The 65,876-nt window shown below is 34.0% G+C and overlaps 1 protein-coding gene, 1 long non-coding RNA gene and 1 pseudogene across 2 annotated transcripts; 2 read left to right on the top strand and 1 right to left on the bottom strand.

The window, feature by feature from the left end:
- Positions 1-11,975: 11,975 nt before the first annotated feature.
- LOC120773607 lies at positions 11,976-18,628 on the top strand (annotated as a pseudogene).
- LOC120775574 lies at positions 17,584-18,012 on the top strand. Its single transcript, XM_040105806.1, has one exon. The coding sequence runs from the start codon at positions 17,634-17,636 to the stop codon at positions 17,946-17,948; it is 315 nt and encodes a 104-aa protein (XP_039961740.1). The 5' UTR covers positions 17,584-17,633; the 3' UTR covers positions 17,949-18,012.
- Positions 18,629-20,270: 1,642 nt separating the features above from the next.
- LOC120775345 lies at positions 20,271-49,859 on the bottom strand. Its single transcript, XR_005705320.1, has 3 exons — positions 49,595-49,859; positions 46,638-46,889; positions 20,271-20,353 (listed from the first exon to the last, which is right to left on the bottom strand). It is a non-coding gene; the product is annotated as an uncharacterized LOC120775345 (long non-coding RNA).
- Between the last annotated feature and the right edge of the window lie 16,017 nt (positions 49,860-65,876).

The following is a 65,876-nucleotide window of genomic DNA, read 5'->3' as shown; positions in this document are numbered from 1 at the left end:
GTAGAAAAAATCATTTCGTATTTCAAACCTTACTTCGACTTATTTTTATACCCTGAAAAGGGTATATTAAGTTTGTCACGAAGTTTGTAACACCCAGAAGGAAGCGTCGGAGACCCTATAAAGTATATATATAAATGATCAGTATGTTGAGCTGAGTCGATTTAGCCATGTCCGTCTGTCTGTCTGTCCGTCCGTCCGTCTGTATATATACGAACTAGTCCCTCAGTTTTTAAGATATCGTTTTGAAATTTTGCAAACGTCATTTTCTCTTTAAGAAGCTGCTCATTTGTCGGAACTGCCGATATCGGACCACTATAACATTTAGCTGCCAAAGTTGGCACAGGTTATTTTTTAGGGCAACAATGTAATATCCCAAGAAATTGTTCAGATCGGCTTACTATATCAGATAGCTGCCATACAAACTGAACGATCGGAAAAAAGTCTTGTATAGAAAACTTTTGCATTTGACAAGATATATTCACGAAATGAAATCTCCGAAAAAATTGTTCAGATCCGATTACTATAGCTTATAGCTTCCATATAGACTGAACACATATGTAGTTACTAAAAAAAATGCACCTCTGAAGGGTATATTAGCTTCGGTACAGCCGAAGTTAACGTTTTTTTCTTGTTTTATATTTAACTTATATAATATATAATAAACAAATATGTAACCATTTTGGTCGACCAACTTTTGCCATTTTTCCGCTAGAGACATTATTCCATCAGAGTAAATCGAAATTTCGAAATTTCCAGAACGGAAGCGAGCGAACCTTTGTTGTGCTACACGAACTAATACAGCATTGTCTGCGTAAATTTCACAAATTTCATTGGTGGCTTGCGTGGCATTCTTCCCTTTTTACACTGGAGACATCTATTGACAAAATACGAAAATATTTTTTCGACTACCCAATATATTGTGAAAATCGGACTAGCGCTTTGCAGTGGCACAACCACACATACGTATATATTATATACATACAAACATACACATGCACGTACATACATATGTATATATGTATTAGCATGTTGTTGCGCGCCAAAAAGTTGCTGACAGCGTGTGTGCTGTGCGCATTGCAAGTATTATTTCATTAGTGAATGCACTCTTACGCGCTTGGCAAATAGGCACTTTGCGTCGCTTAGCGATGCGCCTGCTTACAACAACGCGTAGGCTAGCTATTCTGTGCAGCATTTGCAACGGCAACGGCTCGCGGCTTGCACCAACGCGTTGCAAAACGCCAAACATGTTTGCTTTAGCGCATTACACACACGCACACACACACACATGTATATGCCATATGTGTTTATGAGGTTGTAGGTGAAAATACATGCGCACACCACAGATTCCTTGCTGTTGTTGTTGTTGTTGCTGTGATGGTACCAATGCACTGCAAACTGGTTTATCCAGTTTGTGAATGCTTTGCATTCTTCTTACAGCATCCATTAAATAAAAAGTAAAACTACAAAAAAAAGAAAGAACAACAGCAACAACAATAAGTGTAGAAAAACGCAAGACTGCAACAACTGTGCGGCAATTGTATCTGGCTGATGATGATGATAGTAATAATGATGCTGTTGTGCTCTGCGTGCCGAGCTGCCTGACTCTCCTTTCGCAATGGAGCAATGGGCAATTTTCTAGAGACATAAATTTTGCCTTTCAAGTTCAAGTTGAAATGACTGTGCGCTGCCGCACAGCACATCGCATCGTGTTGCACAGTCAGCATCAATTGTTTGTTGCTATTACTTTATTTGCTATTGTTGTTGTTAGTGTTGTACAAGCATACAGCAAGTCAGTGCCTGCTCAACACATTCCAGCTTGTGTTACATGAGCTTTGCATGGCTTTGAGTTGAGCGTGCAGGCGGCATGGCGTGGCATGGTGTGGCATAGTGAGGCTTGGCATGCAAGTATTGGCTGTTGCAGCTGCATTTAGCCGCATCTTGTTGCCACTATTGCGAACAACAGCACCTACAGAAATGACAACAAAAAAAAAACATGACAACAACAACACTACCAACAGAAATATCAACAACAACAACACCATCAACAAGCATCACCAACCAAGATCAGCAACAGCAGCGTTGACAGTGATGACGACGGCACCACCAACCGCTTTCAAGGTGCATGCAACATTCACTTTCTATCGCCCCTGTGATTCTATCTATTCAAGTTTATATGCTTGCTGCACGATTTTTATTCTTTCACCTTTTATTGCCCCGGCAATGGGAAATTTCTAGAATAATTCTTGGTAAAACCTGTAATAATGGTATTACTAAGCCAATTTACGAGTTCTTCCACGGAATTCTAGATTGGCTAGAATGGTGTGTTGATTACTTTCCTTTACTCTGCCAAAGTGTAGTGTGGCATCATGGCAATTCTCGAGACATGTTTACATGTATGCACGGACACATTTATATATTTCTTTTTGTTGTAAATAATATGGTTTGTCATAATCGTTTGCGGTGAGCGGCGAGCGGCGCAGCAGCGTGTGATGTTACCACTGATGGGTAATTTGAAGAATTATTTTCGCAATAAAAATATTTCGTATATGTGTATGTATGTATTTATAAACTATATATGCAGAGAGGTATGATTTTTGGATCTGCCGTCCGCAAATGAACGTTATTATGAAAATTTGACTTCGCATGCGCAACGTAAGGAGTACATAAGTATATGTAGGTATAATTTGGTTTTGATCAGTTAATTTGTATGGTGGCTATATGCTATAGTGGTCTGATCTGAATAATTTGTTCGGATATTGTAGCTTGGAGCTGTGATCTGTGCTGAATTAGAAAAGGGAAGCGAGACGCATTTGCAGACAAAAATGAGGTCAAAATCCGTGAGTATGAAGAGCTTGACAAGCTGGCTGACAGGGGTAATCCTCGAAAATTCTACGAAAAGATACGGCGACTAACAGAAGGTTTTAAGACCAGAGCATACTCTTGTAGAACCCCCAGAGATGATCTGGTGACTGATGCCCAGAGCATACTAAAATTATGGAGCGAACACTTCTCCAGCCTGCTGAATGGCAGTGAAAGCATAACACCGGGAGATGGTGAACCCGATTCTCCAATCGATGACGATGGAGCGGACGTTCCAATCTCCGCCATGGGATGAGCCTCCTTAACAGCGCATATAACGTTCTATCGAGCGTATTGTGAGAAAGATTAAAGCGCACCGTCATAAAACTGATTGGACCTTATCGCTGTGGCTTTAGGCCTGGAAAATTAACAACTGACCAGATATTCATTCAAAAAACCCTTGAAAAGAGTATCGACAGACACCACCTCTTCATCGATTTCAAAGCTGCTTTTGACAGCGCGAGAAGGAGCTGCCTCTATGCCGCGATGTCTGAATTTGGTATCGACGGAAAACTAATACGACTGTGTAAGTTAGATCGGGAAGGACCTCTCCGAGCCGTTCGATACCTTCCTTCTATTCGAGGTTCCAAACGAGCTGAAGAGCTGAATAGAGAAGTTGTAATCTTCTACTAGAGCTTGCAGCTGCTGTCGTACGTAGTTGATATTGATATTATTAGCTATTAGCTGATATTATTAGATCTGCTATCTGCGCACTGGATAAGGAAGTGAAGCCTACAGGTCTGGTTGTGAACGAGGACAAGACGAAATATCTCCTATCATCAAAACAAAAAAGTCGTAAATGTTGACAGTCATAACTTCAAAGTCGTAGATAATTTCGTCTATCTTGGGATCGGCATTAACACCAACAACAACGTCAGCCTCAAAATCAAACAGGTGCTGCTTCGGACTGAGTAGGCAATTAGAAGTAAAGTCCTCTCTCAACGAACAAAAATCAAACTCTGCAAGTTACTCATCATTACAGTCCTGCTATATGGCGCAGAGGCATGGACGATGACTACAACTGATGAAACAGCGTTACGAGTTTTCGAGAGAAAGATTCTGCGGATGATTAAAGGTCATTTGCGCAATAACGAATACCGCAGTCGATGAAGCGATGAGCTTTACGAGATATACGAGATATACGACGACATTGACATAGTTCAGCGATTTAAGAGACAACGGCTACGCTGACTAGGTTGTTCGAATGTATAAAAATACTTCAGTTCTGAGATTATTCGACGCAGTAGCCTCCGGGGGAAGCAGAGGAGGAGGACGACCGCCACTCCGTTGGAAAGACCAGTTGGAGAAGGACTTGGTTACACTTGGAATCGCCAATTGGCGCCAAACAACGAAAAATAAGAACGATCGAACTAAACTCGACTATAACCGCGACTACGCCAATAAAGAAGAAGAAGAATGAGTTTTCTGTAGCCAAAATGATCAGTTATGTTTGAAGAACGCCGTGTATGGTACACCTATATTTTTACTTACTGATGGTGCAAACCAATTCAAACCTTATTGACAAGGCGCTTAGTATTTTAATGTGCAGACTATTTGGCCTTCAATAAATCGTTTACAGCTTTTATCTTTTTATCGTTTATGAAAATTCTATATGATTTCATATGATCATAGCTTGTCATAAGCTTATACACGGGCTTCCACAAGAATAGCAATAAACAATTAAATATATAAAAAATTACACAAAAAATATTAAAGAAAGTGCTAAAATTCTTTGCTAACCATTTATGACTTAATACCTTTATAATATATTATAAAAATATACTTCCATAAGCCCGTAAAACCCAAACTGCCGAATCCACAACTCCACACGCACATAGTTTTGGTGTGGTCGCTCGTTAGGCGCAGCACTTCCACAGAAAAGCCATTTCCTTACACCATATTCTTGGCTTAACAGCACTTTTATAGCCACACACTTTTATATTTATTATTGTTGTAAATTTTGCAGACGACCAACAGATGCGTTTGGAAATTTTTGCACCGAGAGCGAAACGCAGACAATACACTACCGGCGCACTACAACTACTATACAACTAAGTACGAGTACAACAATAACTATGATGCGTGTTTTTCTTTGAATTCGCCATAAGAACGCCGCTGCAGCAGGGCTCTCGGGATCACTGGTCCGGCAAAAGAAGATTTATCGTCGGCAAAGATGAACTGCAGTTGTTGCAGCCAACAACACGCAAATGGCGAAATAAAATATCTACAGTGCTTTACAACAATAACAATAATTGAAATTAAATACAAACATCGTGTACTTAGGGCCGAGCATGAATATGCCGGCGAACAACGAAACTGGGTTAAGAGCAGGAGGAAACTGCATTAAGAGGCGGCCGACGGGTGTAGTAATATCTACCATATACATACATATGGCGAAGTAACGCAGCGTGTAAAAATATACAAATGCATTGAATATGTATGTATGTGTGTGCGTATTACTTTTCTGTCTCAATGTCAAAGCCGTCGTGTTATTGAACCAATTTCACGTTGATAGCAAGGGCCGTTAGTGGGGTGCTGTGCGAGACCCAATGATGATGATGATGGTGATCGTAATGATGATGATGACTATGGTCATGGTGTGGCTGTTGCTGTTGCGCCTCATTTCGTTGTTGTAACAGTGTTGCATTTAACGAAGGACACAGGCGGCGTATACACACAGTTACAAACATGTATGTATGTATGAATGTATGTATGCAAAAATATATATCCGTATTTCAAACAGACACCACACGAAAATAAACAACGATATTTAATACAATAAAACAGCGCAGCAGCGATAACAACGACACTAGTAACAGCAATACCAACAGCAACAACATGAGCGCTAACAATAACAATCAAGCAGCTTGTAACGTTGAGCAAACGTATGCAGCCATCTATACAAACATACTAAACACATATGCATGCAGGCAATTGTAACTGCATATATGTATGTACGTATGTGTGTATATTTAGTATATATAGCACACATGCCAGCAGGCACCGGTAGCCAGGGTGGAGGCGTCCAATTGGCAGCCTGACTCAGTGACAGATTTTTCTTATGCCCTCTATATCAACAACCCACACATAAGCATGTATAAATGCCCACATATCCATACATACATATATTTACATGCATGTGTGCCCATCGCCCTGCATCTTTCATTGACATTGAAATATCTTCTTTCAATTTACGCTAATGGATCACTTGGAGCGTGCACAGTTTGTTGTCAACGTTGCTGTCAGATTGAATTGACAGCCCGGGAATGTTATTTGAGTGGTGAAGTAGGTAAAGTAGGAGCAGCAGAAATTCCCTTAAGTAAAATGCATACACATATGTATGTATGTATAGTGATGATTAATTTCAATCAGTATACTAGACTATATCTATTCATATACATTAGTATGTATATATGTACATACATATATGTAAATATGTTTATAGAAAATAGGTGTGTTTGTCATGTGGGTGTGTAAAGCTATAATGTTACTCTAGGTATATTATATGTATGCAAAATATTTTTATGACACCAAATATATACATACATACTTATGTATAATTATATATACATATATACATACATATACATATGTACATATAAGATCTAATAACGTAAGCCAAAAAAAAAAAAATTTTTCTTAGATACCGCTAAAATTATGTTATCAGCCGAAATAACGAAAAAAATCGTTTGAACTCTTTATGCTAATATTGGTAGTCGAAAAAGTCTTTTCGTATTTTTAATCAAACTCCAACATATTTTTTATATTTATATTAGTAAACAAAAAAACAATTATGTACCATTTTGGTCGACCACTTTTTTCCATTTTTCTGCAAGAGACATTATTCCATCAGTGTAAATCGAAATTTCGAAATTTCCAGAACCGAAGCGAGCGAACCATTGTTGTGCCATACGAACTGATACAGCATCGCCTCCGTAAACTTCACAAATTTCATTAGTGGCTTGCGTGGCATTCTTCTCAGTTTTTATAAAAAAAATTCAAAATATAGCGAATTTATGCATTATTTTCATTCATTTTTGAACAGCTGTAACTCTTTTTCAACTTCCCCGAATTTAATTTTAGTTAAATGAAGCTTAAAATCTCACCTTTTCAACACTATATGGTATGATACAATGTGATTCGTACCACTGGAGATATACGAATGCAGCGACATCTATTGACAAAATACGAAAAAACTTTTTCGACTAACCCATATTAACAGGTGGCACGTTGTGATTTTTGACTTCCCATATAAATTCATAACGTAACATCACTTTTCATAAGTTTACAGGGGAAGGAAAACCGATATATTAGAAACCACTCATATTGAAACAAAATTTGATGGTTATAGTATATTGGATATAACTGCCAGCGTGGGGTTAAAATTTTATGATACATATACATACATACATATGGAATATGATGTATTACATCGTAAGCAATAAAAAACTCAATTTCGATTTTTTGGAGTTTTATGTAGTTTTTTTTTATATAAAACAGAAAAAAAAATTCTTACTTCGCTTGAATGCTTAACGCATTTGAACAAATTATTATATAGTGAAAATGTAAACTTATCCTTTTAATAGATTTAACGATCTACAAGGAAAGGTAAATTAAGAAAGTCGAATGTCAAATTTTCCAATTGTGGCCCTTTAAGGTTCTCTTTATTTTTGGGGAATTAGAAAAGAGTTACAAAGGGTCACATCTGGCGAATATATAGGCTGGGGCATCGTAACAGTATTGTTTTTGGTCAGGCATTCACGACCAAGCGAGCCAAAATAAAATCGCCAAGCTCATAAAAACACGTCTAACCTTAACCGAAAATTGTATCGCACTTCAAGGGCACATATACTTGTATATATCAACAAACCCATGAAATTCTAAAGTTCCTGTTATTTTCTGAACACGCCTCATATATGTATATAGAATTTAATTACTCATGCAAATTTAATTGCATTCAAGTCAAACCCAAGAAAGTTTCAGAGAAGGATGCTTTTTATGGGAGTAGTGCACTCGGTTATAACCGCGTAAGCGCTGTCTACGCCAGTAAATAAGAAAAAGAAGACCTCTATAAAATTGGAAGGAACAAATTTGAGAAATATATTTAATATTGAAGTTAAAAAAAAATCCAAATACATCGGTTTCATATATAAAATTCTTATAACGTGTATTAAAAGAGATTGCTGGTTTTTAGTTGAGATTTTTATCCAAGATTTGGAGCCTTTTAGCGTGTTGAAACTGTCCAGTGGAAGAAGAATACAATTTACTATTTATAAGTACGGCAACTTCAAATTGTTATTGAATTTTATGAGAAACTAATTCTTGAGAGAAATACTTCTCTTCTTGGTTTTGCGATTATTTTGCAATGTATAGAAGTGGTTCGAAAAGACTTTTGCTATAATCTCAGGTAATCTCTCTGGGTTTAATACCCCATTTAAAACATTAAAAAAAGAATTTCAATTCATAAATGCAGGCAAGTACACCAAATTATTATGTTAATTTCTTTCGTTTAAAGAAAACTTGACAGAGTCGCCACCTTTTTATTTTTTTGTAGTTAGAATTTTTACGATTTTTCACAAGCACACCAAATTATTATGTTAGTTTGTTTCATTTAAAGAAAATTTTACAGAGTTGCCAACTTATTATTTTTTTGTAATTCTAATTTTTACGAGTTTTTCGAGCCCACCAAATTATTATGTTAAATTTTTTCATTTAAAGAAAAGTTGACAGAGTTGCCACCTTTCTTTATTTCGAATTTTTACGTTTAGTTTTCTGAGAAAAATATATATGTACATATGGGGTATTCCATACCAAATCGACCAATTTTGAAAATGACCCCTTCAGATTTTGCTGAAACTTATCCATCCTTTTCTACCCTTTGAAAAACATCTTTGAGAATTTTTTCAAAATTTTTTGTCTAACTTCAAAAAAGTTATGAATTTTTCAAAAAAAATGGCTTTTTTATTTTCGAATAGCCGTAACTTTTGAAGAAATTGACTTTTGGGGACCTTTTTTTTTTAAATTTTTGTTTTTGGTTGAACTTTTCGAAAAAATACGCGAAAAAATTTAACACGATCAATTATAAAATAATCGGTTTTTTTTAAGTAAAATCGTCATTTTTTTTTGGAAGTTTGCCATTTTTTTTTTTGTGCCAACTATCCCTACTAATCTCGGAGTGGGCCGATTTACCGACCCCATATATACATACATATATGTATGTATGCTTGCGAAAGCAGAAAGACTGTTTTACAATATCAAGTAAGCTCTCTGGGAAAAAACAAGTTCACAGAGTTGCAACCTTTTTATTTTTATATTTTACAATTAGAATATTTACGACTTTTCTCTGAGACAAATATAAATATTTATATGATTTTGAAAACGAAAAGCGATTACAAAATATTAGTGTTTAAGAAGCTAAAAGTTGATTTTAGAGCCAATTATTGCTTCTTCTGACTCAGCAGCTTGAGTCTGAGAAATAACATTTGGTATTGATGATAAGCATGCATATAACGGAAAAAAACATGCCTGAAATAATTTCGAGACAAGGTACTGAGTTGACAGTTTTTGGCCGGATAAAAATCTTGATCCGTTCCGGTTACTTAGACCCGACTGTTGTGGGAACAGCTTTATCCGACAGTAATACCACTTGCCTCAATTTTGAAGCTTAATGTTAATTATATTTATCAAACAACCCATGGGTTCCCAAAATCATTTTAGCATATAACTGTTTCGTACCTGAAATTATATCTTATCAGACGTTTTCCACATATTATTTGAAATCCCAAACTTATGTTTCACTTCAACAGGTATTTGCGTAGTAAATTTGCAGTTCCTACATATACATATGTATATACAGATACAATTTATAGTCGCTCATTTTCATTCAACTCTTTTTATCTTTTCTCTATGGTTATTTTTAGCCGTTGCCTAAAGTCTGAAATATGCACAAATAAACCACAACACAAAAATCTCGCAACTTTCCACAAAATAACCAAACAAATACAAATAATAAGTAACAAAAACACTTGAGCATATTTATGTTTGTATGTGTGTATGCTGTCATGTTCATGCCGTTGCTTGTAAATATGTAAAGCAAGTATTCAACAAATAATGGTGTAAAAAAGCGTTTAGCAAATCGCAGTAATAAAAATTCGCTCAAAGTCAAGTTCAATTCAAAGTCAACAATGCGGAGCCTAATTTACGACCATAAATAACAAATAAACAACACGAAATGCTGGCAAATACGTATATTCAAATATACATACATACATATCTATATTCAGCTAAGCAAAGCCATGTAAATATCAACCAACAACAAAGTCACATCTCCACCTCTCTACGGATACACTAAACTCAGGTGAGCGCTTTGGTTTAAAGCGCAGCTCAAATTCGCCATTTGATCGTCTCAGCTTAGAGGATGAAAGTAAGCCACTTTACGCTGCTAAAATGCCGGCGAATTAAACTTCTCCTTCGATAAAAAATATTTTTATTTTGTTTTTGTATTTAAAGAGCATATTTTTATTTTATTTCAGTTGGATATGTCAAATCGTTCGTTGCCATGGCGTAGCCAATGTTCATTCGCAGCAACATATTTACATAAAAATTTCGAAATGTGTGTGAATAGACCCAAATTTACTGCAGAAATTGAACCGATAAATAAGCAAATTAACATATCGATGTCTAATTTGCTTAAACAATTTTTTTGCTATTTGTTATCATTACTGTGGCCGGTGAACTCCAGATCTCATTTATATCTTACACAGAGCGTTTTTCTTTTGAGGCTAATTTTAAAGTGTGTTTGATTGCAAATATTATTACTTTTCATCCAAGAGTAATATTGGTTGGCGAAAAAATCTCTTAACTCATGTTGTATGGTTTGCATCGAAAGCTCTTCTTGAACTCGAGTTTTTGAATAACCTTTGTGTTTAGTATGATACACTGCTGGTAAACATTGATTTGACTATACGAAAATTTCATTTAAGTCGTCTCCATAACAACTGAATAACAGAAGCAACAACATTTGTTGCGAGATGAGACAAAATTTAACCTCCACGAAAGCTCTTTAAAATTTCAGAGTTTCTTAAACACTACTATGAGAACATTTAGCTATATTTTGACTATAAACACTTAAAGATGAGTTTATACAATGTTTAGTTTAATAAATCTCAAGCGTAACTAAGTAATAAAGCAACAAGGTTATCGTGAGTACAGCTTTAGAGCTTTCGTAGGAACTTCTGAGTGTCTACTTCACTAGTATGGTTAGTCGGTTTCGCATAACGGCCATCATATAACATGTATATTAGATTGGCTTTTTCAAAACTTTATTGCTATGGAAGCTCACTAAAATAAATATGTTTATAGAGCTTTAGATTTCCTAGAAAAATTTCGACCAAGCAATAAGTCAAGTTGCAAGGCTGGTAAAGATTACAAAAGCTAAACTTTAGTAAACATTGTATCTTATCGTTAAGGATAAAATTCGACTCCGATAAAAAAAAACAATGGCAATGGCCCACAAAGTAGAAAAGTTTGGAAAAGTGCTATATAGAGATTGCGCTCAATAAAAGAAGAAAATTCCTCTTAGCTGTAACTTACGCGCGCGTGTCGCTTGGGCAATGGGTGTCGCTGCTTACAATATCATGAACTCAAACTGGCTCCTGTTACAGTCATGACATTGCAGGCAGACGGCTCCTAGTGAAGGCTGACGTATTTACCCAATCATTCCTTATGTTGAACTGCTTTATATGCATCCTCAGAAGTACATAGATTAATGGGTAATACAACGGCTATGGCTAAAGAGGTAACTGGCGGTAAGTATAAAACGCTAGGGACAGAGACCCACGAATCTAAAACTCGTAATGGAGTGCGAACAGGAAGAAACGAAGCGGATCGGCTTATATGTAGGTCCAAACGTCGGTGGGAGATGAGGCTGCTAACACCGGCGGGCACAGCGATTATAAAAGGTGTGTCACCAGCGGCCACACCTTCACTGCAACGGGAGAAGATTGCGATGGTTATAGTGCTACTGCCACATTTTTACAGAGTACGGGTGCCACAGTCCATGAAGACTCGGACTAAGAAAGCGCTATGAGCATAAACGTGGAAAGAGAAGAAGGGATATGCAGGCGACCGAGGGTTCCAACTCTGACAACGAGGGAGAGCTTCGGAAGAAGCCAATCAATCAATCAAGGAGGGTTTGAAGGCAAGATACACGGCGGCGGTCGAAATATGCAACCGCGTCGAAGGCAAGTTCAGTCTGAAGGAAGAAGAAGTCCTGGCTTGGGCTAGGGAGGAGGTGAAGAACGGCCGGGTACACTCTGCCACTCGTAATTGCTGTAATACCTCGGATCCAGCGTATAGTATGCTTATCGCATTTAGCTGCAAATCATTGGAAAGGGGCAGCGTTCAACGGAGAGTGAACCAATGCGTAGGTAACCATACCCAAAATGATGAACTCTGCGACTGCTACAAAAACAAAATCCGGACGTGCCAACTAGCGACTGGAGAGTGTTAAGCGTGGCGAAATCATCAACGGTGATGGAGGCTAAAGCTACATTCTCCAGATCAATGAGATCAAGGTGATGCTCATTGTTTTTTCAATATTCGTGATTTGGTACCATGAATTTTTTCCGGAAAGACAGACGGTCAATAATACGTTCTATTTGGCCATATTAAAGCGTTTGCGTGGCAACATCCGTCGAAAACGGCCGGAATTGTGAAAGAACATGACACAATGATAAATACACCATCGCATCGAGCCACGATTGTGACCGAATTTAAAGCCAAAAACGCAATGATTTCCGGAAACTTTTTGCTCACAATGTATAGCTGCCATACAAAGTTCTGAAAAAATAAGTTTTTGCATAGAACAGTTTGTATTTGGCAAGATATATTCACGATATTTGAAATTGTTCAACAAAGCAACGTTACAAACTCCAAAAGAAGTGTTCAGATGGTTTTAATATATAGTTTTAAGACTTAATTATAGATAAAGTTGTCTAAGATATTACATTTTATATCATTTTATAACACAAAAAGATGATTTTCAAAAGAAATTACTATATTTTGTTAAATTTAGAGCAAATCACTGAAATTCCTTAACAATTTCCTACTGGGTACATTGATATACATACATTTACAACTACACGCGCATGCGCAATAAAAAATCATGCAACGTCAAAATTTACGGCTCTGTTGCACTGAATTTGCATATCACCTACTTGTCACAATTCAACTGACCGCAATTTACCATATGCACTACCATTTCGCCTACAACAGAGTAGTCGGTGCCTTGCTTTAGACAGTCACCGCTCAAACACGCTAACAAACTGTGTACATTTGTGTGCGCCAACAACTTGTTTAACATATCGCAATAAAAAGTGCATGTATACATATACAAATGTATGTTTGTATGCATAAAATTTCACAGCGGTCACATGGCTAAAAGCAAAAACAAAAAACATTACAGCTGACAACACAAAAATATATATTAGCAACAAAAGCAATAGGCAGCGCAAATAAATAAATAAGCAGTGTAATGCAATAGCAACAAAATGAAAACTACATCATAATGAAAGTGAAATGCGCCGCGTTGCATGCCACATGGCGCGAAATTTGGTATTCCCCAGCGCCAGACGATGACGGCTTAGCTAAGCGCCGGAGCTGAGCACAGTCAGTCAGGTAGCTAAGCAACTACTCGGCTTACTGGCTTGTAACAACAACAACAAAAATTTCTTTTACAGTGGTTTAACGTTTGGGAACAAACAAATATAAAAAACAACAAAAACAATAACAATTACAACAACAACAACTACAGTAATAACAACAAAACCAGCAGTAATAACAACAGAAACAACAACAAAAACATCAGTGTTAACTTTTTACGGTGGTTTATCGTTTCGGAACAAATTTAAAATACAACAACAACAACACGACAGTCAGGTGTTTACATGCGAAGAGAATGTCTGGGGAAATGCCGCGCGTATAGGCAACAATTTATTGTTGTTGTTAGATTGTTGTGACGGTGTGTGATGTGCAATGGCATGTTGCAGCGGCAACACCTACAACATCATAGCCACTATATGTGGCATTTGGTAGGCCATCGCCGATGACGTTGCAAGAAAAATGTCTAATGAGCGCTTGCAGTGTGCTGCTGTTAACAACAACAACAACAACAAAATTCCAGTGTTGCGGCTTGGAGGCGTATAAATGATTTGTTGTTGTTGTTGTGCAATAGCAAAATACTTAGCGTCGTTCGCTTTTGTCTACGATTTTGTTTAACAAATTCAGCAATTTAGCTATTACTGTTGTTGTTGCTGTTGCCGGTACCGTTGCGGCTCAATGCATTCGTTGTTGATTTGCTTGTTTTGCTGTTATTGTTATACCAGCACAATGCTTAATGACGCTAGTAAATTGTGGTATGTTGTTGTTGTTTATTTTTTGCATTTTTTGCATCTTTTGCAATTTGTTGTCAGTTTTCTGCCATTGAAAGTTAGTTAATGTAAATAACATTAAATTTCTTTGCATTGAAAGTAATACACTTGGTTCATTTAGTTGAGGTTAAGCACGAACTTTGAACTTTTTGTTTGGCATTCGCGTTTTTTTTTAATGTTAACAGTGACTATTTAAGTGTGAGTGGGAGAGCTTTTTAACGGTTCTTTGAAAGTAATTGTTCACAAAGCGAAGCTTGTACCATTACTCAAGCGTTATATGGGTCATTCGGTTTTGGGATTTAGTTTACTAATATTTTTTGTTGTAATATAAAATTTGTTTTAAGTCTTCACCTTCACCCAAAAAGTTCACCAGGACATGATAATATTACCTCAAAAATGCTAATTGAGTTACCAAATATAGCTGTAGAAGTGATCTCTGTGTTCATCAATGCATTCCTGAGTCTATACTATCCAACTTCATGGAAAAAATCGCAGATTATCTTGATAGATAAACCTGGAAAGGACTTAACACAGCCGACTTCAAACAGACCAATCAATCTTCTATCCTGTCTTTCTAAAATATTTGAAAAAGTATTACTATCAAAGATGCCTCCTTTCCTCTACGAAAATAACATAATACCAATGCACCAATTCGGCTTTCGTGAAAAACATAGCACGATAGAGCAAGTAAATAGAATTACTAACGAAATAAGAAAAGCATTTGAGCACAGAGAGTACCATTCAGGCTTTTGATAATGTGTGGCATGAAGGCCTTTTATATAAGATTAAAAGCATTCTTCCTTTAGAATTGATTAAATCATTGGAGTCTTGTTTAAAAAATAGACAGTTTATGATTAAAGTGGGAGGTTTCATTTCTGATGAACGACAGATATGGGCTGGTGTACTACAGCCTTCCAACAGCTAATAATGTATTGACATCAACTTTTGTGGATGACACTGCTTTAGTGAGTCATAACAAATGCCACATTATAGTATCAAGAATATTAGCGGAGCACTTAAGTTCTGTCGAAGAATAGCAAACCAACTGGAGTGTAGCCATGCTACATATTCATTAAGACCAAAAATGTACCCGGCAGTAAAAATGAATAACATTTTAGTAGTCCAAGCGAATGAAGTAACTTATCTTGGTATTCACCTAAATAGAAGAGTTACTTGGAGAAAACATTTATCTAGTAAAATAACTCGCATGAAGACAAGAGCTGCAAATTAAAATTGGCTTTTAAATGAAAATTCTAAACTTAGCCTAGACAAAAAAGTGTTTTATATAATACGGTCATAAAGCCAATTTGGAAATATGACATTCAACTGTGGGGTACGACCTGTGCAACTAATATTGATACAAAACAAAGGTTCCAAACAAAAATGCTTAGAATAATCACGTATTCACCATGGTACATGCGTAATAAAAATATCCGTAAAGACCTTGGTATTCCTAAGGTAAAGAAAGAAGTAGAAGACAGCAGAAACAAATCTATATAAATTCCGACATCATCCAGATCCTTTGGCTAATGCTTTGGTACATTCCTGCAATCAAACATGCCTTAAAAGAAGAGATATGCCTGCGTACTAAAGAGCAACGTATCAACAAAACAGCTCAATCACTTGCTTAAGCTTGCCTAGTTTTGACATAGATTTAAGATTTTATAACTTATTGTTAGGCTTTTAAAACAAAAAGCAGATCCAATAAATAAAGAGATATTGCATAAAAAAATTATAATAACCATTCTAAGGTATGACTACTCCTTATGGACCTAGTAACTGAACTCAATTTGGTATCGCAGCGGACCAAAACTAGTCTATGCGTGGTTCAAAGCATGGACTTAAATGGGGTGTCTATTCGAGGTGTGTTCAAGAAATAGCGGGAACTTCTCAAATTCGTTTTTGGGGAAAACCTTTCACTCTTTGAGCGATTTTCACCTACCTTAAAAGAAGATGGTCCTTTATTTTTGGAAATAGGAAAGAGCAACGTGAAGTCATGTCTGTCGAAAATGGAAGTTTGGGAGATTAAGCATGATTTTGGCCAACAATTCACGAACAAGCAACGAAGTGCGAACTTTTAATAAACGAAAATCACCAAGTTCATAAACACACGTCTAACCTTAGCGGCTGCAACGGCTAACGTAAGCAATGAAGCAGCTGAAAATGTAATATCGTATTTCAGGGGCATGTTGTATACTAACGTAATAAAAAACAATTTTCACATTTGAGCTCTCCAAACCAGTGATATTTTAAGTTTTGAAATTCCTGTTATTTTCTGAAAATACCTCGTATATGACGAAAGATTAACCAAAATACATATATTTGAAAATAATCTGCCAAAATTTCTTGTCTACCATGAAAATACATAGTTCCGGAATTTGAGCGTAGTTGTAGAAAATTTTCAACATAGTGTAATCCGCTCCCAAAACTTTAAAAGCGTGTTTTCCAAAAATTTGTTTTCAGAGTAGATGAGCAAAATTTCTCCCAAACGACTGTACCGTTCAGCTTGAAATTTGCATACAACGTTATGAGATATGCTCTTCAGGTAATAGTCGAAGGAATAATATTTTTGGAAATTATTTTTGATTTTTAAATTTTTAAAATTTTATCACAAAAAACGATAATTTTTGGGAAGCTGTTAATTTGTCAAAACTCAAAATTTTGACTAGTCTGTCGAATATTACTTGTCCACATCTATTGTATAAAATAATATCCTTAGGCTTGTGTGGATAATTCTAAACAGAAAAATCTTCCTCACAACGGTGCTTGGTTGTGAGATTGACTACGGGAACAAAGGAATATAAAGGTTTTCAAAAAAAAAATAATAATAATAAATACAACCCGTTAAAGTAACCGTTTGCTTATGGTGAGTATAAGGAAATTGAAATAAATTAATGGAAAGATTCTAAGAATTTTGAACGAATACCGAATAAATTAATAAATGAAATCGATAAAATTAATTTATAATTGAAATCGATAAAGGATCGCTAAATATCGATTTGAGTCCAAGCGTGCCAAATAGCACCTTTACCATAAATATAACCACGGTACTCTACCACTGATAAGAAATCGGTAGATAGCTTACTTCCGTTATGTTATTTAAATAATTACAAGTAAACACACTTAAGCATCCTTGAGATGGTGCTTCCCTTTGCAAGTTATCTTTATTTCAAAAATAATAAAGATAATGTGAATCCCAAATTAATGCAACTTCTATTGCCAATACACCGTTGAGATTGTATAAAAACCTGCGTCTCGGCGAGGTAATCATCAATCAGTTAAACACTTCGATATCGATCGATTCCAGTAACTCAAGTAGAACTTAATTAACTAAAATTATCTAAAATGGCAAACAAGTGCATTTTCCTATTCGTTTGCTTGTGCAGCATTGTACTGATCGCTGCCTTGCCGCTACAAGATGACACAAAAGCGCCGCAAGAAGGACAACCACCAGTGCTGGCACGTCATGTGCGTTCTCCTGATGGTGGCAGCGTTGGTGTCGATGTGAATCAGGATAGCGCCTCGGCTCATTACAATCAAAACATCTACACCAGCGACGATGGCAATTTTAAGTTGGACGCTGCTGCACAAGCCAGTCACAATTTTCACACCAATGACAACTCCTACAGCGGTGCAATATCTGGTTCATTTAGTTGGTAAATTGATGTGTGGAAAAGTTGGCAAATTGTAAAAATATTTTATGAGCAATTAAAATGTAATAAATGTGCACAATATGTTTATGGCTTTTATTATATGTTTATATTACTTTATCTTTACTATTATAATTGATTTATATAAAGTTGTCAAGTGCACCATTACGTATGAGTAACATTTACAAGGTGTCGGAGAGAGTGAGTGAGATAGAACTTTAGATGCTAGCAATTTTCTGATTATCATACATGTTTTATAACACTATAATATTTAGTAGAGAGGAGGTTAAGAACAGACGGACACACTTCGCCACTCGAAACTGGTGTAATGGCGCGCATCCAGCGTTAGTTAATCACATTGAGGAGCATACCGCTGGAAAGAGGCAGCGTTCGACAGAGAGCGAACCGAAGGCGCCCTCGAAAAAGAGGAAATGCAAAGACGTATCTGGGAAGATGGACGTCAAGCACGTGGACAAACCGACAATGTCCAAGGCAGCGACGGCAGCCGCTGAGATTGCGAAACGGCATTTGACCGTCGCGCTTATAGACTGCAGTAACCCGCTGGGACCAATGTCACAGGAGCAGTGAAAAATAGTGGGAATGAAGCTATTGGAAGCCCACAGCTCTTGACTGGACGCCGAACCGAGCGCATCCATGCCGTCATTTGATGGAGCAAGACGACTTAGCTGAGTCCAAATCTTAAAATGTAACGACGGCCCGACAATAACTTAGGTAATGTAGCGGTCAGAACGCTTCCAAACCTGTGGGAAGGGGCGAGACTGGAGGTGGTTGATCGCAGCTGTATTCCATCGGTGCCCAAAGTGAAGGTAACCATCCATACACCCTCCAGATCAATAAGGCGGCAGATAGCGTATAGAATATCCATACGCAAGGTTCGGGAAGATGGTAGGATCTCAGCATAGAAGAGATTATGGCTACTTGACGGGTCTACAGACCATTAACAGTATTATGACTACCACTCTCAATACATTCCAGAACTGAACAGCAGTTGGAAGCACAATGTGGAAGAAATAGCGAGGAAAACCAGCAATGCATTATAAGCGTTTTTGCAGATGCTCGGCACAACCTGGACGCTCTCTCCCTCTCTCAAACACTAGTGCTACACAGCCAATTCTGCCCTACCCTACCGGAATCCAATGGAAAAGGTTCAGAGGTTCGCTGCGCTGTATCTAACGGGAGCTTTGACAACAACTCCAACGGCGAACTGGTACCAAACCGGCCACCTATAGACCTCTTCGCTGAAAACTGCATAGCAAACCTTTTAGGTTGCCGGACTACTGCAATATATTTCAAGGACTTTGCTCCTGCGAAAGCCGCGGAGCTGGCCTCTAATGCACGTACAGGCAATTACACAGTCCACATCTACATAGACAGCCAAGCAGCAATGAAGGCAGCAACCTCGTATCGCATATCGGTTATTTTTGTGTTACAAATAAATTAAAAAAAAATTTTAATTTTTTTCACCACACTCTTATATATATTCATAACTATTTATATACTGTTACATTTAAATTACACAATTTTTAGACATGAACTCCTGCACAAAAATTAAAAAGCTACTGGAGTAATTCCACGGAACTTTTATGACTGTTGATTCGCCTTTCCGTTCTCTGTGTTACTCGTTTTATACCACTGTGGTGGTATACCAACTGGTCGGTGCCATTTCAGCTTTGGATCTATGGTGGGTTTTGCAGCCAACGCTATACCAACAAATAAAGTGAAGAGTAGCAAGAAAATTTTTAAATCCATGGCTTCTCGTTGGTGTTTCTTGGCAAACTGTGCGACTTAGCGAAATGTACTGTGCCAATTGTGTTCGCTTGCCGTCTTTTATAGTCCCGTAGCAATGCTTTGGTACTCAACTACTGCTGATAAGGTATCTGGGAATACCCGCAAGACCATATTTATTGCGAATGCGGTACTTTAATTATTGTATTTCACTGCTTAATTTAGGAAACATAATGCAAATGGTTGGGTGTATATAAATATATGTGAGTATATATGTATGCATATAGAAGAATACATGCTCGCATGTGAACCTATAAAAAAGGTGGGGTTCACCGCAGCATTTTACTTTGTTAAACAAGTTCCACATTTGGGATGATGTGTATTCAGATTTTAGAACAGTTGTTTTTCAGTCTTCAGTGTTTTGATAGTGTGTAGTTCAGAGATTTCGTATTGTGTGTGTTTTAAAGGCAAGTTCTTTTATTTCAAATAAATTTTAAAATATTTTTAATATAAAATTTTAGAATTTTGCAACCAAGCAGATATAAAAATGTTGCCTACAATTGGGCGTATTTTTTATCAAAGACACTTACCTTTTATTGTGATTTTGAAATGAGTTACTCATATATCTTATTTTTTCGTTGAATTAATAAACACAACTAGTGCGATAGCCTAAAAAGAGAAGAAGAAGAATTGTGAGTTAAAAGAATACTGAGAAAATTGTTTTCAAATTTTAATTACTTATTTATACATATTTTATAAATAAACAGTAAAGCGTTTGAATAAAAAGTTAAATATTTTTCGAGTTACACCCCAGCTACGACGAGCTACGAGGATCCTACACTGTTACAGTGATTCCGGCTTCCCCCTGGTTGAAACTTAAAATGTAAAATTCTCTAGCAGAAGATATTAAGCATATGTGACCTGGTCCACGAAAAGGGAGCTAACGTGCGAAAACTAGTTTTCTGGGAAAAGCTGTTAAAAATAATCGTCAGTTTCTCGTTATCTCATTAATTGTTCTCCTTTTTTTTGACACCTAAGCCCCCTTACCGTAGACCAGGTCACATATATTGATTTGATTTTTAACCAAGAAATTGGACGTCCGTGGCATGCCTAAACTCATTGTATGAAGAACCATATACAAAATATGCAGAACTGATAGATAGATAGAAAATAATTGATGTTTTGCACTGCGACCTATCGTCTATTTTGTCCTCTCTTGTATCAGAGAGAGAACATATGATCAATAAAGGTCCAGCACTCTGAACAATTTCAGGAGCTGGCAGGGTGCGATGGAGGTGATGTGATCTCTGTCCACATAGATGGACACAAAGGTTTTGAGCCGGCTTCTAAAATGTGCTGGGCAATATATAATCAGGTGTTCTGTGGTTGCCGGTTCGATGTCGCAAAACCGGCAGTTTGCGCAAGAGATTAAGCATATGTTGGACTAGTGTTTCTTGAGCTTGCAGTGCCCAGTAGTATAGGAGACTGAATTTGTCTTGAGGAGGTAGATCATATCTCTAAACCTTGCTAGGTTTTAACCTCCCAATATTAACTTGACGTGGCGTACTCCTGTTGTATTTTGCCAGTGCCGCTTTCTCTCCACTCTCCTTCCTCCTTCATGGTGTAGGACTCCTCCCCAATGCCTGGTTCTGGCTCCATCATTCCGGAAGCCACCTCAGAGCGGGCAAGTTCGTTGGCAAACTCATTGACGGCTACCCTTTTATGCCCCGGCACCCAGATCAGGTGTAAATGGTTACAAACTGGTAGACGGTTCAGTCTTCCTAACACTCCTCCACTAATAGCGGTGTGACGTCATAAGCTGAGATCGCTTTTAGTGCCACTTGACTACCGCTGAGTATAATCATACGCTGGTTGCGATAGTTGCTTTGGATATTGATTTCTGATCACTACATTCTTTACTATAAAGACTTCAACTTGAAAGATGCCAGAAAAGCATCCCATTGGTACGAAAGGAACCTTCAGTGTACCACTGGATAGTGCTGCCTGCCAGTAGTAGGTCGAGCGTGAAATCACTCCACTCCGCCTTACTGCCGAGATTAAATTTGAACTTCTTTGTGAAGTTTACCCTCTCCGTAACGCTGTCTCTTGGAAGAGGGTTCAGTGGTGTGTCTTCCCCTAAGGCCTTCATTTATTGAGACGACATTATCTTTACCTTGCTGCCATAAGCAAGGTCTTATGATCATGGTATATAGCACAACTGATGATACCTGGCTTGCAGCCCTACGATCTACCGGCCAGGTGTCTGCATATCATGAGCGCTTTGGTGGCTCTGGACATAGTTTTTTCCACATGTCTATTCCTCAACTTTACGGAGTCTAATGTGAGGCTTAAGAATTTGGCCGCTTTAGACATCTCTAACTGCCTGGCACCTAGTGTTAGGGGTCTCAAGCCAGCAATAGATCCTTCGCTTTGTGAAAGTGACGACGGTTGTTTTTGACTGATAGATTTTTAACCTAATGCAGTAATCGGCTCATTTGTCTCCGTGTAAGCACTCAAAGCTTTTTAGTAATGTAGTTTTGAGAAAAACGCTTTTAAAAATAAATTGTTGTAGCTGATTGAAATGAGCTTGAACACTTGAGGAAGTTGTAGATTAAATAAAATAATAATACTGGGATATAAAAAACCTAGCTATACGAACAAGGTGTGACAAAATTCTAGTTAAATACTCAGATTTAAAAAGTGGAGTATTGGGTAGTCGAAAAAGTGTTTTCGTATTTCTAATCAAATTTCAACTTATTTTTTTTTATATTTTTACTAATATCGACCACTTTTTGCCTTTTTTCCGCTAGAGACATTATTCCATCAGTGTTAAACTTTCATCAGTGTAAATCGAAATTTCGAAATTTTCAGAACGGCAGCGAGCGAACCATTGTCGTGCTACACGAACTGATACATAATCGTTTCCGCAAACTTCACAAATTTCATTGGTAGCTTCCATGGCATTCTTCCTGTAACTTTTTTTCAACTAACCCGAATTTTATTTATTTTTTTTTAAGACTGCAACGACATCTATAGACAAAATACGAAAAAACTTTTCGACTACCCAATATTAGAACCTTGAAGAAAAATTCAATATTTTATTATCCCTGCCATTATATGATTTTTAGTTTAAAAAAAAAAATAAAATTATTTTTTAATTTAAAACCTGAAACTTCATAAGAGGCTTTGTCATAGATGTATATTTGTTTAAAAATATTTGCAATATATCAACCACACCTCTTTAAAGTCGCAAACACGCACCTTAACATGCATATATTTTTATTTTTATTGCAAGAAATCTTACATGCTCCAATTTAGCGATAACAAAAAGTCTAAGATAATCTCTATGCCGACCGCCTTCGGCCGCTACATAAAAGCCTACGCATTATCTGCTTATAATTTATAAAACATGAAATAAATAAATGACTAAATCACAACAACATATATACATATATGTATATGTATATGTACACACGTATGTTTAAAGAATATGTGTGTCTGAGAAAAAAGTAGTTCAAATAAGTTCGTTGACCTAAACAAAATCAAAGCAAATTTGAGCATATTAACTAAAATTTGTTGCTTTTCCTTTACTTTTGTTTTGTATATTCTATTTTATAGTTTTTTTATTTCGCTTCCTTATATTTTTTATGCGTGTGCTATTATTTATTTCCACGCACTTGTAGCTTTCATCGCTATTGTTTTTGTTGTACGATTTTGTGATTTTGATTTTAGTTTTATTTTAGATACGCAAGCGATTTTTTTTCATTTTTGATAACGAAATAGTGGCGACTAACCCACCAACACTTGCATGCTTATATATTGTTAATTTATTATTAAGTGCGTAGGGGAAGGCTAATGTGCGTATAAATATTTCAGCTATCAATGTATGATGTCATAGATAACCGTACGATGGGGAAGCCATTCGCTTTAACAAAGAGCAACAAAATTATTTAACACGAGACAAAACTCCCACGCTCCCAATCAGTGAATCAGTGCCAGTGGTAACAGGCTGTGTATGCGTTATACAAGTACCATTAGGTATATTATGCGTTATACTACAAGGTATATTTTATGAGAGAGAGACTTAAATAAAAAGATGTATAACTCTTGTGTTAACACCTTTTCCATACATATAACCTCAAAATGTATGTGAAAAATGCAAATAATATTGTTTTGGGATTTTTTTTTTTCATCTTGAACAATCGCTTTTTTACATATAAAATATAAGGCGGAAACCTTTTTTTTGGGTTAAAATCGAAAACATCATCAAATTTCTATCAAATTTCCTCAGAACGAAATATCACATTTTTTAAAAACCAGTAGGTCTTATGTTTTTTGAAATATCTACTTTCTGGGTATACAAAATCCATGCATTATTATAATAAATTTTTCAGAAAATGTAAAAAATTTCAATTTCATGCTTTGAAAACGTAGAGTAAACAATTGCTATATCTTAGATTGTCAGAGTTGTCGTATTTAAAATTCAAAAGTGGGCTTAGAATGGCTTAATTATAAAAAGTTTAAATGAAGAATATTTTGGGCAAGGCGAAGGAGCAGTTACACCAATTTTCCAAAACAATATTCTGATTTTACTGAGCTTAGAGCCTACAATTAATAACCGCTATGGAATTTTTTCAAAAAGAATACAGTAAACAGGTATCTTTGAATATGCTTAATGGTGCGAATTACGATTCCACATTTTGGAGAGCATTATAACTGCCGATGGGAAATAGGTTTATGAGTTTGACATCGGAATAGAAGAAAAAAATGAGCCGAAACGAAAAAATCTACGCCAAAGCCGCTCAAAAATCAATAAGGTGCTCATTGATTTCTTCGATATTTGTGGTTTGTTGCATCATGAATATGTTCCGGAGGTACAGACGGCCAATAAGGTGTTCTATTTGACGGTATTGAGGTGTTTGCTTGAGAACATCCGTCAAAAACGGCTAGAGTTGTGAAAGAACCATTCATGGATTTTACACGATGATATCGCACCATGGCATCGAGCATAATTTTGACCGAATTTAAATCCCAAAAAGCAAAGAATATCATCGATCAGCCAACGTATTTACCAGATTTGGTTCGGTGTGATTTTTTCTTGTTCCCCAAGTTGAAATTTCCGCTCCGTGGAACCCATTATCAGTAGATCGCAGAGCCAAATTTTATAATTTTAAGCACTGCTTTGCAGTTTAAGTTTTGAGAGCTGTTACCTAGAATTATAAAAGCAAAATTGCCCCGGCGAGGTCAATGCTATAAAGATTTATTTTTGTTTCTTGTAGCCTCTATTCATTCTATAGCGTATGACGTCACAATAGCGCAATCTAGTGTCTGTTATTCGTGTATATGAATCAACTTTCAATGTTGACGTTTTCACAAACGGTTTGAATCAAAATTACAGTGAAATTGTTGCAATTTTAATTTTGTTTCCAAAATTGAAAGGGGAATCCCCAACATGGAATTCCGAAGAACAGAATATTTTCATAAATATATGTATACTATACGCCTTTGCTTATTGATCAAAAGATTTTTTCAAACATAAATATTATACTCTTATTGGTAATTTATGAAATTTTCCGTTCCAAAACTGTTTAGGAATTTTTGCTCAAAAAACTGCTGAGCCATTTTACCTTAAGGCGAATGCAGATTGCAAGCAAAAGCCTTTTAACTAGCTCTAGAGTGATGAATCTGCGCAACAATGTAGCAAAAGTGAAAATGACCCGGAGGGCCCTACTTTTTTTTATCAAAATCAATGCGATATTAATCTCAATACATACTATACATACTTGTATATTCATGAATATCTGAGGTGCGAGTTTCCTTCACAGCCGGCGTAAAGTGCTCGCGATATTATCGGATGCGACACACGTGTGAACCATTAGGAAACACCCAGTCAGGTCTTTTCACTTTTCGGCATGAATGTCGCATTGTTGTTACATTTGAATGTCTCTTACATGTACACATATAGACATACATACATAGAGGCTTATGAGTACTAGTTACACATGGCCACCGCAGCAATAGAAAGTGTCGAATAACAAAAAATGAGTTGGCCAATTGCTCGCATGGTTCGTTAGGTGTCTATACTATATGTACAGATGTGGGTATATACGCATGAGTATGTGTGTGTGTGTGACTGTGTGCTATAGGGTATAAGCAATTGAAGTGATGATCACTTGAACTCGTATGCATAAGCAATGACAGTGTATCGAATAGCTTAAAAAGCCCGCACGCACAACAACAAATCACGCAGACAAATGAGAAATGAAAACAAAAAAAAAATTACAAAAAAGACACAGTAACAGAAGCAGAAAAAAAGCAACAACGCCACGAATAATATACGCACGCAAGTGACGAATAACTTCAATTCATGCCGGTTTGCCATTATCAATCGGTACTTTCTAATTTGCAATCACTTTACGCCTTAACAACATGCTCAAAACACAAAAACAACAAAACAAAATTTAGAAATTAGATGTGTTTGTAATAATTTATCGAAAATTACATATGTATGTTTGTGGAGGTGTATAGCAAGACTTTCGTTGAACACTACACTTAAAGGTACAGAGTGAAGTGGTTGTACTCTGCTCGCATTTCTATTATAATGTATAATATAAAAAGTAAATAATTTATTTTTGGAAACCAATATGCTTGGTGTTTATAAAAATTTTAATTCAAAATGTAGGGTTGCCAACAGTTTATTTTTTATTTTAAAAGTGGTAAAAAGCGGAAATATGTTTATTGAATTAAAAATATGGATAAATATTATCGGCCAGTGCTGCCATATTTTTTATTTTCTGATTAAAAATATTAATTAGTAACTAAAATATTTTTTCTTAACTTATTACTCATGTGAAGTATTTTTATAAATAGTTAAATATTTCCGGCCAGTGCTGCCATATTTTTTAGTTAGAAAATAAAAAATATTTATTAGTAACTAAAATATTTTTTTACTTATTATTCATGTGCCGTTGATAACTATTTTTGAATATAGGTAACTATTTTCGGCCAGTGTTGCCATACTTCTTATTTTCCAATTAAAAAATATGAATTAGTAACAAAAATATTTTTTACTTGTTATTTATGTGAAGTTGATAAGTATGCTAAACAAAAAACAAGGTTGCCACTTGCCCTTGATGCACAACTGTACAGTACGAAAATACTTAAATGTTCTCCAGCAGTAAGAAATATCAAGAAAGTAAATAAATTAGCTTGGAATAGGATTTTCTTCACGTTAATTAGATATTTTCATTCAAAACTGTAGGGTTGCCATCTACAATTTTTTTTACAAAGGCTGATAAATATCTTCCTACTCATTATACATATTAGTATTGAAAAATATTTAAACATCATAAGGCCCAGAGAAATTTCTGAAACAGTACGATATCCAAAAGTAAATTGTTTTGAAACTCAATATGCTCAGTGTTAATAAAAAAGTTCATTCGAAGTAACTGTTTGTAGGGTTGCCTTCTACTATTTTTTTTCAGGCTGTGGGAAATATGTTCTAGTCATTATTCATATTGGTGTTGAAAAACTTTTAAAAATATTTGTGACCAGAGTTGCCACCTTGTATTTTTTCTAATTAAATAATTAGTGATTAAAATATTTTTGCATTTAATATTCATGATCGAGTTGATAAGTAGCGTAACCAAAAAGAGGGTTGCCACCTAACATTTAGACACGATTTACCAGAAAAAAATGTCTAAAAATTCAGAAAACATAAGAGAATAAACCAGTAATAGCAAGCAACATGAATCGTTTTAAAAAATACAAATTTTCAACGGTTCTCCTTGCGCGAAGCGAAAAAGTCGCTGAAATTCGTTTTATATCACATAATTTAACAAAGAAATGGGAAAATTCCATAAGACCTAACCTAATCGATATACTTATATCTTGCTATCATTTAGTAAATGTAATAAGTAATAGTAATAGATATAGATATAGGAAGCCAGGTCATCATCTATCGCGAAGAGCCTAAGCGTATTTTGCTTTACATCGTGATCATGATAAGCTAGTTACTTATTACAATTACTAGATGATAGCAAGATATATAACGATTAGATTAGGTCTTATGGTTGATCTCAATCGATGACTCTCATTTGGATAATTGTTCGTCGTTTGTGTTACCCTTCAGCTCCTAAAATTGCTTATAGAGGCGTCTTGAGCTTACCACAAAATTGTTAAGGCAGTTAATATCAATCCCAGCCATCTCGCTAGGTTCCCCGAAAGTATCGAGATATTCCAGCCTCAGTCTGGTAAAGTCGGAAAAGAGAAAGTGATAAGAGGATTCCCTGCCTACAAGCAGCTTTGGTGAAAAGCGTTCTTCAAAATATTTAGCCGCACCGCGTGTGAACCTATTAGACAGTCTTTTCCAGCAAGAATACCTCATTTGCGAAATTTACTTTACTAAGAGTAAGTAGTTCTTAACATTTTTTGAAAAAGGCTGTCTCCAAATATATAATGATTTATGGAAAATTAAAACAATTTCACCACCAAAAGTAATCATTTCCCATATAGCAATATTTTGTACTCAAAAAACAATTACAAGTATATACAAGAAAATATATTTACACGACTGACTAATTCACTGACTGGCTGAATTCGGAGTGAATTCAAGTAGCATGCTACGACTGAATATTAGCGTGCGTATTTCTCTTTAACTCAATTGAAACCCGAAAAAAGTGTCTACATACACACATTACTGTAATTGTTATTCTACTATAAATGTGTATTTACATATATATATTTCCAATTATGTATATGCGTGTATCAATGTATGTGTACGTGCGCACTCCAAGTCAAGTTCAAGGACTGCCAATTAAATAAAATACGCAGCAACAATTGCAAACTAAGAATTGTCGAAGCCAGAGGCAAGCAAGAGAGTACATGGCATCTGGTGCTAATAGTGTTTGTGGAGTGTGCGGTGTGGTGCGGCCACCAGGCGAGCTGGTGAGCTACGAACAAAGGTGAAAAGCAACCAAATCGATAATCGTAATATAATAACAACGTCCAAACTAATTATTAGTTACAAAGCAGTACAAAATATTAAAATAATAATTAAATAGAATAATGAAATCGTAGAAAGAGAAATAGATTTGCTCTTATCTGATTTAAATGTATGTGCATATATTTATATGATTGGTAAGTGTTCCTTTTCATCTTAGAAGCATGAAAATAAAGAAATAAGGAAAATTTTAATTAAGAGCCCAAAGGTTATCACTTCTTTCTCTATTTTTTATAAATGATAATAAGCTGTTTTTCCAGAAAACAAGAAGCCAAACATTTTTATGCCAAAAACACTGTTTATATACGTTTTAATAATTGTGTCAATTCTATGAAATGTGTGCTTTATTAAATTGCATTACTTTTTTTCAAATAATTTCATTGTAAATGATATTAGAACCACCCTAGTATGTATTATTAACTATTGTAATTTGATAAATTTCTTAAAAAATGCGTGCTCTCTCAAATGGTGAGATTAAATTTTTGTTTACGAATAATATTATTTTTGTTAATTTTAGAACCACCCTAGTATGTATTAAGATACTTTGTTATTTGATAAATTTCTTAAAAAATGCGTGCTCTCTCAATGGGTGAGATTAAATTTTTGTTTACGAATAATATAATTTTTGATAATTTTAGAACCACCCTAGTATGTATTAAGATACATTGTTAATTAATAAATTTAAAATTAAAATGCGTGCTCTATTATATGGCTAGACATTTTTACGAATAATACCATTTCTCATAATATTAGAACCACCCTAGTATGCACAAAGATGTATTGTAATTAAATAAATTCTTCAAACAATGTGTGTTCTATTACATAGCAAGACTTTTTACGAATAATATCATATTTAACAATATTAGAACTACCCTAGTATGTATTATTAAGTTAGCAATTATATAGCATAGGTTTTAGCTCAACATTATTTACAACATTTGGGTGTGATATTTTGAAATATATTTATACTTTTTTCATTGATTTGTGGACTTGCATTATGTTGTTTTAGGAGCTCAGTCAATATGTTATAGAGTTAAATCTAAATCAGAAAAAACGGGATTATTGAACAATTTTTGAAAGTCGCAAGTGGAAACAAATAATTAATAAAATTAAAAAAAAAATATTAAAAAAAAAAATATTTTTTGATTTTCATAATTCACAAGTGGAAACAAGTAATTATTATATGTAATTAAAAATAAAAAAAAAAATTTTGGATATAAACAAATATTAAAAATAAAAAATAATTATTTAAATAAAATTATTATTCAAATACAAAAAAAAAAACTAATTTCCAAAAATACTATACTTCAAAAATACTAAATAAATACATAATTATTAAAGAATAGTACTTAAAATAAAATACTATTGAAGAAAAAAATGCAGTACTTTTCCATTACTCATACGCAGTGGTGTTCCCCCCCATAGAAATTTCAAATTTTCTAGGCACAACTAATTTCTATAGAAACTACTAAACTATTACAGAATTCTTTTCAATTGAGCTCTACAGGGTGCGTCGAAAGCAAAATTGTGACAACCTGTTCTTTTGATTCCACGCACGTCTCAAACGCTTCTGGTAAATATATGTGCGAGTATGTACCACATACGAATGCGACCAGCACAAACACATTATATAAGTCTAGGCAAAAAGCGAAAATCTTTAGAAGAAGCGCACAAAGAAAACGACAAAGCAAACCATTAATTTTGGTATAACTAGAAATAAACGTCAAAGTAGACAACAAAAAAGAGAAAACAGTACGGAAAAGAATAGTAAATAGATATAATGAAAGCAAAACTTTGGACAATACATGTAAACATGTATATAACCATGTATGTATGTGAGGGCACAGATTTCACATACTTTTGCTAAGAAGCTTCACTTTAGAACCTAGCAGCATGCATATAACTCATTCTTTCAATTCAGACACACACGCAAACATACTTACATTATATGCCATATATCGATAGTCGTAAATGAGCCAACGAGTCAAGTTCACATTTCGCCAGTCACGCATGCCCGCCTGAGACGCTATGCACGTGTCTATTCTTCTACATAATTCATATATGTATATGAATATATGTATGTATATACCAATGCGCATATATACATATGTATAAGCTAAGCAAATGATGAACTAGTGATCTGTCAAATAGATATATATAATAGATAGAGGAAAGCAAAATGTCGCTGTGAAGAACTTGCTGACTGTTGGCTTTGACAATTTTGTTGTCATACCTAAAAGCTCATTTTCGGTTGCGTTGAAAAGCAACAACTGCTAGCAACTGAAAAAATGCTGTTCGTTACAAATACGCAGACAAATATTTGGTCGACTAACATTTACGAATGTACACCTAAATAATCATAACGAATTTCGAGAGTTTTGTGTGACAAATATAAATATACATACAGTTGTATATTAGCCAGTATATACTTGTATGTGTATATGCGCACTACAAGCGTCAAGTAGTTCTTAATTCAGCGCTAGAAACACGTTTCTCGAAAATCGAATGCCCACTGACTGCCGGTGTTTTAGATGATTGGGCACAATCAGCAAGTCATTGTTGTTGTTTTAATGGTAGATAAAGTAGATATATGTGGTTATAAATAATTACATGCTTATGGTTGTATGTTTGTATTTTAATTAAACGATAGTGTTGCCAGAAACGAAGAATTTTATTTTTATGTTGTACGAAAAAAATTTTTTTAAACGAATTTTTTGTCAAATTGGCGCGATAAAATTATAAAATTACAAAAATGCAAAAATAACAAAAACAACTACAAATAAAATATGGTTTACTAAATATCTTTTTGTCAGTGTTCAGCCAGACTCTCAGTGGGGAACTCCATCAAAGTCAACTGATATTCTGTCATATAGAAATAGAAGAAAACGCAATAGGCAGACGAGTTGGCCCGCTTGGGGGTAGCCAGGAACATAAACAACCTCAGTTTTTCAGCTCATTCAAGTGTTGAGGAGCGTCAGAGGTCTTGGAGCACTAGCAACAGGGCATTTCGGGTAGTTATGATGGTGAACAGATCAAAAAGCTTCTACTTTTAGGTCTCTACAGAGAAAACTTACTAACATTGTTAGAGTCATTAGGGTGACCTAAGCTTCCACCTTCAGAAATTGTCAAAGCAGAATGCAGAGCATGCGCGGAGGATGATGATACACAGAAACATTTAGTAGAAAAAAATCAGGTGCTAGATAAGGCTTCATTGGTTACCGGGATGCCGCTTGCATTTTGGCGCTCCTTGCAACCAACCAACTAACCATAACAAAATTTAGAGGGAATACACTTGCTAGTCGAAATTTTTAGTAGTTGCTGATTAAAATTTGGAAAATTAAAAAAAGTGTTATTGAAATGCCCATAGATCAAAAACTTGCCAGAAGCAGAAGTATTTGAAAATTTTATTCCAAATTCAGATTTAGCCTTAACATATACATGTGTATATTAGTAGATTTTCACCGTATTTTATATATATATTTTTTCTTTTATGCCTAATTCCATTAAGAATAAAGACATCAAAAACGATTTTGGAAAAAAAAATTAGAATTATATAATTTGTCACTTCCTTTGAATAAATATCATTGTATGTACATATGTATGTATGTCCGCCAGTCAAAATAAAAATAAAAGTGAAAGAGCTGCTTACAAAGAACTTTTGCTAAAGAAAAGTACAACGATTCTAGAATTCGAAATAGCCTTCGAGAACAAAACAAAAAACCGGTTTTTATGGCTATGTTACTACTTTAAATTCTTTCCTGAGTCAAGACGGCTAGTCCCAAAAAGTCTAGCGAAGGAAAACAAATAACGCAGATATGCGGAATAAACAAAACATTGGCGAATGGCTTTAATACGCATTTAGCATGCCAATTTGTATATATACATATGTATGTATATGTGGAATATATATATTATATTTATACATATATCTTTGCATATATGTATTTAAATGCTAATTTCAAATAATTTCGTTTAAGTTTCTGGGAAATTTAGTTATTTAAATAAAAATGTCTGTGCATATAAATCAAAGTATGTGCCGATGGAGATGTAAATAAATAAAAATTAAAAAAGAAATATAAAAACAAAAGAGTTTTAATATTTTTTTAAATAAATAAATAAATTAAAAAAATTTAAAAATAAAATTTTTTTAATTTTTTTATTTATTTTTGTGATTTTCTTCTACATATACATATGTACATATGTATATAAATAATAGGGTCAACCTATTAAATAAATAAAATTCATATAAAAAAAGAAAATAATAAAAGAGACTTAATATTTTTATAAGGTAAAATAAAATAAAAATGTTGAAATTTTTAATTTTTTTAAAATAATTTTTTCACAAATAGGGTGAACCTATGAAGATGTAAATAAAAAACTTTCATTTAATTTCAAAAAATCAAATTGTTTTAATAAATTTATAAATTCTAATGAAATAAAAATGTTAAAAAAAATGTATTTTAAGCTTTTATATAATTTTTTCTCCATATAAATAATAGGGTGAACCTATGGGGATTTAAATACAAAAATTTCATTTAAGAAATAAATGATAAAACGGAGATTTTAAATATTTTTATAAATTATAATAAAATAAAAATATAAAAAAAAATAATTTTGAAATATTAAAAAGAAATTATTTGAAATTTTTTTAAAGGAAATATGAACCTATGGACATGAATATAAAATAAAAATAATAAAAATTGGAAATAAATTAAAAATCAGAAAGTTTATATACATTTATAATTATTATACAAATTATAATAAAAAAAATTAAAAAAATTTAAATTTTTCAAATATTAATTTTTTATTATTTTATTTAAATAAAATAAATCAAAAATAAAACAAAATTGAAAACAAATGTATTTTATTATTTTCAAGATTTTTGTATACGTGAACTTGTGGAGAAGTAAATAAAAAAATTTCATATAAGAAATAAATTAAAAATCAGAGAGCTTAAAAGTTTTTATACATTAAAATAAAATATAACGTATTTAATAAAATATTTAAAAGAAAAATTTAAGTTTTTAAAATTTTAGAAATACTATTTGTTTTTATTATTTTTTCTGCATATTAATAAATAAACAACTTAAGAAATAAATAAAAAATCGAATAAAATTAAAAAAAAAAATAATTTATTACTTTTTTGTTTTAGATTTTCTTTATAAGTAGAATATGAACGTATAGAGATCTAAATAAAAAGCTTATACATAAATGAGAAATAAATTAAAAATGAGAGAGTTTAAATATTTTGATAAATTAAAAAAAAAAACAAATTATTAAAATTTTTTTGTTTTTTTCTGCATATAAATAAATAAAAAGCATAAGAAATAAATCAAAAATCAGAGAGCTTAAAAGTTTTTATAGATTAAAATAAAATATAATGTATTTAATAACATATTTTAAAGAAAAATTTAAGTTTTTGAAATTTTAGAAATACTTTTCGTTTTTATTATTTTTCTACATATAAATAAATAAAAAATATAAGAAATAAATCAAAAATCAAACAAAAAAAATTTTTGGATTATTAGTTTAAGGGTTTTTTTAAGTGAAATATCTTTTGCTATTTTGAACCACCCTAGTGCTTCTAATCGTTCATATGAGCACATATGTCTCGCTTATTGAAAAAAAGAAACAAAACTTGATTCTAAGAATTCGCAAAAAATGCCTTTTGCGTAGTATAATTTTTCAAATACATACATACATACATACGCATGCATATTTTGTTTTCAAACTTGTCTGCTATTATTTTTGCTTAACACTAATTGCTTTTCTTTGCTTTTTCCGCCACATGATTCGCCCGAAAACTTTAATTTTTCTTGTACACGCAAAAGAATATTTTCATAAGAATCGTAAATTCTCTAGAAAACTTGAAAATTATTGGGCCAATTGAAGTTAGGGTTGCCAACTCTGTGTTTTATACTATTCGCGGGACTTTAATTGAATAGTAATTGGATCTTTCGACAAAAAAGCAGAAGAAGAAGTTAGATCTTTTCATATAATTAATGCGATGTAAATATAAAAAATTCTATTCATCGCTAAAGTGACGTCATAAAACTTGCTAGAATTGTTAAAATCAGAAATGTAGTAAAAATTTTCGAACTTAACCTAAAAAATTAATTTTTCCCTTTCTGGATTTGCTGAATCCAAAATTTATTTTTTCCTGTACTTGATTTGTTAAAACCGAAATTTAGAGCACATTTTCTGACATAACCTTAACAAATGTGAAACAATTTATTTCTGCATTTATGTTTGAGAACCAAATAACTGTGCTAGAGAGTAGAGCTTTCGAATGAAAACTTTCATACAATAGTTTTCTCATGGGCAAGTGGTAACTAGATCTTACAATAGACGAGAACCTGCAACTTTAAAACAAAACAAAAACATGTTGCCATACAAAAACAACAGAAAACACGTTAGCACACTTAATTACTAGTAACTTGGCCCTTTTTAATAGAAACACGCAACAACAAAATATATAGGTAGACAATATAGGTACATATGTATGTACGTATAAGAACGCAAAAACCCTTGAGCCGCCGCACTTCGAAACTGGACATGAAAAAATACTAGATTCTCTATGAGTACAAGTATGTGCTTCAGTTTTTTGGTTTGTGGCCATCAAAGAGTCACTTAAAACTGAAAGTTGGCCTAAAAACACAGTTAACTAAAAAACTCTGCGTCAACCAACACACACTCACGAGGAAAAAAAAAATAAACAAACACAAGCTTAATATATTATATATATATATACACATTTCCTTCCACACATACATGCATACAAATTAATTGTGCATTGTTGTTGTTGTGCCTATGAGCATAGATATTTTAATCGTGCACTTCGCAGTCGACAAAACATTTTTGACAAGCCACCGACGAATAGCGAAACCGAAATACACTCGCAAGCGCAGAGTTTCATACAAATTGAAACGCCAGACAGACGGTAGATGAACGCGCTGACTTATACTGGTGTTTACAAATAAATGTGTGTGTATTTGTATTTTGTATTTGTGTGTATAAGACCGCCTCGTGATGCTTGCCACTTCTCTTTGCCTTTCCACACTGTCTCTGTCGTTTAATCATCCAATGTTTAAAGAGAAGCTTCCAAAATATAAACGTTTGTGGTTTTTTTGGTTTTCGATTGCGTGTCGGCCAAAGCCAAGAAAACAAGCTTCGTTGTGGCCAACGGCGGTGGGAGGCACTAGGTGAAGAAAATTTGTGCGAGACAAACAACATTTTGAATATAGCACGCAAACAAATGCAAAATTAATTTTGAAAATTTGTATATTTCAAATATATTTTAGTGGTGAAAAATTTAGACCAAATCAAAATTTTCGTGTCAAAAAAAGTAGTATAAAAGTAGTTGGTAGTATCAAAAAAAATTCTAAAATTAATATAAATATGGTCAAGCAATATTTAGTTAAAAGCCAGAGGTTAATTTAAAAATTAAATTTCGCGTATTAAAAAAAATTAAAAATATTTTGTATTGTAGTAACGAAATGAGATTCGATGTTTTCCGATCTTTGGTCCATTCCGAAAATTTTGATGTCAAAGTTCACGCTCTGAAGGACCAATTAACGAAAATATCGATAAAGCAATATAAGCGCAATAAATTTGATCGATTTACGAAACGGAAGGTTACTGGTGATGAAAAGTGAGGCAGTGAGCCACTTACGATAAAGTCAAGCGAAAACGATCTATGTCGAATCGCGTGGAGTCGGTAAAAAGGTTAGTCAAGTCAGTGTTGACGATCAAGAAGGTTTGGTGGTTGCTGGTATTGGCTGGAAAACATCTACTATGAGCTGCTTGCTTAAGGTTAAACTATTAATTCGGATCATATATCTAACCGATATAGACTCGCCACTAGTTCCAGCAGTTTGGTTAAGTGCATCTAAGTTAAAGTGCGACCTAGCAGTTAAGTATACATATGTATATGAATGATCAGTCATGTACGTCTTTCTGTCAACGATCAAAATCAAATTAAAGATATAACCTTTTAATCTGTTGGAAATACACCTGTGAAGGCTGTTACAGCTTTTGTGCAGTCGTTGTTAATGTTTTTCTTTGTTTATAATAATATTTAAAAAATTTTCTATTGAAATTTATATTATATAATTGAATTCAACCTACCAACAACATTATTTTGATTTAACATTCACTTTCAAGTGTGCATAATTATTTATATTTTTTATTTCAAGTGAGGTGGCAACGCCGTAAAGTGATATTTTGGTAAAAATACTTTAACAATTAATAAAAGAAATTACCTTGATTTGAATTCCTTAATTTTTAGTTAATAATAATTTATTGAGTCCTAATAATAATTGTAATTTTGAAAAATATGGCAGCACTCGTATAAGTTAAATATATATTCAAGTCTCATTACGTGCATTTTTGTTTGTTTTTTTTTTGAAAATTCTTGATCTACCTACTTACTCCAAAAGACTTTTTTAAATAGAGTTGCCAACTCTGCATAGTTTGAATTTTAATTGACTGAGATGTGTGTTTTGGGTATAGATATTATTATTATTTTTTCTTTCTTTTTTGGAATATGTTAAATTTTTGAATAATATGGCAACTTTTTTAGTTCTATCTATAAAAAATTTTATAATAAAAGGCACAATGCTCTTACAAATAATAAAAATATTACCTTGATTTGACCTCTTTTATGTTTAGTAAATTTTTCTTTAGTATTAATAATCATTTTGAATTTTGAAAAATATGGCAGCACCCTTGCAAGTTAAATATAAATTCAAGTCTCATTAGGTGCATTTTTGTTTGGTTTTTTGAAAAATCTTGACTAACTTACTTAAAATAAATTTTACTTACTCAAAAGACTTTTTTAAAATAGAGTTGCCAACTCCGCATAATTTGAATTTTAATTGACTGAGATATGTTTTTTTGCGTTAAGATAAATGTTTTATTTTTTTTCTTTTTTTTAAAATATATTATATATTTGAATAATATGGCAACCTTTTTAATTCTATCTATAAAAAATGTTATAATGTAAGACCCGATTTCAAATCATATAATTGCAAACGATATAAAATCGCTCGCTATGATCCAAAATCCTATTAATTATTCAGCAACAATATTTCGATCTCGAAGTAACAGAAATTTGATTTGACAGGTCGTAAAGCTTTAATACTATATCCTTAACCTGTGTGTGCCTTAAAAATGTTACCATTTCGTAGAACTCGAATAACAGAAACTTCGTTCACAGTGTGACAATTATAGCAAATGAAGTATTAATTATTACGAATATAGAAAAAATTATAGCAACTGTGAAAATAATTATAGCAACTAAAGCAACAGTTATAGCAACTATGGAAATAATTATAGCAACGAAAGCAACATTTATAGCGCCTATGGAAATAATTATAGCAACTAAAGCAGCAGTTATAGCAACTGTGCAAATAATTATAGCAACTAAAGCAACAGTTATAGCAACTGTGCAAATAATTATAGCAACTATTTGCAAGAACAGTTTTTCACAACTCTACAAGAAATTAATTGGCGTACGAGTCCTATAAATTTACACGAAGCAACCGCTCCAAGCAAAAATTACATAAAATTACCTAAATAATAACCATTAAAAGCATATCTGTATGTATATATACGCCTGCCCCCTTACAAAAATATGTACGTGTCTTCAAATGCTTGCGCATAGATCGGAATGTTCATACGAACCTAACAGCCATTAACATTTTTGGAAGCGAACGAAAATGCAAGTCGATTAACTGGTTGGTTGCTGCGCAATACACCCACATACAAAGAAATACCTACATATGCATACATATGTAAGTATGTGCATGCAGGTGGAAAGCCACTAATTTAACAGTAAACAAAATTTATGAACACCTACATAAATATTCAATAAAATAACACCTACAAGCTTGACAAGCTCATATAAATGCCTGAATACAGACATGGACACAAACTTATCTATGAGTTCATATATATTGGTATATACAAGTATATACGAGCATGTAATATTAGCGTACATTGCAGCCGGTGTACTGAAATAACCGCAACTGTTTGTCTGGCGTCTGACTTTAAAAGCGCTAAGCTCGCTTTATAACTGTTAAGCTGCAGTCGTCTTGGGGTCATTCGGTGCAATATGGCTTGGCTCTTCGCGTACTTGAATAGCGATTTTTGTACAACACTATTTTTATTATTGTGACACCGTTGTCTCGGCATCACATTAAGCCTTGACCTCATATAATCGTGCTTGACGAGATTTTTTGGATTTTGTTTGTAAATATGGAAAGAAAAAAAATATTTTTTGGTAAGGTGATTAGTTTTCCACAAAAATATATATTGTTTTTTTTTTTTAATTTTTATATTTTTTAATAAGCTTGTGGGTGTTCAGGAGTGGCAGTAAGTATGCTAAGGGCGCTGAAATGATATATGTACGCTCTGTTAGAAGTAGTTGCATACATACATACATGCATAAGACCAAGTAGAGCTTAAACATTTTTCTTTTAATTTTTTTTGCGGTTGCTTTCTTTATTTTTAGATTTATTCTATCATCAATTTTAATTTTCATCGTCGGCTTAAATTTTAGAAAATGTTTGATATTTATTTTTAATATTTTTATAAAATTAGACGACAGAAGAATAGCCAATATTATTTTCGAAATATTTTCTTTTTCATAATTTTTTTTTTAATTTTTAAATTTTTTTCAGAAACTTATTATTTATTTTTTAGATATTTTTTTATTTTTAAATTTTTTAAGATATTTTATAAATTTTTTAATTTATTTGTAGCAATTTCAAGTTTTTGAAACCAATTTATTTTGCTTTAGATTTTTTTTTAAACTTTTTATGCTCAACTCAAAAAGTGTTCTTATAAATTTAAGAAATAAATAAGTGCGTGCGTGTTTATTTGTCAAACCACTCACGTAGTGGCTATTCTTCTGTCGTCTCTTTCTTTTTCTTCAATTACTTTCTTCATGTGTTTAATACGAATTTATATATACACACACATACGCAAATAAATACCAGATATATAGCATAACCACCATAGAGGGGAAATTGAAATGTACTAGCGAGTAAATGAATTATTCCAAAGAGAAATTGCTACGCTTTACTGTCTCATAGCTCATCACACTGTTTATTAAGCCCATCATTTTACATGTCTTCTATGTCCAACCACGTTGTCAATTGCTTCACTTTTATTTTTGGACGTCAATTGAATTGTGCTCTATTTTTTATTCACTAATTATTCTGTGCACGTGTGCTCACTTACATATATACATATAGGGTACATACATATGTATATCTACGCCCATCAGCACTATTTAACATTTGACTTTTCCTCACAACGCTTACAAGACATACATATGTACATAAATTTAAAGGGTTAAGCTGGTAGACTGGTAAATTTGGTATTTTTTCAGCTTTTGCTTTTTTTACTAAAAATTACATACATTGATAGTTTTTTTATAATTTGTTTGATCATTGGTGATACTAATTTTCGTAAACTGTTCTTCTTCAAATGTTAAATAATCGATTTTAACATATTTATGAAGAATATTGTTAATAGTTGCCTCACTTTGAAGAGACACATCGTGAAGTCATCAACAGCTTCGCTGGTAATTCATACGACGTGGTGCACTCAAATCTATACTCACTAATACATTAATGTATAAGAGTGGCTGACTAGCTCTAGAAAAAAGTTGATAATATGCTTATACATTATACATAGTTCAAAATCTCATTCTTTCGATCATAATTGAATCAACTTCAAATTTTTGGAGTTATTCTCAAATACACTCACATACATGCATATATACATACATACATACATACATACAATACATTCGATAGATATTCAAATAAAATAGATTTTTTGAAATTCACTAGTGGATATAAACTGTAATATAAAAAAGTTGATTCCTACAACTATATATATAATACATTAAGACAAAAAAGCACCCGGAAATTTGTACTTAAATTCCCTGGATAAATAATACTTCAAAAAAAAATTTTTTGTTGAGTTGGTAGGACTGTCTTAATTACTATGCCACGGTGATTCAAAAACATAAGCCTACCTGGAGTACAAAGCCTTAAAAGATGGTCGAGAGATCGTTGAAGACATGTTTCGTTCTGGACTATCTTCGACCTCTTCAACTGATGAAAATATAAAAAAGTAAGGAAAATCGCCAGGCAAAATGTTAGAGAGATGGCACGAGAGCTTGACTGCCACCAAATTTATAGCCAAAAACGCAATGAATACCAGCGATCAACCACCGTATTCACAAGATTTGGCTCCATGTGATTTTTACTTATACATCAAACTGAAATTGCTGCTCCGTGAAAATCGTTTTCAGTGGATCGAAGAGATAAAACATAATTCGCTGAAGGATCTGCAGGCCATCCCAAAAAGTGCTTATGAAAAGTGTTTCAAGGACTGGAAAAATCGTTGGCATAAGTGTATTACAGTTGGTGGAAATTGCTTGGAAGGCGACAAAATAAATTTCGATGAATAATTAAATATTTTGCGTTTTATTCACAATTTCCGGGTACTTTTTTGTCACAGTTTCTATTAATACGTAACGCTTCTTCCAGATGTTCTTTGATTTATAATTAAAATAGTAAATACGAATTTACTTTCAGTGCAACCCTAAATGTAGGCAACATTTTAGGGAAAACGCTGATTTTTTTTAGTCTAGGCTGAACTGGAAAAAGTAATTTGCAACACGAATAAATGATAAACATTTTGTCGAGTAAAGTATGTTTTTTAGATATGTTTCCTTTAATAATTGAGTGAACATCTGAATAATGCGAACTTATTTTCAGTGCAACCCTAAATGTAGGCAACATTTTAGGAAAAACGCTGATTTTAGTCTTGGTAGCATCAATAGAAGAAGCAAAAAGTTTCAGACTTGAATAAACATGAATTTATTAATTTTTGGATATATGGTTTTGTAGAAGAAATAAAAAACCAAAGGTTTCCTTTAATAAATGATTTGTTTCCTTGACTATATAGCATGTAGCGCTGTCTTGTTGGCACCAAAGGTCATTCTCATCAACATACTTCAAGTCAGGCATGAAAAAGTCATTAATCATCGCTATGCCATAATAACATGGTTAAACAAATATGGATCAATGATTTCCTCTGCCTACAGAGCAGGGGGTTTTTTATGTGGGAAGGAATGATTCGTCTTCTCACTTTAGCTCGCCTTCAAATGGATATTCTTTGGCTACATAGATACTTGGTCTAAGACCGGAAGTCGTGAGCTGCTTGAGTCATATATAAAATAATTGTTTCTGGCCACTTCCTAGTGAATGGCGCTCAGATAACATTCCTCCCTTGCGTGAACTTCTACACCACTTTTAGCTTTATTTCTCATAAGCAACCGTTTTCTTTTGCGAATAATCTTTTTTTTTTCTAAAGTTTCTCTTAAGATTACATACATATAAATAATGATGTAGAATGGTTGATATAGGCAACTGTTTCTTCAACGGTTTAAAATTTCCATCCTCTTCACTAACTTTTAGTGATTGCTGATTCAGAATAAAACACATGACTCATCTTATAGAAAACATTCGTAGATTTGCAACCCAACTCTCTCTTTCAATCAACTTTTTAGAAATTTTAGAAAAAGCTCGTTGAGACTAAAGAAGTTTTCTATAGAAAAAGCAAACAGTTAAGGAAAAAACTATGTTTTTTTTTTTTTAATTTAAGAGCTTTGCGACTGTTTTAAAATATGCAAAGAACTTAAAGCCAAATCGAGCAGTTTGAAAATATCACAAAAAAAAAAAAAAATTGTACTTAAACTTATTTAAATTATGGCAAAAATGCCCTACACTGAAGTGGCAGAACAAACTCTCTTATGACACATATGGAGGTATGTATATATTATGGTATTTGCTGCGAGAAAAAATTGACTTAATCAAAACCACAAAAGCTTATTCCTCTAATTAATAATATTAATGGAAAGTTTATACTGAAAGTTTATTCCAAGAAAAAACAACAAAACAATAATATTGCAAGTGAAACGCATGCCAAAACGAAAGTACTAAGAAGAGTAAGAATATAAGCAAAATAGAACAATAAGGAGTACTTATGCAGTGTATAATATACACTGTACTCACAATATGACCCAAATATTTTTCAAAAATTCAACCGGTACTTGATAATAAATATGTATGTGAACTGTTAAAAAAATCAAATAAGATAAAATAATAAAAAATGCGTGAGCTTCAAAAAGTGTAAAATAAGTGAAATGGGCTTTTTCGCTTAAAGAAGAGAAATAATTGCGCACGAAAATGTAAATATGCAATTATGAAGTCTCAAAGTAAGAATTGCGCCCTTTGGCAACATTTTTGAACGTCTTTATTGTCAGAAAAAACTTGAGTGCTTAATTTTTGGTTTCTTTTTTGCAATAAATCGCTTGAGCCTTTCAATTTTTATTAATTTTTTTTGCTCTACTTGTTGTTGCATCCTCCTACCTTTCAACCAAATAGTCTTCTGGCTCAAATTTACACTTTCTTTTGAGCTGAAGTGCAGACATACATACATATAATTAAACGAGTACAAACATACAAGTACATAAATACTTGTCATTACATTTCATGAATTCTTAATGTATATTCAATGTTCGCCGTGTTCCCTTCAAGCTCTATGCTCAACGCATAAGCGAAGAAGCCCATAAAATACACACACATTCGAAATCAATGCCTGCTTCTTTCATGCCAATTATGCACGAGTGTACGAGTGTATGCATGTATGCTATGTGGTACCTATGTGTACCTTTGCAAAATTTCAATTTCTCTCAATTAAATTAAAACTGTACCTTCTTTACCGTTCTTAAGTACACGTGTTGACCCGAAATGATTGTAGTTTTGAGAGTTCGAAAAAAGTGTCGCTTTTTCGTTTACTTTGTTCGCTTTGTGATTTCTTTCACTTTCACCCAAAATAATCGAGCCTCATCGCTTGTAAAGGTGGACCGCCGGTCGATCGGTGGTTCAGTCATTCGGTCACCGCAGGCTCGTTGGCCGCTGTGCTCATTCTGATGTATATCTCTTAAGAAATTAGTGGGTTGCAGCCTCGATCAACGTACTACAAGATGCCGTTTGTTTTGTTTCGCCGTTTTTTTTTCGTTTCGATTTTTGGAAAGTGTCACTTTTTTTGGGGCATATGTGGTAAATATTGTGTATGCACGTGATAAAGTTGTTGATGCTGAAAGAGCACCTACATAATGTATGTATGTGTAAGTATAATGTATGTGTAAGTAGCTGCAGGCATATGCACGGCAAATATGTGTGTTCGATTGTGTAGTGATGTATTTAGTACTTTTCGGGTACTTTCGCATTCTTTTATGCAAAATCAGGTCAATGGAGGATTTTTTGTTGTTTTTAATTGCATATTTGCGCAATTTTTTGAGAATTTCATAAAGTTGAAATAAAATAAAATAAAATGGTGACACACAAATATTTACTTAAATTAATTAATTAATGTATAGTATATATAGGTTACAGAGTCGCAACTTCACAGTGATGTTAGTAAGCACTTCATCTTCGAGTCAGCTACTTAGCACTTAATAAGCATCCTTTAAATAATAATATACAAGTATTTCTAAATGGTCTAGCATATTTATTCGTATGACAGTGGGGCTCATTGCCTAATTAAACAGTTTTAAGAATCTACAAAAATAAAAAAAATACACGAAAAAATAACCTTCAGCGCCCTGAGGGTATTGCTGTTTAGAAGCAACTTCATTACAGAAATCTGTTAAAATATTGAGACCCAATTAGTTTCAAAATATCGGTTGCTGACTTCGGAAATCCGTGAAACAAAGCAATCTCTTGGACAACAGACCTAAATAATTCCAAAAACTCGTTTTACATTAGATTAAAATTACAAATTACTTGTAGATTGGTTTAGTGCGATAGGCCAATGAGCCACGCTAAGACCAGTTTTGGTCATTTTTAAAACTAGCTCTGGTTCAGTTACTAAGTCCATTTGGAGTAGTCATCCTTTAAGCTGCCTGCGCTTGACGCGAATTTCAACATACTCTGTAGCCTCACTATCGATACCTCTTCCAGTGTATCATACCATGGCGACCCAGATGTTTACAGCGTAGTCTTGGCAATGCGGGACAACTGCACAAGAGAGGCTTCATTGTTTCCCTGGTGCCTTGCTCTAGACATTTTCTTCAGTCTTCTCAATCTGTCGGCCCCATTCAGCGGTAGTATGTTGTCACCAGATGATGACCAGTTAGTATTCCGATCATGTTCCTACAGTCTCTTCTATCGAGTGCCAATAGAAATTTTGTGTATTTCTGATCTACCGTTTTGCACATGTCTTTTGCAGTTTTGCACTCAGGTAGTCAGTCTACATTAAATCATTATAATTTTATATTTCATCTGGGACAGGTATAATTTGGAAAACCTACTGAGTCTTATAGACATATTGTGTATGAAAATGCTCGCTTTAGGGTAATGCGCTGGTTGTAAAACGACGCGTGAGGTATTTGTTTTCCTTATTAACAATTCACAAGAGAGTTTTCTGGATAACGCAGTATCTTAGAGAAAAATAGAATTATTTAAGTTGCGCACGGGCTTTTGAAGCTGATTGGAGAATTTTTGAATGTCTTCATTGTGAATTTGAGTATTTATTTGAAATTGAATGTTATTAGGCGACGAAGGAAATTAAACCCTTCATACTCTTTGAGAGCGAAATTAGCCCCTTCGTAGCCCCTTCGTACTCTTTGAGATTTTTAATAATTAAATATTAAGAAAATGCACTATTCTTGGACAAATTGATTCTTAAACAGGGTAGCGAGCAAAGGTTGAAGATATCTCAAATAGTTTTTGAGTTACAGCAATCCAAAGTGTAGCCGCTCAGTTCAATTACCTCTAGCGGTTTATATTTAAACAAATTAGCGGCAAATGAGCCGATCACTTCAAATTGTTTTTTTATACAATGACTTATTGGTTATTTTATCTGAACAAATCGAATTTTGGCAGGTCAAAAACTATCAAAGTTTTATGCCAAATTCAATTTTTTTTTTTCAAAACGCCGATATTTTAATAATTTTTCATTTATTTCGACAATAGTCATTGGACAAATTTCTGCCAGTGTTGATTTTTTTAGGCCATTTTCACGGAGTAGCCTGGAGTCACTGCAGTAGGTCCAGTAGTAGGCTCTTTTTCAATACAAATATTTAATTTTTTTCTTGAAATATTTAAGAATTTGAGTTTCCTTTCCTTAGCTCACTAAAGAAAATATATCTCTCAGTCAATTCTTGGTGTGTCTAGTACCGTTTAATTTAAGAGTGATTTAAATTAGTATCTGTATAAGGAAACCTGTGCTTCTGGTTTTCAATACTAGCGAAATATTTGTTAAAAATCTTCGTTAAATATATTATTAACTCGTTTCGGTTATGTGTGTTTAATTACGTCGACGAGAATAATGTAAATATCTGATTAACACGATTGCAAATGAGTTCACCTGTAAAAATTAAGTGGTGGTTTTAACCTTTAAGTAAAGCTGCTCGAGGATTCATGCATTTTATTGCACAATGAATAATTCTACATTTGCTGACGAAAGCTCGGACGATTGAAAAGTGTTTAATAGCGTTTTGTGCCGTTTTTCGTGTTTTATATAGAGAGCGATCTCCAGTAGAAGGAGCTAATCAGAGTCTTTTACTTGAAAATATAAATATTTAGAAATAAACAATTCACAATAATTATCTTTAGAGAGTTAGCTAGGTATTTTTACAGTTCGGATTTCTAGCTTAATTATGATAATACAATTTTTTAATGTAGAGCCTAGTTTATAAATAAAAATAGATATAAAAAATATTCATTTTGATATAAAAAGTAATTGTTTGCTATACAAAATTATGTGGTAAGGGGGGTAGTTACCACATAATTTTGTTACTATATTAACTTTTTATATCAAAATGAATATTTTTTATATCGAAAATAGATATATTTGACTTACACAGATTCGTAAATAAATGCAGCAGTTTTTTATTCGAGAAAAATTGCAGTCCAATTGATTTTTATTCACATTTACACTGTTTTAATACTTTTTTTTTATTTGTTGCTATTTAATTGCACTGAATTTTTTTATTTCATTTGTATTATGTTGATTTTATTATAATTTTTATACGATATTTCTATGAAGTTAACGATATTTACGTTGCTAATGACGTTTATACGGCTAAAGCGTTGCCAGGTGATTTAATGTGTACTAAAATTTATAAGGAATAAAAAATTATGCGTCAATTAATTTTTTTTACTAAGAATTCAAGGAAAGTAGTATGGTTTTTAGAAAAAATATATTATTGTATTTTACGATAAACGGCGTAAAGAATAATTTTTCATTTAAAGTATTAGGAGAAACAAATTTGGTTTCAACTTAATTTTTTACGAAAAAAATATTATTTAAGATATCTCAAAAAAATATTATTTTATTTTTTTTTATATTTTTATAGAAGTTTAAGAGAAAAGGACGTAAAAATATTTTGGACACATAAACTTTTTATAAAAAATTATTTTTAATTTAAATTTTTTTTTTTTTATTTTGTTTTAATTTAAACTTTTATGAAAAAATTTAATTTTTAGTGTAAATATATACTATTTTTTACAAAATTTTTAATTAGGTTTAACTTAAATTTTGATGAAAAAAAGATAACTTTTTATTTAAATTTTAATGCATTTTTTATTTTGATTTAATTTAAATTTTTATAAACTTTTATGAAAAAATACTATTTTTTAATTTAAATTGTTACGAAATATTGTATTTTGTTATAACTTAAAGTTTTTTATGATAGTTTAAGAGAAAAGGGCGTAGGAATATTTTTTTATTTAAAGTTTTAAATGTTATGGCACAATACTTCATTTTCATTTTATTTTTTTTAATTTGAGTATAAGAAAAATTTATTTATTTATTTTCATTCAATTTTGTATGCCTAAATATTATTACACAATATTTTAAGGTTTTCTTCATTTATAAATATTGTTATGAAATATTTTTAAGCACAACTAATGAATCAAAGTCAATATTTTTGCACATATTTCATTCATAAATTCATTTCGCTTGAAACGACGCAAATTTTCCGGCGACTTCGCGTTGCAATTTCAATATAATTTTCCACAACTCAAAACTGCTTCAATATTTGTGGTTTTTCTTAAGCATGTCTTCAACGCGTTTTCGGCGTTACAAACATTATCACTCAGTGTTGTTGTTGTTTCTTTAATTCGCTTGCAGCTTTGTGTATATCACTTTATTTTCTTTTGATTATTTTGCTTCAATTTTTCCAAACAACTTGTCGCACAACGTCAGATATTTAAAAATAGCATTTAAAAACATAAAAAATGAATACCCATTCGGTATACAAACCGAAAAATAATGGCAGCAAAATGCAAAATGCGCAAAACAAAAATTACAAAAATAACAACGAACCCAAAGAACTTTAAAAGCGAACAAATGCGCGAGTGTTGAGAAATTTTACGGAATTTATATACATACATACATACATATGTGTGTGAGGATGTGTTTTTGTTTGTATTACAAATATTTTTATGTTTTTTTACATTTAAACGTGCTTGCGAAATTAAAAAAAGTAAGAAAAAGAAAGCATAAAAGCATTATAATTACAAAAAATAGCACCGCATTGGTGGATAAACAAAGCATTTGTAAATTTTTCGCCGATCGGGATGAGTAATCAAAAAAATAAGCACAGATAAGCGCAGATAAACAAATGAACGAAGGTAAAAAGATAAAAAAGTTAAAAAAAGTTAAAAAACGTGAAAAATTGGAATATTTTGCAGTTGTGAGTTTAATAAAAGTAATAATTAATTAAACAAATTAAGGCATATGTTTCGAAAATTGAAAATATAACGCATCTCAACCCTGCAAAAAAGCACTAAATTAACCGTTTTTTGGAAAGAGTGATTTTCAGTAAAAAAAATTACGATTCAAAGCACTTTAGCAGTCAAATAAATATTTTTAGAGTGGTTCAAATTTATTATTAATGAAATCAAAGACACAAAGTGTAGAAAATTTTGTTTCGTATAACGTCTCAAAAACATATTGTCTTTAAAATTTGTTTCGAAAAATTTTAGTTTTATTTTTCAAAAAAAAATTTAATTAGTTCTAAACTAAATATAAGTAAAAATTTTATTTTATTTTTTTAATTTGTTTCGAAAAATTTTAGTTTTATTTTTCAAAAAGAAAATTTTATTTTATTTTCCAACAAAATATTATTTTAATACTTTCAAAAACTTTGTTTTCCAACAAGAAACAACAACAACCATCGCAAATATTTATTTTTCTACAACACTACAGCTTAAGAAAATATGTTCTTTTTAATAAGTTTAAAAAAAATTATTTTCCAGAACAAATTTCTTTATTTTCCAAAACTTTTTTTTTTAATATTTATTAAAACTTTATTTTTTTAACGCACAACACAATGTTTACTATTTCGAAAATTAAAAAAATTTTGTTTCTCTAAATTTTTTTGGAAAAAAATGTAGTTTTATTAAAAAAAATTAATTAAATATTTTTTTTTAATTTTCAAACAAAATATTTTTTTATACTTTCACAAACTTTGTTTTCCAACAAGCAACAACAACAAGCATCGAAAATATTTATTTTTCAACAACACTCCAGCTTAAAAACAAAATATGTTTTAAAAATTTATTTTCCAAAAAAATAATTTTTTCAAAAACTTTATTTTTCAGCGAACAACATAACGTGCAATATTTTGAAAATTAAAAAATATGTTCTTAATTTTTTTTTTGGAAAAATTTTAGTTTTACTATTAAAAAAAAATATGTTTAAAAATAAGTTTTTAAAATTTTTATTTTGAAAGAAAAATTTGTTGTTTTAAACTTTCACAAACTTTATTTTTTAACGCTCAACACAACGTACATTATTTCGAAAATATTTACTTTTCAACAACAGTTCAGCTTTGTAAGAAGCACTGACACCACACACCACTATACTCCACTTGTTTTACGGTTGTTTGTAGAACTCGAACTCAAACTCGAAGCCAAACTCAAAACTGTCAAATAAATTGTGTATGAGATGTGGAAAGACCGCTGAACGTATGTATATTTTTTAACTGAATTTCGGGGGATCCGCACTGCAATGCTGCTCGCGATTGAATAATTGCGAATTGTATTTGCGACCAATATTAAATATGCGAAATGCGAAAAACGAGCGGAGCGGAGCAATGCAGAGTGGAGCAGCGTCGTGTAGCGTCAACATTGACTGGCTAACTGGCAGACAGACGGGCCGCACAGCGGACAGAACAGGCCCCACAGCGACGATGACGACGACCGAGACGATTATAATGGTGATGATGATGACGATGATGATGTTGGAGGCGCAACGTAACACGACGATGGCAACCAAATGCGAATACGGAATACGAGTACGAAATATGCATACCTCTATACATACATACATACATACATATGAAATTTGTAAGAGTTTGAATTTTCGGTTTTTGAGTTTCGAGTTGGACTTCCCCAAAAAGTGACTCTTAACTGTGTACTCCCGCATGTAAAAAAGAAACAAACACCAAAAAAACTTAGGCGACGATTTGGAATATATGTGTGTGTTAAAACAACAAAACAGTGTTAAAACGAATTACACAAGCGGCCGAAATTTGGGAGACAGGAGAGCGAGTAAAATTTTGTTAACAACATTTTTTTCAATATTCTCGAAAATACTGTGTTTTTAAGGCCAGAAATAAACAGAACTAATAATTTATCTAAATTGCCGAATTGTGTCTGCCAAAAAGGTTAATTACACACATACATATGTACATACATACATAATTATAACCTTTGTGGCCAGTTGTCTGGCCGACACTTGCCGGCACTTTCAACGCTCTTCTTCAGACTTTTTGCTTTTAGAATTGCACACTGCTCTCTGCGCTCTCTTGATCAATGCCTGCTTCATACTCTTCATTTCAACGAAAATTTGTGCTGCCGAAACAAACTGAGCAACGCTGCGCAAATAAAAGTAACAACAGCGACTCTCACCGGCAACAGTTGCTATCAGAACAATGAAGTTGTTCTCCATAGGGGCTATGAATGGGCAGTAATTAATTACTCTCTCAGATTTAATGCGAACCAGCACAAAAACAAGTGAATTTTAATTACAAAATCTGAGTGTGAAGAACAGTTTTTATATTTATAGAAATTTCATTCTCATAAGGGAGATTTTATTTAGAAGCACTCAATGTTCTGAAACATTCTCAACTCGTCCTGAAATTTTTTTTGTTTCTTCAACTGTTCTGAACATTTTTTTCTGTTTCTGTAACGCCATTAACGGCGTTTAAAGTAACAGTCCTAGGTTAAATATAGCGCTTCCGAGTGTTAGGTCCGGTTTAGGTTTGTTGTTCAAAAACGATGCTACTTTGCACCAAACATTACAGTTTGTGTTAAAATTTCTGCTGAAGTGCCAATCCTTGACTAGATATAAGTCCTCGTGGACCTCATTTACATAGTCGGCTCTACATATTTATCATCTTAGAATTTAATCATTTTCGATTAAGCTGAGGTGTTGTAGAATTAAAACGGAAACCAAGTAGGTAACAATAACTTCTTCAAAGTGCAGCTTCTTTCAGGGCAGTAAGCATTCACTTCGGGTTGTGAGGTTAATGATAATTAAGCAGTGGAGGACCTAGCATCAAACTACTACCACATTAGTCTTCTCTGTGCTTCTGCTCGGAATTGTTGGAATTTTTAAAGCCGATGAGCTTGCAAGAAATGGAAGGCTTACTGAAATCGCTACAGAATGGGAACGAACTAGTCTTCCCCTGTCTTTGGGAGTTCTGCGGTTTAATCTATGTGTCTCACAGGAGCTCAGCGTGGAACTTAAGAGGACTATTGAACTATTTACTCTTAGCAAGGCCCACATCATCGCAACGATAGGTATTCAAACTAGCTACAACCTTTCAAATTTGCAGGGCGAAAGATTAAGTGGAAACATTAGACATTTTCTCCTTTACTATCTGCTTTTGCCATATTAATGTTGAAGCAGACAGCCGAGGATCACTCCTAGCTGTCTGAATGAATTTATGTCAGGCTCAAGGTGCTATGCTATACCTAGGAGTTCTGTATCTATTTATGATGGGAACGCATATGAAAAAAGTATGTATCCGTGTGGCATTATTCGTGGCTTGACAAATATCAACCTGTTTACCTAACCGAAGCTATTAAAAATATAATTAAGGCCATTTCAAAAACATTTAATGTTTTGAATTTTTAGGCACGCATGGAAAGTATAATTCTTCAAAAGTAACTTTAGGCTTTCATATGTGACTCCAAACCCAAAGCATAAAGGAAGATTAAGTCACGAACAATCATTTTCTTCAGAAATTATAACAGAGCCTTCAGATCTACTAATTACTAGCAGTTCATTTAGCAATAAATATTAAAATTTTTGAAAATCGAACATTTCAAATATAAGAAAGCTATAAGCCAAACAAAAAGATTTGCCTTCAGAACCTCTTCTTCTCTTGTTAGGATAAACTAGCCGAGATACTACATCGGGACATGTCATAGCTGAGTTCTGAGCAGCAGTTGAGGCAATTTCGCGGTGAGTGAGAGTTTTTGAAGAGCGTCAAAATGCGAGCTAGCGAGTCTCCCGAGCGCCTCTTGCAAATAAGAGCGAAATTTAATGTTTTTATGTAAATATGTATCAACATGTGAGTACGTTTGTAATAAAAAAAAATACTGATACGGTTTTATATACTGAAATTGTAATAGTCACATATTTACCAAGCGACTGTATGTGTTTGGGTGTGTGTGTTGCGTGTCTATGTGTAGCGAAACGAAAATGAAAATAGGGAGCACAGCGTTTTACTTTATCTTTACTTTCTTAGAGAGCCTACATTAGTACGAATGTATATATGTATGTATGTAAATATGTGAGCATATGAGTGTGTATGCGTGTGTGTTTGAATATTTATAACTGTATTCGTTTGTTTGCTATCTTGTGTATGCGTTTAAGGTTGTCTGCCTTTCGAAAAGTCAGCGTTGACTGTGTGTGTAAGTGTGTTCGTGTATACATACATATGGATATGTGTGTGATTGTGTGTGTTTTGTTATTCTTTATTTTTCACTTTTATCTTAAATTGTTTGCATTTAATATTTTTAATTAAAAATATTTTTTTTTGGAAATTTTATTTTTATTGAATTTGTGTTTTTTTGCAATTATGAGCCCAAAAAATTATATTAAAATGTTTTACGATTTATAAATTATATAAAACGTTTAAACTCATGTACATTTTTGAGAAATAAAAATTTAAAAAAAATTTAATTTTCATTTAATTAAATTTTTAACGAAAATCTGTCGAAAAATAATAAAAAATTTGGAAAATTCATTTCAATTTCTTTTTTTCAATTTTTTTTTCAATTTTTTTAGGGTTAGCTAGATGCGCGAGTTGCTCGCTTTTTCGTTGTTGCTATATGGCTTGCTTATCGTATAAGTGTTTTTATGTTTGTTTGTATGTGCATATGTATGTCAGATTTTACGAAGTGATTAAATACAAAAAATTTTCACCCAAACATACCTTGACATGTGTATAAAAAATACTTTAAATACACGTGTGACTTAACATAATGTTAAAAAATAAATTAAAATTTTTTTGTAATTTTGAAAAAAATAATTTTCAATACAAAAATGTATTTATTGTTTTTTTTTTATTTTGAAAAAAAAAAAAAAATTGCAATACGAAAATGTATTTACTTTTTTTAATTAAAAAAAAAAAAATATTTTTTTTTGTAATTTTGCAGAAATTGTTGTTCAATTAAAAATTAAATTATATTTTGTTTTCGTTATTTTGAAGAAATTAATTTTCGTTTTGACTTGTTAAATTTTCACACATGGCAAGTTTCGAAATTTTTTTTCCACATATGGCACCCGCACTTTATATAAACATTTATATGCATATACATATGCATGTATTTGGGTATATAATACAAAAACAAAAATTTAAATAATTTTCGAAGTCCGTCTTTATTGACGTTTGACACTTGGCAAGCGCTCAAGTCACAGTTAAACCAACAACGGAGCGACTCGATTTAAAAACGGCGCCACGCGTACGCACATACCGGTTAACTAACTAATTAAACTAACAAATTTATTTAGCTCTAGGCAAATTAATCACATTATACTCGTCGTAATCTTGTTGTTGTTGTCTGTGTGGCCGCCGCTCACGTTCACACATCACATCCGCAGTGTTTGGCGTTGGCGTCTACGAAGTCTGTCCTCTATTTTTTTTTTTTTTTTTTGCTTTTTTCGTTTTCGTTGCTGCTGTGTCGTGGTCACACGCTCAATCAATCAACAATCAACAATTTATTCACACGGCTCTAGAGTGGACGCGGCCAAACGCGTTCGCAGGCGAATCGAAACTGAAAACGAAATTTTTAAAATAACTTCAAATGTACGAAAAAACGCAATACATATGTACAAATGCACATATGTATCGTTGTATATGCGCGCGAGCCGTGAATGAGCCTACAGATATGCCACACAGTTGTATTGCCATGCATGGGAGTGCGAATGAATGTGTGTGTGTGTGTGTGTGCAACGGAAATGCGTGAGTTGGCGTGAGCATGGCGGAGAATGCAACGCTCCTACAGGTCGAAGGTGCATAGACGCTGAGTGCGTTTAAGCGCTCTCTTACCAAAACGCTGAGCGCCGCAGAGTGCATTGAGAGCGTGAAGTAAAATATTGTTTTATTTTGAATTTATATTTTTACTCTGTTTATACACATATGTATATATACGTATGTGTGTGTGTATGAAAAGCGCTAATGCAGTTGTGTGTGCAGGTAGCAGTGTGCCAACTAACAGAAAAAAGTCATTAAAACAAAACATAAATAAAGAAGAGCACTGAAGAAGTCAAACAAAAATATCCAAAAAGTAAATATTGCATGCATGTCTGTTTGTATGTATGCATGTGTGTGTGCACATGACTGTATATGCGGGTAGATACAAGCTGTAGCGCATTATGACAGTTCATTGTACACACGGGTATCTCGTAGAGCCAGGGAAAATGAGCATATGCAGCGTTCAACGGCGCATTTGCACACAAATTATTAACTAAATGTTGATTGATTTTGAATCAAGAACATTGTTTAATTGTAATTTTTAATTTTATATATAAATACCACACATTTGATATCCTCTCCAGCCTTACTTTTGCCCAAATAAAATAAGCATATATGTAACTACATACATTATAAGTAACATATTTCAAAACTAATGATAATATTCCATATGTATAAAACTACATACTATGCGCTCTCGGTTTTACGCTCTCTCTCTCTTTCCTTATTCTCCCATTTATATACAACTTATTTGTTTATCAAAATTGTTTCTCTGCTGAATTGTTTATTCGAAATATACATTAAATTATGCTCTTTGCAGCAGAAATTAATTCTCTCGCTCTCTCTCTCTCTCTCTCTCTTTCTCTAGGCGCTGATAAGAACCGCACGAAGCATTTATGTACGTGCATTGTCTTGTTATCGCTGGCTCCACTGTATCCTATGGTTCCTTTCAATACAATTATACGAATCTCAGTTACATCTTTAATCCGCTATTAGCTTCTCCATTTCTACTTGTCTTATGTAGTCCTGTTGCCATGTCCGTTTGTACGAGGATGATTTTTAAATGTTTTTAAAATAAGTTATTCATATTTAAATAAATGATCAGCGTGTAGAACAGAGTCGATTTAGCTATGTCCGTCTGTTCATCTGTATATTTGTGAACTAAACGCTCACTTACTTTTCCTCCCAAGAAACTGCTCATTTCTCGAAAATGCCGATATCGGACCCTTATAGAATATAGCTGCCATACACACTGGCTGAACAAAATTAAAATTAAAGCTTTCTAATTTGGCAAATTATCTTTACGAAAATTAGCATTGATTATTGGCCAATACACCGTACATTATGATCCACACGTCAACAAAAAAGGGAAGGAATTGGTGCTTGAGGATCGACGACTAATAGTCAGAGATCTTACTGGGGTCGTTGGAATATCGGAAGGGTAAGTGAAACAATTTTTGAAAGATCATTTGGACTTTAGAAAAGTGAAAGCACGATTGGTTCCACAATCATTCAATTTTTTTGAAGAATGACGTCGCGTTAACGTCTGTGAAACAATACTTTCCGACGACCAGGATGTCATGAAACTTTGTATTACGGGCGATGAGTCTTGCATCTATGCTTACGACCCGGAAACAGACGATCGATAGGTCAAATATAGTGCGAAAGATGAGCTGAAGCCAAAAAAAAAACACGTCAAAGCAGGTCAAAACTCAAGGTTATGTTGACAAGTATGGTGCACAGCGATCTTCGTCCGACCAGCCAAACTGTCAACAGAGAACACTAAATAAGTAATATGTGTCATTTGCATGAAGCTATTTGTAAAAAAGAGGTCGGAATTATGGGCCGACAACTCTTGATTTTTGCACCACGATAACGCACCATCACATACTGCATTGATTCTTCGTGAGTTTTTCACCAAATGTTCAACCACTATCGTGCCGCGACCACTGCCTTTGCCTGATTTAGCTCGGTGTGACTTTTGGCTTTTCAACAAGCCCAAACGAACGCTCCGGAGGAGTTTTGAGTCAATTGAAAACATTAACCGTAAATCGCTACGCGCATTGAAGGCTATTCCGGAAATTTACTCTAACAACAGTTTCGAGGATGGGAAAAAGCGTTGGCACATGTGTATTGGGGTCAAGGGGGATTACTTTGAGGGGGACGACACAGATTTGAAAGAATAAACTAAGTATTTTAGAATTATGTCTTACTATTTTTTGCTCATAGTAGTATGGAAGCAGAGCTTAATCAGAGCATTAGAAGTTTCGATTTCTCGCGAAAGGGTTATTTTGAAAATTCTTTAGTTATGGTATTAGAATCGAACAACTGAAACGAAGTCATGAGGCGTAACAAAATTTCGTCACACACTCCTTAAGTAAAAAGAGAGCTTAGTAAAAGCTGAACCAATTTAAATATACAATATCATTGTTGAGCCCAATACTGGACGCCTAAAAACAGAAAGAAGCAGAATAAAAAAGTCAGAATTTTTAAAACTGTTGAGCATTTCAAGTTAAAAAAATGTATAAAATAAACAAACACTGCAATAAAAGTACCAAAGTAAGATACATTTGAACAATTACAACTGAAAAAAATTTTTGAGAAGGGTTGCCACTTGCTTACAGTACTAAAAATAATAAAATTTATGTGATAAACGCGTCAATATAGCATTATATTAAAGTGGGTTAGATCATTCTAAAGTTGAAAATTTTTTTAAAGAGTTGCCACCTGTTCAAAACAGCATAAAAAATATTAAAGCAATTGTAATATTTGGAAATCAAAATAAAAAGTTGCAATAACGACTTTTGTCAGAGAGTTGCCACCTGTTCAAAAATACATAAAAAAATTTTTAAAAATTAAAAATATCATATGCATAATCGTTATATTGTATAAATACATAGAATAACAATATCTTTTAATCACTTAATATTTTAATTGAAAAATAATTTTCCCAAAATAAAAAATCCAGTTATAAATGAAATCAAAATTCATAATAATTCATATATATTTTTTACAAATACACTACATATGTACATACTTTTAATTTACAAATATCAATAATCACTTGTATAGATATGATGACAGCGTGTATTGTAATCTTGAAAAATCTTGTTGGCTTCACTGTGCGTTCCTTCCCAAGTTTGCATTTTTATTTGACCCTCTTTCGTCAAAGGTCCCCGGTAGTGTAAACAAAACAGTTTGTGCTGAACTACAGGAGAATCCTCAAGAAAATAGAAATCATCATTAGGGTCCTGCTGGTGGCCAAGCGGAATAGCGATAGTCAAAGCGATGGCGCAGCAAAATGTCAAAAGCAATGGAAATTTATTGCACATTCTTTGTCAAATAATTGGTTGGCTTTGCGTCAAGACTATTTCCACTGCTTCTATTATTTTGTACTGTTTTAAAAATGTCATATTATTTAGGAATTTGGCCTATCAATGTTTATGAAAAATATTTTGTTTATTATTTTTTAATGCGCATTTTTTGCCTCTCTAATCGCTGAATGACGTTTTTTTTTTATTAATTTCACAAATTTTTGCTAGATAATAATAAAGTCGTTGCATGTATATATGTTTACAGTGGATTCACAGAAATTGAAGAATTTCTTCTATATTCCTATTCCTTATCCATTAATGTCTACTATTAGGTTTAATCAAATTTATTTGTGCTTTACATTTAATTTTATTTAATTAAAGGAAAGTCAATAATATATTTTATTGCAAAACAATATTTTTCCATAAAATGTGTCTCCAATAAAAAAAAAAATCGGAACTAGAAGACATCAGGACCATAGAGCGGAACAGCTTGGTGGCAGATCCGTACTATATGGTCGATTTATAAGAATCTTCCGAAAAAGCTCTCGGACCTTTTGTTGAGTCATCGATGAGTTTGGCCTGCCGTTCACCTGATGGAACTCTGGGCGATTGCGATCATAGTGAGCAACAGCTTGGTGCCAGATCCGATGCGCTTGGAAGATCCCTTGACCCCATGAAATACAATTCCTCTCCCCTTGACCAAAGTTCGCCACTTCTAGGCGATTGATAGCTTCTGTCGATGCAACTGCTAACAGTCTAGGTCTGAATTAAGAGTTTGGACGGTGGGAAAGCAGCTCATAGTTGATGATTCCCTGCTAGGTCCTTCAAACACAGCAAAATATCGTCCCTTTACCATAGTTTTCTCCGGCGCACCGCGTTTGGACGACGACCGCCTTCGCTTGTCAGGAGTGACCCATTTTTCATCACCACCCTGCCTTTGAAATGGATCGATTCTGGCGGGATTCAGCAGCAATTCACAGCTGAAAATTTGGTCCATGAGGTGCCTTTGCGTTAATTTGTGTTTTACACAAACTTCGAGCTTTTGTTTTGTATCCAAAAAAAGTGAGCTGTATCCTTGATATTGAAATTACAAGAACGGAATTTACGAATTCGAAATTGCGAGGGAATGACTCCCACGATATCAGGACAATAATCAATTTTTATATATAATATGCCTTGCTTCCGTTTTCGAGCGAAAAAACTGATGTCCATCTTCAACAATACTGAGTCAAGTAATCACAAAACAGTCTGAGAAGTTTTTTCAATACGAAATCGTAACTTTCTAACGCCACCCAAATCACGATCCCTCTTATATGAGTTAGATTACTAAAGCCTTCGTTTGGTAAAATAATGTCTTTCAATAACTAATTCAAGTCATATATTTAAAAAGGCTGCCACCCGAAAATGTAGTCGAATTCCCATTTGCGTTAATCCATATTTAATATTCTTCGATGGAAATTCTCGAATATTAGCCATTTGCTGGAAATAATAAATCAGACTCGCGTGGTAGGTTACCAGAAGTGGAGAAGAATTCAGGAAACCTCAGCAGTGATCGCTTAAGTATCTTTCTGCATAAATCTTTCCTTATAAGTTTTACAACAACAATAATGGCATCTACTATTTCTATTCAAATGATGTGGTATAACAATCGTTCAACTCGATTTACTGTCGGGTATATGGCATATCGTCTTAATTTTCTATTATTATTTGTTTCGATATTAGTATGAAAGAATGTGTTTGAATGTATTTGTATATATTTCATTTCATTCAAGGTTAATCAAAACTTCAGACAACAAATAAACCACAACTGAACGTCCAGAATATACTTGCCTACATCCATGCATATGTAAGTATGTACAGTAGGTTTGGGTGCACTTGCGTATGTATATAAATTATATAAGTATGCTATGTGCGTATGCAAGTGTTCGAAAAAGGTGAATAAGTATGCAGACAAGGCCTGGACATTTGTTGATTTGTTCGTCAACAATTGAAAGATGATATAAAATTCACTATCAAATTTGTTAAAAAATAAATACGTCAGTGCATACAGATGTATATGTATGTGCATACATATATGTATAAATAAAAATATACATGTTAGTGTTATGAATTCAATTGAGCCGACATTGACATTGGAAAGCGTCCGAACTGAAATATTCTTTGACAAGTGAGAAGTGTCAGTTATTTTGAATGAACTTGAAATTGATTTTGTTATGAAAGTATTATAATTAATATGTTAGGGTGTTACTCACAAAATATAATGAAGTTTTATAGTCAATAAAATTATAAAGGACGCTGAAATAAAATAGTTGACATTCGCTCAGGAAAGCCAATTGTCAAAAATATTTATAAATTAATAGAAATCGTCGAGTCCGAGTCCTAAACATAGCAAAAAAGAAACTTTTAAATAAGGCTTTTCCAGCCACGATGTATGGGTGACACTCTAGTTAAGGCAAAAAAATCTCATGGACCGAATTCTCATTTACGAAACGCTTCTGAATTGCAACCAAATCAATCGTTTTCTGAAGCGAATAGTTATTAGTGATGGAAAGTGGGTCGCTCGCGGTGAGCCGTAAGCCACAAATGATGGCCAGGTGGGATTGGCAGGGAATCATCTAATATGGGATGCTACCCTACCGCCAAGCTCTTTGATCGGACTCTTAATTAAACCTTCTTAAGAAATAAATCGTTCAGAATCGGCGAGATTTTCCTGATTGGAGTACTCACTGATCACAGTCTGGTGGCGGAACACGTCTGCAGAATAGGACTGACAGATATAGAAGACTGCAGGAAAAATTAAAAGCAAGGCACCAGAGAAACAATGAGTAATCTCTATGCATTTGACATTTGATGTCCGAACTCTCTGATACACCGAAAGAGAACATGTTATTGAGATCACAGATTCTGTGAAATTCACGTTAAGCACACGCATCCTAAAGTATGACACCTGAAATAGCAAAGGACTAAAGTATAGCCATTTAGCATACTAGACTAACCTTAATATACACTGTTCAGCGTATAGGTTAGGTTAGATTAGAGGACTGATCTAGAGAGACTGATCTAGAGAGACGGGGACTGCTATATGTAGTCCTTTGTGAAGCCATTGAACTCCTTTGTTCGAACGTATAAATTAGTAAAACGCTTAGTTACCAATACAAATTTGCACAGAATTTCCATCCATTCCCACCAATATGGTTGGATGTCTGAAGATATGTGCTCACAAGTGTTTAGGTCTTGACCTCCCAAACGCGAAACAACCAAGAAGGAAGTGTTGAGTTTTTTCGACCTAATATTTCATTCCCAGCCTTACAGAATGAACGCCAATAGTGCAATGGCCTGTTAAAAGGTCCACAACTAGGGAGAGACTAGCCTTATGCTGGCCAAGCTTCCGCGGGACCAAGCTATCTAGTAGTAGAACACAAGATTATACGGGGCCACCGATTCGCTCCCATTCTACCGATATTGGTTTCAGGTCCCTTTATTTACTTGATCAACATCTTAACAATTTCCTTCGATTCCACTGTGGCCTCGCACCCATACCAGTTTTAACACAAAGGCACTCGATACTATTGATAACGAGTTTAGGCACTCCTTAACCAACCTTGAACGCACTGTTAATGAATTCAAGGCTAGTATCACCGCCTTGCTATCTGAGTGAATAGTCACTTCTCTGAAGGAGGCTGCAATCCGAAGCAGTAAATCTACTGCTATCTTATTGGCTGCAACCTCGGCTTGGAAAACGCTAAAATAGTCAGGAAGTCTGAAGTTGCGATTGACAGAGAGCGCCTGACAGTAAACCCCTCCACCAACCTTCCCCCAAGCTTTGCCCATCCGTAAAGAAACTCACTGCGCCTCTGCTCCTTCGCCAGACTTCGGTTTGGCGACTCCATGATCCAAGTGATACGGTATGAAGTTAAAGTGTGTGAAGATTTCCGACTACTCAGACACGTGCTCCTTTAGGAACCCAGTTTCTCTGAGTCAGATAGCAACTTTCGCAGCCATGCATCTTCCGACGATGTCCAAGGGTACTATGTGCAAGATGACGTTAAGTGTCATGGTTGAAGTGGGCCTTAGTGCAACACACATGCTGATGAGCGCCGCCCGTTGAGCGCTCTCAAGTTTCTTTGCAAGTGTGGTCTTTTAAGTCTTTTTCATAGACCTCCACAACATAAAGACTCCATAGAATATAATGGGCTTGACTATGGTATAGTAGAGCCAGAGGACCACTATCGGTGAGAGACGCCACCTTCTGCCAATGGCTCCTCTGCAGCAGTAAAAGGCTATCGACGTCTTTTACTCTCTCTTCGTGTTCAGCGTATAAGTATTTACAGAATTATTACAACTATTGTCCTGATTTGATAAATTCCTCTTTATTTCTAATAAAATCCTACTCAATCTTTTCTAATCTAACTACTAATAAACTGAACACAACTGTTGCACGTACATATGTATGTATATATGTATGCCCGCCCATGTCTATGTAGAGCGTATAACGAGTGCTTTTCCCCGAAGAAACCGAATCTCGCCCAGACAACCAGTGTAGGTTTTGGTAGCAATCAAGCAAATACAAGGTGACAGAATAAATATGTTTCAAGGTCTCCGCCGTTGGTTGTTTTGTCTAATAATGCCCTTGATATCGCTTATTTTATTTTATTGCTATTATTGTTATACCCTGTTTGAAACTTTTTGTTTTTTTTCTTTGGTTTTTGATCGAAAATGTAGACACAAATATTATCTAACACGAGTGCATTTTGTTGTTGTATGCAAAGAAACCCACGGCTAGAGTGACAGGAAGAAAGGGAGCAGCATCCACAACAAACCACACATACACACACACACACACAAACAGACAAAAACAAACTTTTGGGTACAAATCGAGCAGCATATGAGGAGTAGAGCAGACCCGCGCGGCAGGGCAGGGAGGACATCTATCTGCACGAGCAGCCGCCGCAACAGACAGTACACGAACGCACACACACACAGTGATTAGTTGTTGTTGTTGTTGCACATAGAACGCTTCGTAGACAGTTGTGTAGACAGTATTGTGCTGTTGTATTATTCTGATTGCTTTCGCTTACTTGTTTCAGCAACCTTTTCAACCTATCCTATCTTTGTGGGGGGCTGGCAGCAACTTGTTCTTGTTGTTGTGCCGGCAAAACTTGTCTGCCAAACAAATAAAGGTGTACGCATTAAATCGAAACACGCGCAGACACTCACCACCACACCAAATTCATCTCACGAGGCAAAAGGACATTAGAAAAAAAATCTTGTTTCGGTTGATAATAGGAAAACAATAAGCTTAGCGCCAACGTTGGCAAAAGCTCACATAGCGCTTGTGTGTACATGTGTGTGGCTGATTGTGACGTAAGATGTGTGGCGGTGCGAATAAAAACATACGCACACATACATATACATATTTGAGTGTGTAAATTGTGAGCAGCTTGCGGCAGCCTCGACCTTGGCTTCGTTTGCCCAAAAATCAAACAAAAACTTTTGCAAAAATTGAAAAAAACTTCATAAGAATTCTATTTCGATGAAACTGTTTCGTTGTTTATGTTTTTTGTTTTGAAACTTCCTTCCTACCTTCGCGCTTGCGTGCTCTAAATGCATACATAAGCGTACATACAAGTTGTCTGGTTCTAAGCAATCTCTATTATGCCTGATTTCATTTGTGTCCACAGTTTTTTCATACACTCGCAACATGCTGCATGAGAGTATTTTAGTATAGTTCAAACAACAGTTGTCGATTAAAAAATGTTAACTTCGGTAGCACCGCAGCTTTAACACACTTCTACTGAACGATTTGTTTGAAGATTCTAGCGCTGCCTTGTACAATAACCCATGTCGAATTTCGAAAAGATATCTTATCAAATATAAAAGTTTTCCATACAAGAACTCGATTTTGTTCGTTCAGTTTTTATTAGTTCAGCGATTTTCTTTAGTGATCTGGTATCGGCATTTCCGATAAGTGAGCAGATTATTGGGGAGAAAAGGTCCTGTGATAAATTTCAGATCGGGACTTGTTCACATTTATAGTATATACAGCCGAACATGACCATTTTCAGGACAGTCGGGCCGTAACGGGCCCGAGTTTTCTACCAAGTCAACGACTGTCAACTCGGCAGAGTTCTGCAACAGAGCACCCAGCTCGTCACTCTCAGCATTTGCGTATGCATTTGACAGGGTCTCCGACGATTAGGTGTTACAAAATTTTTGAAAACTTAAATATCCTGTTCAGTCTTATCCAGTAACTCAGTGGATTAGGTAAAAATCTGATATTTTTCCACCCAGCTACCCAATGTCTCTTGTAGCATTCCAACGTCCAGCGTGTCAGCATCCTCCGCGCATGCGCTCTGCATTCCTTCGAACCATCTTAAGTGTAGGTGTCTTACGATACCTATACAATATTTCTGAGTTCTCTTTTGCCTACAAGAAGAGGCCAAAGTAATTTTGTGGTATGCGCTTTGTTGTTAGTGTTCCATAGCCTATTCTATTTATCCCTTTGATCCTTCGAGGATTATTTAGTTTTCGCTGTTGGAACTATCGATCACAAGACCATTACATTCTTCTAATCATGAGCCGCCTAACAGTGAGGATTTTCTCCTACAGCACTTGATTATGTATTGGCCGCACATCGAAGATAGCTTCTAGAGTCTTTTTTGGTGTACTACTTTTCATTGCACCTATAATCCCCGGCAAGAAGAAATATAATATATTAATTTTCTTCTTCTTTATTGGAGTAGACACCGCTTACGCGGTTTTAGCAAAGTTTCCAACAGCTCGCCAGTCGTTCTTCGAACTGTAGCCAGGTCCTTCTCCACCTGGCCTTTCTAACGGAGTGGAGGTGTTCTTCTTTCTCTGCTTCCCACGGCGGGTACTGTGTCAAATATTCTCAGAGCTGGAGTGTTTTCATCCATTCGGACAAAATGACCTAGCTACCGTTGCCGTTGTCTCTTAACTCGCTGAACTATTTCATTGTCATCGTATATCTTATACAGCTCTTCGTTCCATCAGTTGCCGTTGTCAATACGCAAAGGACTATAAATATTCTGCGGAAGCTTATAGCAGGACGGCGATAATGAGTGACTTGTAGAATTTGGCCTTTTTTGTCGAGAAAGGACTTTACTTCTTAATAGCCTACTGCATCATAAAATTTTTATAGGCGAACAATTGAACCATGCCCGTCACTTCCCTGATTTCTAGTAAATATTTCATATCACATAAGCCACTAGTTTCAAATAAAATTTCAAAAGCTCAGTTTTCATGTCTCAAAAATGTTGGAAAGCGAAAACGCCAGGCTTTTTCAGTACCAATTGACAGTGTGGAATGGACACACTAACCTTGGTGGCGTTAGAGGCCCATCTAAAACTTTTGCCTTACTTTGGGTCCGGCACCCGGTTGCAATGCAATTTCACATCCCACTGACAAATCTCAGTTCTTTCCACATTCGGGTTTTAACCACAACCACCACGATATTCACCGTGAGACCAATCCGCATGAGCAGGTTGGAACGAACGCCAAGGGCTCCTGCTCCCCGTGGTACAAGAGTTAAGTCTCTGGTCAGAACTCGTAGCCGAAACTGCTACCAGTTGAGCTTCCATACTGCTGTGGACTGGTGACCAGAGGTTGGCCTCATACGCACACACCATTCACACAAGAAGCTAACCCTCTTTCTAAGTTAAACGCCTTCGCCACCTCAACGATTAACGCGCAAACGACCCCAACTTTTCGGCATTCCGATTTGATAACAATGTTTGCTTCAGCATAGTGTGTTTTGATACCGAAATCATGTAGTATCGGTTCAAAACTTCTACTATTTCCGTATAATGAACATAGGTATACTTATAAACAATTCAATTTTATGAACATTTGGAACGCATTAATAACATCCGAGCTCAGCAAACTAAGAGCTACAGCTTTGGCGAATTGTTGATTGTTCTAAGATTAGCTGTGAATACCGAATAAGCCGTCAATGACCAAGAGCAACAGTAGAAGAAGATTCGGCTTGATAGGCCCGTAAAAAACAATTGATTTTCCGATGATAATTCTCCGTAAACTTTAAGTTCTATGTTTCAGATACCAAGCAAGGTATATTAATGGAACTATACGTCCTACCTATGGGGTAGTTTGGTACTAATCACATGTGAAATTTGCTTGGAATTAATACCGATTTCGTACAATATAGTTCCTACATTCCCCACACTTTGCTTCTATCGTAATTAATCTTGAGTTCCATTCGAACTTGACGCTTCCTTATTTAATAATATTAGTTTGTGTTCCTGTTTTCGT

The sequence above is a fragment of the Bactrocera tryoni genome, chromosome 4, assembly GCF_016617805.1.
Source record: "Bactrocera tryoni isolate S06 chromosome 4, CSIRO_BtryS06_freeze2, whole genome shotgun sequence".
Taxonomy (NCBI): domain Eukaryota; kingdom Metazoa; phylum Arthropoda; class Insecta; order Diptera; family Tephritidae; genus Bactrocera; species Bactrocera tryoni.
This window is presented reverse-complemented; position numbering and strand designations above follow the sequence as displayed.

Bases quoted from the DNA above. Each gene is read 5' to 3' on its own strand.
- LOC120775574 (XM_040105806.1), top strand. From the start codon at position 17,634: ATGGCAAACAAGTGCATTTTCCTATTCGTTTGCTTGTGCAGCATTGTA.